This window comes from Eublepharis macularius, chromosome 4 (genome assembly GCF_028583425.1).
Source record: "Eublepharis macularius isolate TG4126 chromosome 4, MPM_Emac_v1.0, whole genome shotgun sequence".
Classification (NCBI taxonomy): Eukaryota; Metazoa; Chordata; class Lepidosauria; order Squamata; family Eublepharidae; genus Eublepharis; species Eublepharis macularius.
The window spans coordinates 154,539,259-154,611,047 of NC_072793.1; the positions used below are offsets into that span (position 1 = coordinate 154,539,259).

The 71,789-nt window shown below is 45.7% G+C and overlaps 2 protein-coding genes across 4 annotated transcripts in view; one reads left to right on the forward strand and one right to left on the reverse strand.

Annotated features, from left to right (window-relative positions):
- Positions 1 to 26,909: 26,909 nt before the first annotated feature.
- Positions 26,910 to 60,330, forward strand: GABBR1 (gamma-aminobutyric acid type B receptor subunit 1). Its single transcript, XM_054977131.1, is given in 20 exon segments — positions 26,910 to 27,050; positions 31,663 to 31,797; positions 32,552 to 32,722; positions 38,354 to 38,455; positions 40,919 to 40,984; positions 43,265 to 43,456; positions 43,778 to 44,020; positions 44,771 to 44,834; positions 45,201 to 45,278; positions 45,983 to 46,133; positions 46,498 to 46,630; positions 48,125 to 48,241; positions 52,631 to 52,738; positions 54,188 to 54,281; positions 55,157 to 55,284; positions 56,417 to 56,545; positions 57,833 to 57,976; positions 60,050 to 60,105; positions 60,171 to 60,227; positions 60,229 to 60,330. Coding segments are annotated over 20 exon segments (2,361 nt in total). The 5' UTR covers positions 26,910 to 26,924; the 3' UTR covers positions 60,296 to 60,330.
- A 5,101-nt stretch (positions 60,331 to 65,431) lies between these two features.
- Positions 65,432 to 71,789, reverse strand: part of RNF225 (ring finger protein 225) — a 6,895-nt gene continuing 537 nt past the window's right edge. For 2 of the 3 annotated variants that reach the window (XM_054978256.1, XM_054978255.1), the window contains exon 2: positions 65,432 to 67,175. In XM_054978256.1, coding sequence (XP_054834231.1) covers positions 66,350 to 67,045 — 696 coding nt within the window. In that variant the 5' untranslated portion in view covers positions 67,046 to 67,175 and the 3' untranslated portion in view covers positions 65,432 to 66,349. Of the gene's footprint in view, positions 67,176 to 68,949; positions 68,986 to 71,789 lie in introns of those variants that run through there. The other variant, XM_054978257.1, reaches the window with a different exon arrangement.

The window sequence follows — 71,789 nt, forward strand, 5'->3', positions numbered from 1 at the left end:
CCCCTGGGAGCACAAAGACCATGGAGTCCTTTGGCTGCTGCCCTCAGAAGTTAGCATTCAAAGGTATATCGCCTCATAACATGGAAGTCACCGTAAGTTATCACAACTAATAGCTATGGATGGACCTATCCTATGTACATTTATTTAGTCCCTTTTTAAAAAATCTAAGCCAACTCCTGTGACAGTCCATTCTACAAGTCAGTTATGTTTTATGTGAAGAAATATTTTCTTTTGCCTGTTCTGAATCCACCGCCCTTCTGTCTCATTGCCTGATCCCAAATTCTAATATTTTGGGAAAGGGAGAAAAAGTTAGCTTTTATCTGCCATTTCCGCCCTGTGCATAATTTTATAAACTTCTATAACGGCCCCCTCTTTATTCTCGTCTTAAGATGATGGCTGATAAGACTCATCTGCAATCATTTCAAAAGCATGGAGATTTAATCAATTAATTATTTGTTCAACCAAGCATACAACTACATTTTCTTTAATGACCACCCTGTACAATTACAGATACTGCTTGCTTTTATATTTTCTGAGGGATAGTTATCATTGCATTTTTGTCCCAGAAGCCTTTGCAGCAATGTGCACTCTTTAAATTTTTTTTGCCCCCAATTATAATTGCAATATCTCAGTTACAATAACAGTTCTTGGACTTCATCTTAGCACTGATGCAGTCTGCAAACCTGGGCTTTTTATAATGCACAGCAATATTGTTTTCTATCACCCATCCCCTTGCTTCACATGCAGGTTGAAGATTTCCAAGGAACTCAAAAGCTCACCCAACGCACGAATTCATTATATACATTTGATCTGGAGGACCCAGAAAAAAACATAACATTTAGTTAGGCCCTTTAAATTCAGAGGGGCCTCGGTTCCACTAGTACTAGTTCCACTACTGTACTAGTTCCACTACTACCTGTGAAACTGTACTAGTTCCACTACTGTGAAATTCACCCAGTTAGAGCCTTCCTCATCCCCAGCCCATGTCCTTCTTTTGAGTGTGACTTAAGGGCTACCCTATTGGCAGCACCCGTCTTTTTCTTCCTTACCTGGGGTACCGCAAGCGCTTCCTTCTGACAACTAACCTGCAGCCAGAAATGGATTCCTAGAAATATTGTTCCCAGTCTGTCAATCAAAATGACACCCATCAACTAATTAATACCTTGTAAAAAGCCTAAACAGATTCCTAAACACATTATAGATATGTAAAATCCAAAGTAAAACTGCACCCCAAATAAACCCCTGATGGGGTTCTTGTAGACACTTCACAAAATTAATCTCGCTCTCCCGCTCTCTCTCTCATGCACAAATACACACACAAACAGTTTCTGGAGAGTTCTTGCTACCTTGAATGGATTGTACTCCTCTTGAGTAGATAGAAAGTAATCGATCACTTTCAGCAGCCAGCCTACCCTCCTTGCTCCTACTCGAGCCAACTGCCAGATTACACAGGCATCTGTAAACCAGACCTGCACCCACAATGAAGGAAGGCTTGCCAGCCTCCAGGTAGGTCCTGGAGATGTCCATGAATTACAAGCGAATTCCAGATGACAGAGATCAGCTCCACTGGAAAAAAACGGCTGCTTTGGCAGGTGGACTCTATAGCATTATACCCTGCTTAAAGTCCCTCCCCTCCCTAAACTCCCTCCTTACCAGGCTCCCACCTATGGACCAAACCAGATGTTACATTTTTATCCTTAGTCATATCATGGCAATCGCTAGAAACTAAATTCCTAAGGAGGAGACCAATTTGGATTGTACCATGGCACAGGAGGAGGGGCTTCCAGCCCCCCCCCCGCCCCCCCACAGCACTAATCTCTCAACCCAAAATGTCTGTAAATTTGGCCTTCAGTCTAGTTTGGCTCTAAGTCCACTTTTTACGACTTGCCTTATAATCTTAAAACTAGTTTCATTACCTTGCCTACATTGTGAGTGTAAGGGACTTTAAAAGGCAGTTAGGCAGGAGGGCTCTTCTTACGTTCTTATGAGCCATATCGAGAAAAAAACAAACCATTTGAAATCGCTGCCCCAAAACGTGCAGGTTTGCGCACTTAACATGAAGGAATGGCTTACATCTGATTTTATCTCAAAGGAAAGATCCTCACCATTAGTGAGGAGCTTTCCTCAGAATACCAGTCTCTGATATTTCATTTAGCTACAGGTTTGTTTATAATAGGCTATCAGAGACTGTCTTGAGCAGGGCTTTTTTTTCTGGGAAAAAAGGTGGTGGAACTCAGTGGGTTGCCCTTGGAGAAAATGGTCACATGGCTGGTGGCCCCGCCCCCTGATCTCCAGACAGAGGGGAGTTTAGATTGCCCTCCATGCCACTCAAAGATGCGGAGAGCAATCTAAACTCCCCTCTATCTGGAGAACAGGGGGCGGGGCCACCAGCCATGTGACCATTTTCAAGAGGTTCTGGAACTCTGTTCCACTGCGTTCCTGCTGAAAAAAAGCCCTGGTCCTGAGGCTGCAACAAAGTCTTAAGCACAAAAGGAATCAGGAACTCCTCATTCACCTGGAATAAGTGAGCTGTGTGTGTAAACAGTAGTAGGATTGTCATCACTTTGGGGTGGAATTCACAGATCCATTTTTTAAAAAATGGTTTTGGAATGATCCAGGATTGCTGGTTATCATACATGCAGCTGGCTTTCCTGCTGCCATGGGACAAGCCGTGTTATTTCAGGACAACTGTGTGCCAAAACAGAGGTAGGAAATCTGTATTCAGATCACACCTTCTTCAGTGCTGCTTCCTCAATCAAATTAGCAGCCCCCAGTAGCTACTGGGGGCTGCTAATTTGATTGAGGAAGCAGCACTGAAGAAGGGATGTTTAGCCATTTCCTCTGCATGGTTTCCCTAATCTGCATATCCCACCCGCGCACACACACACATTGCAGTAAGCCCTTCGAGTACAGGCACCATACAGAATATGAACCACTGAAGCCCATGCCGAGTCACACCATTGGTCTATCAAGGCCAGCATTGTCTACTCTGGCTGTGATTCTTCGGGCTCTCAGAGGTTTTTCATATTACCTACTATCTATTGGGAACTACACCTAGGACTTTCTGTGTGTACAACATAGATCCAGAGGAGTTAGCCGTGTTAGTCTGTAGTAGCAAAATCAAAAAGAGTCCAGTAGCACCTTTAAGACTAACCAATTTTATTGTAGCATAAGCTTTCGAAAATCAAGTTCTCTTCGTCAGATGCATGATCCGAACTGGTCAAATACAGAAGAGGAGGGGAGAGAGGGGAGAAAGAAGGGGACATATATCACAAGGGGACAGAATGCAATTAGCGTGGAGGCAATCAAAACATTCCTTTGCTTGGAAATGTAAACATCTCCTTTTGGTGTGCAGTCAGTTTGCCGTATTAGTTTGTAGCAGTGAAAGTATCCAATTCCTATGTAGTATAAGCCCTGCAACAGACCCAGATGCCAGCTCTGCCCCTATATCTACCCAGGGAATACAATTGCAGGACCCAATGGCATCAACTACACTGTCTCTGGCTCTTACAGCTGCTCATCCTCCAATCTGATATATGCCCTCATGTGCCAACAGTGTCCTTCTGCTCTGTACATTGGACAAACCAGCCAACCTCTACGCAAAAGAATAAATGGACACAAATCTGACATTAGAAATGGAAACGTCCAAAAACCAGTGGGAGAACACTTCAATCTACCAGGACATTCCACCAAAGACTTAAAGGTCGCTGTGGTTCAACAGAAACCTTTCAAAAACAAAATCCAACAGGAGGCTGCTGAATTGGAATTCATATGCAAATTTGACTCTGTCAAGCTGGGACTGAATAGAGACTATGAATGGTTATCACATTATCACAGGTAACAGATTCCCTTTACAGAGGCGTGGTCTGGGGGAGCCCAGTGACGCCTGGTGTGGGCTTTCGGGGACCACAGTTCTCTTTGTCAGATGCAACTGGCAGGGAGAGCTGTGGTTATCGAAGGCTTATACTACATAGGAATTGGATACTTTCACTGCTACAAACTAATACGGCAAACTGACTGCACACCAAAAGGAGATGTTTACATTTCCAAGCAAAGGAATGTTTTGATTGCCTCCACGCTAATTGCATTCTGTCCCCTTGTGATATATGTCCCCTTCTTTCTCCCCTCCTCTTCTGTATTTGACCAGTTCGGATCATGCATCTGACGAAGAGAACTGTGATTCTCGAAAGCTTATGCTACAATAAAATTGGTTAGTCTTAAAGGTGCTGCCGGACTCTTTTTGTGTGTACAACAGAGGTTCTTTCACTAAGCCGCAGCCCCTCCCTTGAAATATCTCATGATTAACAAATGTGTTGTAGATCCTACTTTGCCAGATGAACGGTGTTACATTCAGTTAGCAGGCAGACTTGTAGCAGAAGTGGTGGTGGGGAGTCATGAAAGAGAGACCAGGAGGCCCAGTTTCTCTTGGCGTAGCTGCGTGGTGTTACAATGCAGGGCACAATTTTAAAAAAAAATCCTATCATAAGAGTAAACCACTAATGGTGAATGTAGACCACTCCAAGCTTTTGAACGAACAGTCAATGTTAGGTGCGTCTCAATAGTGTATATATATCTGAAAGGGAGACCAATTATTTTTCATAGTGAGCTAGGCCAGGGTCAGGCTGGAAAGAAAAAAAACAGCCCAGGAAAAGGGCCTGCACTCCATTGGAGGGATGCAGAAAGAGCTAGCTGGAAGAAATGAGGTATGTGGGGAGATCATTCTTGCCTGCCTACCCAGCCCCACTCCGCCATGATTCTGGTGGGCAAAACTGGTGGTGCTTTCTGTGTGCATAACTCGGCCAGGCCAGGCAATGCCTTCCCCACACTGCTTGTGACTCATCTGAGTCATGCCTTCCACGCACAGCACATGACTCACCTGGCTGGCTGGCACTTTCCTTGCCACTGGACCGGCCTGGCCAGGCAGGAGGCTGTGAAGTGACAGTGACCCCCTTCAGGCCACCGCAAAAGTTCTGGTGGCCACAACGGCCTATTTAGCCCTGAGCTAATTGCCTCTAGTACTGATTTAGTCAAACTCAGAGAGTGTCAAACCTGCACATAGAATTGCCAGGCGCACTAGTGAGAAATTGTTAAGGGCCAGGTATGGTGAGGGGGAGCATCGCATGATGCAGCAACATCAGTTCTGGTTGAAGACCCTGAATTGATAGAAACAGAAACAGAGTTGTAAGGGACCCCAAGGGTAATCTAGGCCAGCCCCCTGTACAACAAAGGAAATTCACAGTTATCCTCTCCCCCGCCCCCCAGTCAGTGACCCCTGCACTGTGCCCAGAGAGGAAGACAAAAAACATCCAGGAACCCTGACCAATCTGCCCTGGAGGAAAATTCGTTCTTGACCCCATAGTGGCAACCAGCGTTACCCACAGTATATAAGAAAGGGCTACGATAGCCAAACACTGGTCCATCCGTTCATGCATTCCCTCTCTTGATCTGTGTACACTAATATTAAGTCAGCAAATCATCATTGTTGTCAGATGACCATCTAGCCTCTTCTTACATACCTCCGAAGAAAGAGGCATGTCACCATGTTGAACGATGCTCTAGTAATTTCCCCAATCTCTGTGATGCAGTGATGTCATTTCTGGATCATCACTCGGAAGTGATGTCGCCTTGTTGTGTGATGCTTGCTTCCCCTCATTTCCCCCTTGCTGCTCTGCTGAACACTGGTAGCCGTCAGGGAGGGCTGGCAAGAGTTTGTCTTTATAGTGGACAAATGGCAGCCCAGCCCTACTTGCATATATGACTTCCAACTCAGTGGCATCTCACTGGAGTCTCCCTTTGAAACTTTTCAGCAGAAGTACTGTAATATGTAGGTTCCTTATTGAATGTCCAGGGAGACTGAAAAGCTCCCCACCAGTTTCAAATTTTAATGTATGCTTTGTTCTCGTTTAGAAACTGTCCAAAAGGGCCTGTTGCCATATGAGAGCATCTATCACATTAGAGGATACACCAGTGAACAAGACCTTGATGGTGTGGCTAATGTTACTGGGTCCCATACCTAGGCCGATTCCAGATGACTAACCTTAAATCGCTTCATGCCGCCCTCTTCCGGATCGCGACGGGGAAAATGCGAAATATCACGTTTCCTCGCGTGAGTTTTGCGCGACGACGCGCAAAACTCGCGCGAGGAAACGCAATATTTCGCATTTTCCCCGTCGCAATCCGGAAGAGGGCGGCATGAAGCGACTTAAGGTTAGTCATCTGGAATCGGCCCTATATTGATGCAGGGACCTGTGTTACCCCCCACCCAAAAAAGACTTTTGCTAAAGGATTAAACAACCTCAGCCCCTGTGCTGCTTCCCCAATCAAATTAGCAACCTCCCTCCCATATCTAATTTGAAGTTCTCAAAAAAAAAACACACATACAGAAGGTAGGAGTGTAGGAATGTAGAAAAACCCATTCAAATAGAAGACTGTTCCATTGGCTAGATGCCACTTGGGAGAACTTCCCATATTTTTTAAGGTTAGATGCTGCCATTATGTGTTGATGCAGTATGGATTGGAATCTTGTATATTGGAGAAAAAAGGAGGTTTAATTGTTTTATCCTGCACCATTTTCATTCCCCTCGCCTTATCTTTAAACTGTGACTGGAATTAAACTGGCCGTCATTGAAAACCTATAACTATTAAAGCAATACCTTCGCCATAGTAAATCCCAGTTAATGGCTGCTGTGTTTTTGACCAGTTTAATTTCCACACACATTAGAGGCAGCTTCATGCCCAATGCACTGAGACTCCCTTTTTCACAACTATCCCAATCCCCTTCAGTTCCTTACCAAGCCTCTTCGGCCTCTTCAATTCATTTTCAAACATTTAGGGGTAGAGATCGTATTTAACAGCACAGGGTGCTGCAGTCTTTTATCCTTACGTCTACCTTGTCCATTGATTCCGAAGTATGGGTACTATCAGAAGCAATTCTAATAGGAGAGACATATATTGTTTTCTGAATTTAAATGAGAGGAACATTGTAGGGACCGCCTCTCTCCCTATGTTCCTTCACGGCAGTTTTGCTCATCTGAACAGGGTCTCTTGCAAGTGCTACCCTGCACATGGGTGAAATCAACAGCTGCCCATACACGTGCATTCTCTGTGGTGGTCCCTGTCCTATGGTACGGCCTGCCTGAGGAGGTCAGGAGAGCCCCCATTCTCCTATGCAAACGATGCAAACCTGAATTATTTAAAAGGGCTTTTTACATAGATAGGAGGGCTGTATTGTAAGGAGATGATCTCAAAGAGATGCTTCATTAACGAGTTAGGGACCATAGACTTCACCACTATATTGCCGTACGTACTATCCAGGGCTTTTTTTCAGGGGGAACGCTGGGGAACGGAGTTCCAGAACCTCTTGAAAATGGTCACATGGCTGGTGGCCCCGCCCAACTCCCCTCTGTCTGGAGATCAGGGGGCGGAGCCACCAGCCATGTGACCATTTTCTCCAAGGGCAACCCACTGAGTTCCACCACCTCTTTTCCCAGAAAAAAAGCCCTGGTACTATCCATTGCTTTAAGTATGTGCTCCTATGTACTTACTATCTGTTGCTTTAAATGTGATCCTGCTGAGTAGTTCTATGTTGTCTAATGTCAGTCCTAGAATTACTTATGCTCTGTTTCAGCATTTCTTCAATTCTGTATTGGATTTTTGCTGCTGTTATGTCTTTGTAAAATTGCATTTATTTACCCTATGGCATTGTTTATTGAAATGTCCTTGATACTGACTGTGCAAATCTCACACTATGTAATCCGCCTTGATTCTCAGTGAGAAGGGTGGATTAAATTAATAGAATTCTTACACATGAACTTTGAAGAATAAGAATTAACACCCTAGATTGTTTAAATAGGCCTTTGTTCTCATTTCATATTTTGATCTAGAATCAATCAACCAAATGAAAAGGTGAGGAGGGTAAGTACAATGTTCTCTCTTAAGTTCCACAAGGTGGTACCAGCAAAGCAAAAAGCTCATCAAAATAAAACCTATTCTGTCAACTCGACCCCAGTTACCAAAGTGAAAGAATCAAGTAGGGAGGAACACATCAACAACTCCTCCTTTCCCACATGACCCTTAAAACACCAGCTTTCGGGTTATTAAAGTTCTTCTTAACATAATTCTAACCAATAGTATATATTTTAGACTGTTGAGATTGCCCTTCTGTCTTTGCATGAGCTCCTACACTCTGAGTAGCTCCTACACTCTGAGTAGCTCCTACACTCTGAGTATGCTTCCTGATTGGATAGAAATAAGCCCAGATCAGTGACTCCCGCAGAGACAACTCCAGATGATTCTCTTACATCAGAAGAGCACCAGATTTCTTCACCCTCCAAGAAAGTCATTCACTGTCATCAAGCTGTTTTGGGCCTCACAGGACCCTCTCGTTACTTCTTTCATATCCCACAGCACACTAACAGCTTTCATGGCATACACTCCAGAAATTATTGGGGCTAGCTGAGAGGGAGTAGCTGGCCCAAAGTCACCCAAGTTGCACGTTGGGTTTGAAACCAAGTCTCTGCAGATCAAATACAGTCTTCTGCCCGCTACTGCCCACTGGTGCTCTGCTCTCCCCCCCCACCCATTTACTCCCTTTCCCACTCCTGTCAGGATGTGTCTCTCCCTCCTTGTGTATGGTGTATAGAATAATTTGCTATATTTACGGATATATCCAGATGGCCGTTTACCAAGCAGTAACTTGTGGGCCTTTATCCATGTGGGGAGCCACCATCTGTCTCCAACATTTGCCCATGTGGCCAGGACAATTTTACCACTCCTCTGCTTTCTTGGCTCACTAATTGGTTGCAGGTGCGGGTGATAAAATTCTCTTCCCCATGTAGGTTGATGCTGCAGATAATCAGCATCCCCATACATTTGTATGCTCACCATGGTAAAATGCCACTTGGGAAATGGGTGTCTGCAGTGTCGACATTCTATTTATTGCATTTTTCTCCACCATTCCTCCAAGTAGCCCAGGCATGGCATGTGCGGGTCCCTATTCTGTCCTCATGACAACTCTGTGTGGTGGGTGATGCTGAAGGAGAGTGGTATAGGCTTAAGGTCACTCTGAGAGGTTAATGGCCATGAATTTGAACCCAGGTCTTCCAAATATGATCCTCTCACCCTCACTCAGTTCAGTTGTATATCTGGGATATAGACAGACCATGTCAGCAATATGGGCTGTTTTCTATCTAGGTGTGCAAGCTCCGAGTCATTACTGACCCATGGGGGACGTCGCATCACGATGTTTTCTTGGCAGACTTTTTGTTACAGGGTAGTTTGCCATTGCCTTCTCCAGTCATCTACACTTTACCACCAGGAAACTGGGTACTCATTTTACCAACCTTGGAAGGATGGAAGGCTGAGTCAACCTTGAGTTGGCTACCTTAACCCGGCTTCCGCTGGGATCGAACTCAGGTTGTGAGCAGAGCTCGGGCTGCAGTACTGCAGCTTACCACTCTGCACCACAGGGCTCTTATTTTCTATCTATGCCCCATATAATCAGGATCCAAAATGCTGTGTGCAATGGCTTTTATAGGCTAACCTGAGTAAACCCATTGTTTGGATTCAGATTGCAGCTCTTCGCCTGGCTTCAGAAGGCATTCCAGGAGCCCTTCTTCTGAGCTTCATGGGTGGCTTGTCATACAATTCAATTCAATTCAAATACCTTTAATGGCATACAAAGATCTAAGGGCTTGTCATGCAGTGGGCAGAGACTGGGAGGGCTGCTTTTAGAAGAAGGAACCTTGGAAGCTCACCACTACATGACTCTTTAAATCCCCATGTTGGTAGCAGTGAAGCTTTTAAAAAACATAGCTTTAATAAATCATGTACTGTATTTTTAACGTTTTTAAGTCTGTCCTTGGAACCCCCCCCCCCAGTTGTTTAGCCTCAAGCACATCAAGGATGTTTTAAATCAACACTGAGGACATGCACGTGTATTAAAAGATGTGAATTCCGTTTGGCTAATGTAACATAGTTCTACAGCTGCTTCAAACCCTTTTTCCTTCTCTCCCCCTGTCCAGGCTGCAAACTCATCTTCCCTCCCTGGGATGGTGGGATCCGCTACCGAGGCCTGACCCGCGAACAGGTGAAGATTGCCCGCGTCCTGCCTTTTGACTATGAGATCGAGTACGTGTGCCGTCCTGAACGTGAGATTGTGGGACCGAAGGTGCGCAAATGCTTGCCCAATGGCACCTGGACCAACAGTGATGTGGAGAGCCGCTGCTGTGAGTCTCCTGGGCTTGGAAGGGTGGGTGGGAGGGAGGGCATCTGATTGTGACTCCTAATGGGAAGAACCTCAGGTTGCTGGAAAGAGGGGTTGGCAGGGGAGGTTTGGCTTAAGGAGCATTTCGTTGGGATTGCTAGATGGGTTAGAGCTGCTCATCTTGGACAGGCTTCCTAGTTATCTAATAGGGAGGACTTTTTCCTGTTCTCTTGCTTGTGTGCCTTTAATAGCTGTATGACTAGCAGAAAGATACACAGCTTGTACGGAGATGCTGTAATGGAAAGCTTTGCCAGTTGGGTTTCTGCCACGCTTGCAGCTATTAAAGGCATACAAGCACTACCAGAAAAATAACGCCAACCTTATTTACACCCAAATTTATTTAGATCTGCAACAGACACATCCAAATAATAGTTGGCTCTTTTGCTTTCAAAGGAAGAGCTGCCATCGCACCTTTGTCCCAGTACACATGGGCACAATCTAAGATCCCTTTTTGTACCCAGCAGAGCCTGACCTCATTAAATCTGAATATCTATTCCTCTGCTCCATCTTTAATATCTTGGCTTTTCCAACAGTTTCCTCTCTCCCAGCCCCTTTGCTTAACATCCAGGCTGAAGAGGAGTTCTACAGAACTCAAAAGCTTGCTCACTGCTTTGCGATGTTTCAGTATGCCCTAATAAAGGTATTTTACAGAGGCCGTGGCTCAGTGGTAGAGCATCTGCTTTGCATGCAGAAGTTCCATCCCAGGTTTAATCCCCAGCATCTCTGGTTCAAAGGATCAGGTAGTCAGTGATGTAAAATACCCTGGAGAGCCACTGCCAGTCAAAGAAGGCGATACTGACTATGATGGACCAATGGTCTGATTCACTATAAGGCAGCCTCATGTGTTCACGTGTATTCACGTGAATGCTTTGGGATTATTCAAAGCAGAGGATTACAGGGGCTTGTTCAGTAGGTTGGACATCCCCCTCACCTGTCAGTCAGGTCAATTCAGACCAAAGTGTTCCTCAAGCAGAGAGAAGATAATCTGTGACCTTTTCAATAGGTTTTTTTTCCTGCTTCCCTACAGCATTATGATGCATTTTTGCATCTTCCAGGGGTTCCTTATCTTTTCTCCAAACTTTCCCAAACCTGCTTTTCTGTAGAGTTTGAGGAAGATCACAGCAAAGTCTAGATGGATGGGAAAGTTCAGATTTTCCCAGTCCCATTCACACAGCAGCCATTTTTCCCAGCCCAGTCTCCATAGCATCCATTCCTATTACATATTTTTTCCTTAATCTACAGGTTAATATTGTTATGTCATTATAACATAACTAGCAACAGAGCCCGTTTTTTAAAAAACAGGCCCTAGAAAACAGTGCAGCCTCTGAAGAGATGGGCCGGCTGGCCTGGCCTGGCCTTCCCACCATTGCGCCGGCCTCCACAGGGGCGGGGTGGCTTGCCTGGCTGTCCCGCCGCAGTGGCGTCCTCCATCCAGCTGCTGCTGCAGTGTCCTCTGGAGGCTGAATTGGCCATGATGCAATTTTTATCTTGGTGATCCTGCACAGGCACACCAGAATAAAATGTGCATCATCAGCAACATGGTTTGCCTTTTATGTTTAAGGATGTTATAACAATCCATGCATTGGGTTCTCACAATTCCAAACTTTCCTTTTTAAAAGAAAAATATCAGCACTAGGGTTGCCTGCCACAACTGGTGAACCCCCAGGAAAAACTGGAGGGAGGGGAAAGATGCACTGATGTTGCACCAGTGCATAACATCACTTCTGGTGAACAGTGGAAATCATGTGATGATGTTCAGGGAGATGCTCTAGGATTCACCCAAAATTCTATTCATTTCCTCCCATTCTTCTCCCACTAGCCTTGGAAGCACCAGCAGGGAACTGGGGTAAATGGCGGGAGATCTCCCACTATAGCTGGCCTGCTTAACCTAGACCCTTTCTTTGCAGATCTATGTCTTTTCTCTTACATCTCAGTAATGGAAAGGTCTAGAGACGTACTTTTTTCAAAAATGAAAGCTGGGAATTCAGAAAACCTGATATATATTGTCATTACATTATGGTAATACAACATTGTTCAATTACTATTTTGAAAAACCTGGAAAAGCCCTGTGGCAGCCTGGCTGTTGCCAGTGAACTGGGACAGGGAAACCCGCCATGTGGAAGTTATACTGGTGCTATATGGGAAAAGAATAGCTTTGTGAAATAGTATAATGTGCTTAAGTTTAATGTGAATGCTTCCTTTCCTTCCTTTCACAGTACGGACTTGTCCCAAGATGCATCTGAGCCTGGAGAATGGGCAAGCTCATGCCCGAGCAATAGAGCGGGTGCCTGTAGAGGGCACTTGGGTGGAATATCGCTGCAATGCTGGCTTTCACCTGGTGGGCAGTCCCCGCAGCAACTGCACCAAGTTGGGCCGCTGGAGTTCCGCAAAGCCCGTCTGCGAATGTAAGTCACAGTGGCAACGTGGGGGTATCATCTGGCATGCAGGGGGATGGAGGACTGTAGCGTAGGAAGCAGAGGGCCCTATTGGGCTGTGAAATCTTTTCAGAAGTAGCTACGTAGATCTGTGTTTTCAGAAGTTTCCAGGAGAAGCATAAGAGGAATATTGTTGTTACATACATGGATCTGGGTTGCCATAATTTCTGCTGTATCTGATGCTATTGTGTACATAAGAGAGCTTTTAGTCTCTAATGGTGAGAGTTTAAAGAATGAGTACTTATTCATGTTAGAAGGGGTAAAGCACTCCAGAAAAGTAATTCTGGAATATTTCAAGAATTATTGAGGAAAAAATCAGAAAAATGACCCTCCCGTCACCCTTATGTGGGACTACGTTTGCAGGTTAGGGCCTGCAACTGATCTCCAGACTCTAGAGATCAGTGTCCCTGGAGAAAAGGCAGCTTTGGAGAACAGACTGTATGGCACTGCATCCTTGCTGAACCACCTTCCCTCCCTAAACTCCACCCCTAAATCTCCAGGAGTTTCCCAACCATGAGTTAGCAGCCTTACTGTAGTCCCTGTGGTTGTTTGAACACAACAGTGCTAATACCTATTCACTGGTCTTCATTATATGCACTTCAGTGAGGAAACCATGTTTCTAGGGTTGATTAAAGCATTCTCATTAATCATTTACCTTGATTCTATGTAAAATGTATTTGCTTATCAAAACCTCAGTACAAGCACTTTTCTTGGAGATAGTGTGGGATGTGTGAGATAACTTATAATGTAATAAACAAATTCTGATACACATTACTCTAGGGAAAGGCCATATTTAATATTTAGAGACAGAGAGGCACCACAACTGGGAAACTCCCTTCCAAGGGAGACTCGCTTGGTTCCTTCATTGCGACAGCAAGTCAAGTTACTTGAAAGTGCTTTGAAGATGCACACTACTGGGTTGCCATAAATGGCTGGATTTTTATCTATATTATATTAAAAATAGTTTGTGTGTGAGTGCACAGAAACTATTTTAATTCATACTATTGTTATAGTAGTGCTGTTAATTATTTTGTGGCTCTTAAAGGCAGGATATAAATATTTCAGAAGAACAAATTCAGTTTTCTTTTGCATTTCGTGTAGTACCTCCTATAATGTACCACAATCATTTAAAAAAAGAATGTATTCTCAGTCCTGCTAATAAAAAATTGTCTAAATCAATTGAAATTACTTTTTGCTGACGAACTAACAAAAGCTTCATTTGAGCAATCAAGCAACTAAACCAATTAAGGCTTGTAGTCCTGTATTTTTTAATCAATGTTTAGTGATTGTATGCTAATGTTGATGATAACTATGAGGTATTTGGAGTGGGGGAGGGGTGCTGCATTCTGGATTATTTAATCTGACATCTAAAAGCAGTGTTCGAGAGTGGGAAAAGGAGGGAGGGCCCTGACCTTTCTTAGGGCTTTAATCACTCTCTCTCCCCACTCCCTTCCACAGTGTGGCGTCCTTCTGTGCCCAGGACTGGGTCGGGTGAGTTGTGTTCTCATTGTCCCTCATCCCTGCTCTCTTGGGTCTGACATATGAACCCCCTCCTCCAATGAATTGTGTTCTCGTTGTCCCTCATCCCCGCTCTCTTGGGTCTGACATATGAACCCCCTCCTCCAATGAATTGTGTTCTCGTTGTCCCTCATCCCCGCTCTCTTGGGTCTGACATATGAGCCCCCTCCCCCAATGAATTGTGTTCTCGTTGTCCCTCATCCCCGCTCTCTTGGGTCTGACATATGAGCCCCCTCCCCCAATTCTGATCAATGTTCCAGCTAATCTTAAGGGACTCCATTAGCTGGGGGTGGCCTTGACCTTTTATGAAAAGGAACCTGATCCCAGGTACTGCCAGATTCCTCTGACCCATGGCTCCCCCAGTTTGTCAAAAGAAGGTAGGTTAGCATCTGAGAGAGAGCATGGAGATCCAAGTAATCTCAGAGTGACCTACATCTCCAGGCTGGGATGACACACAGTTTTGGAACTCATCCAGAGCCAAGCTAGAGTGACAGGTTGGTACAGTAGCAGAGAGGCAAGGATTAGAGGCAAGAGAGCCAGAACCACAGTGTGTCTTTATGTCGCTTCTCTTGCTCTGGGTGCTCTTGCTTGAGCTAAAGCTGATACTGTGGTTGCTGCTGCTCACATAGGAAAGTAGGGTCGATTAAAGAATTTGTAAGTAATACTCTCTGCATGGTAATAATTAGGCGAGCAAACTGAAATGTGAATTTATTTCAATTTATTTGCTTAATTATTTTGTGTGAACACCAACACATGATTTTTTGAGATAGCGACAGAAGTGTAAGACAACTTATAGAATAGGAATGCATGTCTGAAAGTCCCTCTGTGGAAAAAAAATCTTTGCACATATGAAAGCCTAGACTAGACAGAACATTATTTCTTTGACAAGCTAATTTTCTACGTATTGCTTGGGACGTATGTTAACAAATCTGCCTCGGCCCCCAAATCTGCAGGATTCCAAAGATGGATTGGCAATCCTACCTGTAGCGCACACACAGTGGTTAAGTTGTTCAGCTGCAAATCAGCACTCTGCTTGTTCGAATCCCACTTCTACCATGAGCTCAGTAGGTGGCCTTGGGTAAGCCACTCCTCTCAGCCCCAGCTCCCCAGCTGTATTGTGGAGACAATAATAACACTAACTTGTTCACCGCTCTGGGTGAGCCACTAATCTGTCTAGAAAAGTGGTATAAAGTGCAGTTGTTATTGTTATTATTCCATCAATGCACACATCATGTATCTGATAAAGTGAGCTCTGACTTACAAAAGCTTCTGCTGGAATAAAGGATCTAGTTCAGTATGCTGTAATTTTCTCCACTGGCTGTATAGTGAACCATGAGCAAGAACCTAGCAACCCCACAGAGATCTGATAATCTTCATTCCAATCATGTACTGGCTGACATGCTACGGGACAAATGTTCAGGCATAACTTGTTCCAGGGTGGAGTTGCATTCCTAACCTTTGAACTTCTTCTCCCTTCTTCCACAGTCTGTTCTGGTGCTGGTAGACCATTCTGGCTAAGGTTTACAAAGATCTGAACCAAACTAATTCACCCCACCCCCAGTTCTTTATGGCCTGATATTCGGTTATGGAATATTCCATCTCTTCCCCAGAAAATTCCTTCACTTCCATCTCCACAGAAGGACCTTCCAAGGTAGAAGTTCTATGGTGTTGTCAAGACTAATCACTGCACCAAGTTGACAGAATCTCATCAGAGAGGCCCAGTTTCAAATCCCCATTCAGCCATGAAAGCTCACTAAATAACTTGGTCACTCTCTCTCAGCCTTGCCTACCTTGTGGCCCTGTTGTTAGTATAAAATGAGAAAACTGGGCATCCTGCCTTGAGCCCCTTGAAGGAAGGCTGGGATTAAAACGTAATAAGATTCTATTACCGGACTCGAGATTGGCTCTTGTTTGGCTCATGGGCTTTGACAAGGAGTTAGCTGCCATAGCTATTTTTGGAATACCAGGGCTTGGTTCCAAACTATGAAAAATAGCAGTAAAGGGTAATTCTGAGCATGAGCACAACTTGAGCAAAACAGCTAGCCTCAGACTTCTGGGGTTTGAGTGCTGAGCGTCAAGGTCAAAAACTGCAATATCCATGCAAACATCAGCGGGGGGGGGGGTCTTTCTAACATACTTAGCTTTTTTGTAAGATTCTGCCCCCCTCCTGTCTTTTAAAAACATGGTTTTTACAAAAGACAACAACCTTTTTAATCAAGATTCATGCTCTAAAAGGCCTGAGCCATCCCTTCACCCTCCCTTGCACATGAATTAAAATTTCAGCACCAGCCGTGCTCTAGTGTACAAGGAAAAACTGTACCTACCCCTCCCTTCCTCCACGTGCCATCGGTGCCTCTTACCTGTTGATTTCAAGGGCAGAGTCCATTCTTCTGAATGTGGGGCATACCTGCCCAGAATTCCTGATCAGTAGTTCTTTTGGTGCAGCGTCAATTATGTGTTTGTAGTTGCCATCAGGTTCCATTTGCATGCGCACTTGGTCTGAAGCTCGTTGCAGGGATATTATCACCACCTCATGTTCTTCTGCCCTGGACCATACATATCCACATGTTGCCTGTGCTGGAAGTTCTCTGGTCTGGATCTCTGATGTGGTGTTTTTCCCCCTCCTCCCTGCTGTCGGGAATTGACTTGGGAGGCTACAAAAAAATTGCACTCTTTCTGGCTGTGAGTCATCTCCTCCTGAGTGGCCTTGGGGAGTCCGAGTATGTCATTGTTCAATATTATCTTTGGCAAAGACTGTAGCATGTCCATATGCAGGGGGACCTGAACAGCACCTCCTCATTCCCCACTATCCCTAGATGTTAGCTCCAAAGCATAATATCTCCTTCAAACGATGAACCTTGTAAATCTTCCCAAGGATTGTATAAAACCAGAGTTCTTTGTACTGGGGCAATTTGTTCCCCTTTAGCCTTGTTCCTTCCTGCTATTGATTCAAAAAATATCCCAAGGCACTCTAAACCTTAGATCTGAAGTTTTGTCTGCAATATTGTGACTGGGCTGCCTTATATTTATGTGTTCAGGTCTGTGTATGTTATGCACAAGTTCAGGGAGGGAGAAATACTGAATATGGCACTGTGTGCAGAATTCACCTTTTTGACAATTGCAGGTATCTTTTGAAAAGTTAAGTTTCTAATATTTATGACTATGAAACCTGTGCTTGAAATCATGTCCAGAAAAACGGTCATCCAGTTGCCTGAATTCTGATGCCAGAAAAGCGGGATTTGAACATATATTTCCTCAAAAGGAAAAGGCTATATTTTCTAGGAAGAAAAAAATATCTGGGGCATCTGAGTCCATATTTCCTCAGCAGCCTTGACAGACTTCATTGGTTTAGAGAAAGCAGACAGGTGCTATAAGTACCTTATTATCTTGCCCTATGGATGTAGCGAACATCTCGTTGCTCATCATTTGTCATGATAAAAAAATGCAAACCTTAGCTCAGGACAATGGAGTCAAATGTTCTTTTTCCTTCAAGGAGATGGATCTCTCTCTTGGACTAGCAGGATCTCCAAGGTTCCCAAGAGAACTCTTTTTACTCCAAGGTTCCAAGAGAACTCTTTTTACTCCAAGGTTCCAAGAGAACTCTTTTTACTCCAAGGTTCCAAGAGAACTCACTAGCATTTTGAGGAGTGCGCGTTCTGCTATGTCTTCTGTTGTTTGATGCTGTCCCCTTCTTTGCGGTGGTAAACATCAAGCCTGTATTTGTGATTAGAAAGCCCCACTACAAAGTACTTCTGAAAAACGGTTAGATCTCTTACTAGGATATCTCCTATGCAGCCAGCAGTGTGTTCTTTATAGAGTAGGACTTGACCCTATTATTTTGTAGGTGCTGGATTTTGCCTTTTTTGGCCATGCCAGGTCGATTAGCTATTTCTGCTCATTTCAGAATTCTTTGCTAATCTGTCTTCATTGTTCCGACAATCTCTCTTGGAAACCAAAGATGCACACTTCCAGTGATTGTCCTTGTTTTATTCTATTCATTGCTTTTTAAACCTGGAGATTCTCAAAATTTCCTTCCGCTGAAGAACATTATAATATAGAGAAAGAAAGATGTTTTCCTCCATTCAAGGTCACTTTAAAACAAGCAAAAAACAGCAATAAAATATCAGGAGACACAAATACAATATGGTACAAAGCAGCCTGCTTCATATTAATAAGACTCCAGTTAGGAGCTAACAGACAGAAAAGCTTTACATTCTTTGTAAAAACTGACAAATGAGTCTGCTTTTCTTCACGACCTCTGGAATCCACTTCCAAAGGATGTGAGCACCTCCTGGGAAGGCTCTAGGTGAGACCTTTTTTGTTTTTGTTTAACCAATGGCTAGATTTTGCATGTGGGCTCATATAAAGTAGAAATAATTCCTTGGGTATACGGTCATAAGACCATGAAAGTATTTAAAGATTAATTCCAGCAATTTATATTGAACCTGGAAGCAAATTGGCAGTCAGTGCAGCTGACAGAAATCAGTTGAACGTAACTATGCTATCCCGAACCAAGCGAAAAGTAGGCAGCTGCTTTCTGCACTAGCTGAAGCTTCTGAGTTGTCTTCAAGGGCAGCCCTACACAGAGCACATTGCAGTAGTCAATCCTTGAAGTTACTGAAGCATGGAGAACATGGTCCAATCTGTCCCCTAAAGAGGGAAAAGCCAAATAAGGCATGTGGGAAAAGACAGATTTGGCTACAACTCTTATTTCTCAGAAAAACCCAGGAGTGCCCAAGGTTCCTAACCTGATCAGACAGGAAAATTGTAACTTCATCTGTCCTTAATCCATTCCCTCAAGAACATCAGAGTCAAACATCACATCCTTCTTGTATGGATTCAATTGTAAAGTATTCTCTCTCCGTCACTTGGCTTCTAGACATCAGTTCAGAGCAGGGACAGCGCTACTTTAATGCTCTGCTAATGACATAAACAGCCAAATGTCATCAGCCTATTGAAGACACTCAACTCCAAAGTTATGAACGATTTTGCTCAGTGGCTTCATATGATATTAAATGGGGAAAACCCACCAGATTCTAATGGCACATTTCTGAAAAACCACAGTAATACTTAATTTTTTATTGCTCATTTCAGTGTTCCTGAAGTGCTTTCAATACTTATCTCAGTAATTTTACAGCAGTCCTATAAAACAAGCTTCCTCATTTTGCTGATCGGAGGATGAGAGAACTGTGGCTTGCCTGAGGTTACCTAGTGAGTTCATAGCAGGGGCAACGTTGTAAACAAGAGACTTCTTCATCGTAGCTCGTATCTCACATAAACAGTTCCCTATCTTGGAAGTAGAGCCGTGGAAGAGCATCTGTTTTGCATGCAGAAGATTCCAGGTTCTGTCCCTGGCATCTCCAGTTAAAAGGTAGTTAAGTGGTATAAAAGACCTCAGCCTGAGACCCCAGAGAGCTTTGGCCAGCCAAAAGAGACAATGCTGTCCTTGACATTCCGATTTGCTTGACATGGTATAAGGCGGCTTCATGTGTTCCTTCATGCTTTTTCCACTGGAGCAATATATTAGTGGGTCTCTACCACTATAGGCCTGTCCAGATGAACACAGGTCAGAGCACCACAGAGATAGAGGGATACAGCTGATTCCAGAGAGTCAGTGGTGTTACTATGTTATCACAAACCTGCTTCAGGTCCACAGCTAATTGGTTATTGCGGAATCCGCTTCTGTGAACTAGCTTCTCCAGCTTTGTACTCTTACTCTGCAGCTTTCACGTGGGAAACGGTTGATGGCGGCTATGCGTCACGCTAGTCTTTTCTTAGTTCTGTGCTCTTCGTAGTACAAAAGGTTTCAACATTGTCTTCAGGGTTCTATTGAATCGAACCTCGCCACTAGCCTGCTACTTTGATTGTCTCTAATTGATCCACCCCCACACTGCTACTAAGGATCTGTCATGAAGCTACAAATGTTTGCTTGACAAGATTTTCTCTTGAACTTCCGTTCCCCAAAAATCTATTTTTACCAGAGAACCTCTGGAAATTTTTAATGAAGCACAAGTATCACAATGCACTCAGTTGTTCCAAGTGGTTCACAGTACATCAGAATCCTTTCAGAATTTCAACAGGATCAAGAGAAACTATGCACACTACAGGCTGGATTTATACGTCTAACCGGTTTATTAACCACCATAGCATACTGTCACAGCAATGGCAAATGATCAAGTAAAATGCATACAAACATGTTCTATTACGTCACCCATGGTGGCTTGTATGGTAAATCTGGCAGAGATGAGATATTCTCAGAGTGGCAAAGGGGAAGCGGGCATTCACAGTCATGCCTAGCTTTGGTCCTGCTGTTTTGGAGAACACAGACTCAAATAATAAATAATAATAAGTAACAGTGTGTTTATAAACTGCTCTTCTAGACAGATCAGTGCCCACTCGAAGCAGTGAACAATGTCAGTGTTATCATTATCCCCACAAAACAGTGAGGGATCTGGGGCTAAGAGTGGCTTACCCAAGGCCACCTGCAGAGTTCATGGCAGTAGTGGGATTCAAATCACCAGGGCACTGATGCACAACCCAACCACTTAACCACTATGCTACAGCAGCTCTATTACTCAGGTAGCACCTGATCTCTTGGGTGGGAAGTTTTCTTGAGTTCCTTCCACTGTAGTGTACACTGAGTTTCCATAAGCCAAACAGTCCAAATGTAATGAAAAACTTCTCTACTGCTTTCAACGAGCAGGTCAAAGATCAGTCAAGTTGTTTTTGAAACAGGTTCTTCCGTACCTGATCTGGCCACATCTGTTCAAAACAAGCCTGTTTTGACCCGTGCAGATGAAGATCAGCTTAAGTAAGGTTTAGCAGTTCCTGAGGAGTCGTATTCCGTTGCCTTCCTTCCTATCTGCACATGGCTTCAAGCAAGCATTCTGATCATCAATTTGTGCAAGCTCTGCTCTGCTCCCCAAACAATTCATGAGGAAACAGGCCCTCATAGACTTTTCAGCTAGATCACTTATCTTATCTCTTGTCCCCAAATGGTGGTTCAAGTTTCCAGACAGTTCAAAGAATGAACCTCTGAGCTCTGGTCAATACCATAACCACAAGCTAGCAAACCTCATCTTTTTGGTCTGTAGGTCTCTTATACAGCTGGAAATTTCCTCTGTAGACTCTCAGCCTTTAATTCCTCAGTCAGGTTCTAATTTGATTCAGAGGTTCTTGGACCCCGAATTCCAGGGTTCGCTGGTAGTACAAGGGAGTAAAATGAGTTAAAGTAGGAGTATTGTGGGGGGTCACCATGTTCTAGCTTTCTTAACCCAATTTTTAAATGAAGCTCTATGAGAAACAGTTATTACTGTCAGCTACCCACTATAGGCACCCGCAGAATTCTATGTATAATTAGCTGCATTCCTCCAATTCATTTTCACCTATTAGGTCAGCATAGGAACTAGCAGCATTAAGTAGCAGATGTGCAGTTGAAATAGGAATTCTTAAAGTGGTCTTGGGCTATGGAGGTCCAGGTTCAAAAATTCAGGGAAGCACAGTACATAAAGTTCACACACCAGGTACTCTTCTTCTCAGCCCAACTTCCCGGACAGGGTTGTTGTAAAGAGAAAATGAGACAGCCTAAAAAGAGATGGCTTGGCTCAATAAAGGAGGCCATGTCCTCCAGTCTGCAGGATCTGAGCAGGTCTGTTAATGATAAGACATTTTGGAGATCTTTCATTCATAGGGTCACCGTAGATCAGAGGCGACTTGATGGCATATAATACACACCACATCCATGGCAGTTTGACTTCCTTGAAAGAAAAAAGAAACAATTAGGACTCTAAATAGAAAGGGAAGCAAAAATTATATAAATAACTATATAAATGAAAAATCTATGTATTCATAAAAATTGTGGAACAACAAATATCATATTGATATTTGTTACAAACCATCCAATTCAAAATAAATATTAGAATTAACACCACATGAACCATGAATGAGAAAGGATAAAAATCAGCAGATACACTCAAAAAATAATAATAGAAGATAATAAAGGGAGCTTGAGTTCAAATAAATTGGACCCCTCCCAAGACACTCAGTTAAGAGCATCAAGGAAGTTTAATGTGCAAGGTATTTTTTTTCTCAGCCCAACCTACCTGACAGAGCTGTTGTAAAGAAAAAAATAAGGCAACTTCATACGTGCCAGTTTGACATCCTGAGAAGAAAGGCAGGATACGCGTTTGATTGATAAACTGACATGCAATCCAAAGGAGTATTAACACCCTTCTAAGTCTCTGAAGTCAGTGTGCTTAGAAGGGTGTAACTCTGCTTAGAATTGCACTGTAAATAATGCATTGGATACTCACCCTCTTAGTGCTGTTGGGACAAGACTATAATGGCAAGAGTAGCCCCCTTCCCCCCTCTCCGAATCTGCTGGTGGAGACTCATAGCCAGAACACATGGACCTGCACATTATATGCAACATGCCAGGATCATCCTTCCAAGGGGAATTCTCCCTGCCCTGATTATGATGCAGCAAGCAGAAGGTCCTTTTCCCATGGCTGATCGCCACCCCACCACACATGCTCCTAGCAGCCACAGGGTGAGGTCAGAGTTCCATGGAGACTCACAAATGGACAGTGGCATTCTGTGTGACAAGCAGTTGCATATATTATGGCAGCAGCAGAGATTATCCACCATGGGGAGGCTACTTAAGGCAGTAGCATCCCCACTAGGAATACCAATGTGTAGCCAGGTCCTTAAGTTCCACATCCGAAATATGCACCAGGACTTTGATTTTGGTAGTGGCCTTCTCCATAAATGAAATGAACTGCTAATGTACTGCAAAGAAACACCATGAGGCATTGGCATTCCTTTCCCTTCGAGCCTCACTTTCCCATATGAAGCAGGAAAAACAGGGAACTGCTAAGGAAGATTTTGTCTCCCTTCATTCCTACACCATTTATAGTGCACACTTTGTCTAGCTCAGAAGGCAACGCACTGACCTCCCTTTCCCCTTACTGTAGTGTATCTGTCCATCCATTTTCTGACATTAAGCCAACTAATGAGGTCATCTCTTCTTTCTCATGGGCTGTTTGCCTGTCTGGCGTCCTTCTCTGATCTGCCTTTCCCATTGATTTGTCATCTCCATCTAGGAAAGAGTAAGCACAGCTTTGGTTTATTAGCCCTTCCCCCTTCCACATGCACACACGTCAGGGGCTCTCCTTGCAACACAATTTCAGAACCCAGGGCTTTATTCCTGGATAGCCCTTGAATAGCACATAGCTATAAATCCACCTATTCCTCCAGATGCTTCTGACCTGGTCCTCTCGGTTGTGTCATTCAGCCCACCCCACCTTGCCAAGCTGCATGATGGGGAAAAGCAGACATCAGGACCAGGGATGGAAAGAGCCATAGCTGCTGCATCTTCCACAGCATGAGGGACTTCAAGGCATCCCTAAAGGAGAGAATTGAGATCCCCTTCCTGAGTGTAGGTAAAGGTAGGAGGGAGGTCCCAAGTCAGAAGTAAACCTTCCTGTCAGTTGTCACCACCACTCATGTCTTAAAGCCTGTTCAGGCAGAAGGCAGGGCAAGGGAGGATAGAATGAGCTGGGGTACATGCTATTGCTTCCTAGCCAAGATCTGGAGATAGTGGGAAAGTGCTAAGCAACCATCACAGTTCACATGAACACATTAAGCTCACTTATACTGAATCAGACCATTGGTCCATCAAAGTCAGTATTGTCTACTTAGACTGGTAGCAGCATTCCAGGGTTTCAGGATGAGGTCTTTCACATCACCTACCACTGGATCCTTTTATCTAGCAATGCTTGGGATTGAATTTGGGACCTTCTACATGTCAAGCAAATGCTCTACCACTGTGCCACAGCCCCTCCCCATCTCCTCTCTGTCCTCGGGATGCTCTGTGATTGAAGGCTCTTGAATGGTGGTGTTTGGCAAACTAGTTTGTACTGAGTGTGTACTTTGGATTGACAGCTTAAAACTTTACCCAAGGCTGCAAAAAGGCCAGAAATGCCTGCACTCACACCCTTCCAGAGCAGTAATCAACTCTGTGGGACAAATTGGCTCCCTCATCTTTCAAAGAAGTTCTGTTCATAGCTGGGAAGGAGAGTGAGAGGGGTGGGGCCTCTGAGGGATGGATCAGCTAAAGCCCTGAGAGTCCAGACTCCTGGTTTTTAGATAAAGTTCTTTGGATGTGTATAGTGGGCAGATTTGAGAAGCCAAGAGTTCAGAGTTGCTAATTTCTGCTTCCGCTTGGGTTTTTATTTACTTATTTTGGCATGCCCTTTCCTCTCCCTAAGCCTCAGTTTCCCAGCAGGGAGGTGAATGCTAGAAAGAGGCTGCTGAAAATGCATTGATCTGCAGGGAAGCTCTTTATTCTTGTTCTCGGTTTCCGTTCCCTTCCCAGCCACCTCCGCATGTGTCTGTGCCAGGAAAATGTCAGCAACCAGCAGGGAGGGGAGCTGGTGACATACACCACCTCCTCCCCATTTCCCAGAGCTGGGAAAAGAGCCGAGAACTTAAGGCTTGTCCCCCCCCCCAAAGCATACACATCATTCTAACCAGCTGGGCTCCCCTCCCAGAGCACCCAAGAATCCTGCCTCCCAGAGGCTCTGCTCAAAGCCAGAAATCTGTGCTCCTCCTCCTTTCCAGCTGCCCCACAGTAGGGGACAAAACTAATGTACTTTATTCAGCTCATTGTCTTAGGGCTCTCCTTTCTTTCACCGCATTAATCTTAGATTTTCTATTGATCGGCTGGAAGCAGGAAGAGCAACCCAGACGGAGCTCCCTCTGCCTGCAAGGCTGAGATTCTCCCGCCCCTCCCCTAGTGACCAAGAAGCCCTCACATATTTGCCCTTTCAGTTAGCAATGCCTGCTACATCTTTATCCCAAGACTCTCTGAAGCAATGCGATCAAACCCATCAATCTTTCTTTCCCCTCATCCCTGTTTATCAGCCTGGTCTCCATTCTTTTTTTCTATCCTGTCTGTACCACATGCAACCTTGTCTCAGGAGGCTTTCTTTTCTCTTTGCATCTCTGTTCTCTGTCTTGTTCCAGCCTTCCTTGTCACCTTCTCCCCATACCTCTGTTTCTCCTGTTTGCACCAGACCAGGTCTGTTTCTGTTTCTTTGTACCTTCTCTGACTCGTATACCTTCAGTTCTGGGCTTATTTCTCCAGCTTTTCTCATCGTTCCTGTTTATATCACCTCTCTCTCTCTCTCTCTCTGTGGCTTCACCATCAGCTATTTTCCCCGAGGATAGTTTTAGGCGAGTAGTCATGTTGGTCGGCAGTAGAACAGCAAGATTTGAGTCCTGTGGGACCTTAGAGACCCAACCAGATTTTCAGGGTGTAAGCTTTCAAAAGCCAGAGCTCCCTTTTTCAGACATACCAGGAGGTCCTCCTGTGTGTCTGAAGAAGGGAGCTCTGGCTTTTGAAAGCTTACACCTGAAAATCTGCTTGGTCTCTAAGGTGCCAATGGACTCAAATCCTGCAGCTCTTCTCAATTGTTCTCACTTCTCTATTCTTCCAGTTCCACCCACCCTTCCATTTCCCCATTCTTCTCATCTTGTATGTATCAGCCACCTTTCTGACATGCTTCCACCAATCTTCCATTCGAACCAGACCTTTCTCCATAAGAACATAAAAAGAGCCCTACCAAATCAGACTAGTTGTCCATCTAATCTAACATCCTGGCAGAGGGCCAATTGGTTGGCTAACTTATGAAGCACAGGGCATAGAGGCCCAGACCTTCCCTGATGTTGCCTCCTAGTACTGGTATCCAAAGGTTTGCTACTCCTGAATATGGAGGTTCCCTTCAGTCACCATGGCTACTACTCTCCATAGATGGACTTTTCCTCCATGAATCTGCCTTTTAAAGCCATCTAGTGACCATCATTAAGTCCATTAGTAGAGAATTCCACATCCGTTAGTAAAGAAGCACATCCTGTGTTGCCCATCCTGAACCTATTTGCCCACCCATGCCTCCATCTCTGTATCCCGTTCACCATCCTTCTCTTCTGTTTCCCGCCACCTTTTCCTGACGTCTCATCCTCTGCCACCAGACCTGCTCTATCTCGTTCTCTCTCCCTACCACCTTTTCCCCAGAAAGCGTTTCTGTGGGCCTCCCTTTCCCGCCCTTTCCCTTGCTCCCAACCTACCCCGTCCCCCCGCCTTCCTTTCCCCTGCCCCTCCATTCCCCCTCCCTCTTTGTCCAGGCACATCGCCACTTCTCCCTCCTCCCCCCCCAGGTGCCTCCCCCCTCACTCCCCCCCCCCCCCAGCGCTTTCTTCTCCATCCTTCTCTCCCGCCTTCCCCGTGCCGCCCTCCAGTCCTCTCGCCCCGGGCTGGTGTGGCGGGCTCATTGCAATTCCCCCCGCGCCCTGGACGGCGGCGTTCCGCGCTGACATCAGCCCCCCGCCCCCTCCCCCCCTCCCGGCTCTCTCGCTCGCTCACTGCAGCACCGACGCCGGGCAGCGCCATGGAGGAGCCGGCTCCGGCGCCCTCGCCGCTGTCGCCACCACCGCGCAGTGCAGCCGTGCGCCCTGGCTGCTGCTGCCGCCACCCCCAGCAGCAGCGCGTCTTCCCCTGACCCCCGGCCGGCCAAGCCACCATGGCCCTGCCCGGCCCGCGCCCCGCCGGGGGCCCCCAGGCGGCCCTGCTGGTGCTCACGGGCTGGCTCTTGCTCTCTCCTCCGCTGGGCGCAGGCAAGAAGAGGCTGCACATCGGGGCGCTCTTCCCCATGACCGGCGGCTGGCCCGGGGGCCAAGCCTGCCTGCCCGCCGCTCAGATGGCCCTCGACGACGTCAACAGCCGCAGGGACATCCTGCCCGACTACGAGCTGCGCCTCGACCACCGCGACAGCGAGGTGAGACCCCCCCCACACACACACCCCTTCGCCCGGGGAATAACTGGGTTGCGGGCGCGGGGGGAGGGGAGGCACCCGAGTCGAGGGGCTCTCTGGGCACTGCAGGAGCAGAGCTTGGGGGGAGAGGAGATGGAAAGCTGTGCAGGGGAGTCTGTTCCACCGGAGGGGAGGGGGGTCAGCTGCAGAACTTGTTGGCACCAGTGGGGAGGTGAGCAAGGTGGGTGTTGTGCCTTGTGGCCGAGCAGAGCCGGGTGAGGGGATGACTGGTCACACACACCAATACTGTGGAGGTTGTTTGTTGTGTGCCCCTCTTTTCACCACCTCTCCCAAGATAATACAGGAACTCATTGATGGAAGGGGGAGGACAGCAAGGGGCTTGGAGAACTGGGGGGGGGGGGTCGGTTATTGGTCCTTTCCTCAAGGATGCGCCACTCTTCCTTGTCACGGGGATGGAGGTATGAAAAGACCTTGGAAATGGAGCAAGGGTGGGGCTTTGGCAAGGGAGGGAGAAAGCTCAAGGGTCTCTTGGTTATAACAGAGAGGCGACCTCTCTGTCGGCTAAGAGGTGAGAATTAAGGAAAGCAGGAGAGACCTACGCTGAAAGAGGGCCAAGCGTCACAGAACCTTATTTGGAGTTGCAGAGTGTTCTGGCAAGAGATACCCTGATCCAACATGACAGCAAGGTGAAAGGAAAGGGGAAGGGGGCATGGGAGGGGTGCAGCTGAAAGTATTAACGGGTGGGGGGGTCATATGGCACAAAAAAGAGTTTGAAGAGCACGATCAGAACTTGCAGGGACATTTGCAGGGGAGACGTATTGTGAGGAAGAGTCGCATAGAGACTTTTCAGCAGCCGCACAAGAGTGAGGCGTGGACGGACAGAACGAGCAAGGAGTGCATTTTTAACGGAGGGAGGTGAGCCTGTATTGAGAGAATGGGAGAACGGACATGCAGGGACAGCCGCAAAGAGGGACAGAGAGTGTGGGAGGTAGAGTTTTGGAGAGCATTAATAAGGATATGGATGTTAAAGGGTTGTCTGCCCTGTCTGTGTGGTGATTTCCTGCTAGTACTTTGGACTGGTCTAAAGGATGGATCAGCAGTGGGGGCTGCCACAGCAGTTTCGATGCAAGATTGCATCTGGCTGTTGGTCTAAACATCAGGCCATAATGGCTGCCTAAAGGTTGAGGTGGGATAAGATGGTTTCACTGCTTCAGTGACATGAGGGTGGAGAGTAACCATAAGGGCCCCCCAACCTGCTCGGCTGGTCCTTGCTAGAGCCTGAATGAAAGTTGTTTCTAGGGCTGTAGGCCTGAGTAGCTTGGCACTGCTGACATTGAAACCTGTATATCACTCCAGAGAAGTGAGGATAAAAATGTAGTAAATGGATTGTTGAGAGTCCCGCTAGAGAGAGGTAGTCTTTTTGTCTCATCCATTAGCATTGCTGTTCCGTTTGAGCCAGGATCACAGGTGGAAATTCCAGTCCTGCAGGGCTGGCGTCAGATTTTCATGTGTCCTTGGGCAAGAGAGAGAGATAAAGAGAAAAGAGAGAGAAGTGTGTTTGTCTGGAAGGGGAGTGCTGGTGATGGAGGCTGAGGCATGTTGAGTAAGGAATGAAGTTAAAGTTGGGTAAAACGTGAAGGCTCTCTCAGAGACAAAGTCACATTTTGTCAGTGCTTTTGACAAGACTAACTGAGAACAGGCCTCAGAGTCCCCTTCAGTTGTAAATCTGGCTGCATGACAGAGGTCAGGTCTTAGCTGCCAGTCACATCTGAATATGACCAAAGTTCTGTCACGCTTGATTCAGAAGATTAACAGCATGACTTTTGTACTGTCAATTTTTCTCCACATGCTTCTCCATTATTCATGTTCCTCCTTTACACCCTAATTCCCTGTGCCTGTTGCATACTTTTACCTGTCTTGTGACCATCTCTTGCATGTTTGTGCCTGCTTTCATCCATGAAACCTGGTGGGTCTCTGAGACACGCATTTCTACCTGTTGACTCCCCATCCAGCCCTTGGGCACAGACTCAGCTTTTCACCCCCGGTTTTCTGGTCTCCACGATGGTTCAGAACAGCAGTTGACTCCATGTGACTGGGCATTACAGTGTTCTGTGACCAAGAATGGTGAAAGAAACCAAGGGTGAGGATTGAAAGATGCTTATAGAATATCCTCACAGTTAGGCAGTGCCTGGGGAGAAGCCAGATCTGGAGCTTTGGACACAGCACCTGCCTTTCATCGCTCGTCTGGGAAGGCAGTGGAGGTACAGTTCCTGGACTCCGAGTGGCAAGAAATTAAGCCACATTTTACTTCCAGAGTTGGACACAGGAACCCTTTGCAGTCTTTGCTCAGAGATTACTTGCTTTCTTCCCTCTTTCGGTGGCAGGTGCTAAGGGATTGGTTGCATTGGCCCTGGATCAATTCAAGAGGAACAGTGTGTGTAGAAAGGGGGGGGGGAGTTCCAAGAATTATCCCCCCTGCAACACACTTGAGTTTGCAGCTCAAGTTCTGCTGCACATACCTGCCCGTAGACCCTTCTCGTGACTTTGGCAGTCCAAATCGCATGCCCATCCTTTGAACATTTCCACCCTTGAGAGTGCATATGCTCTATCTGACTGTCCCCCGTATTCATGCCTGAATCTCTGTTTCTGCATCCCTCCATATTCCCAGCTGTCCATGCTGTACGCATCTTCTTTTACCCATATTCCTTTGCTCTCTCGTCCTAGTATTCCCGTATTTCACAAGGTGCCTTATCCTCAAAGCACATTGTGGTATTTTTTTCACATGTCTTGCTTCATTCCCTTGTCTTTCGCAACTATTTCTAAGCACCTCTTTCTCTTCTACATCTCTGTCCAGCTGCCCCCTTCCTAGCTTTCTCTCTGTCCTTGAATTCAGCCACCTGTCCATCAATCATAGCCTCGATCTAATCCATCAGTCTATCCAGTCGTCTCTCCCTCCTCCCATGCAAGCAATATCCCCCTTCCTTGCTGTGCCTGTTCTTTTTCTCTCACTCCCCCTCCCTCTTGCGCCACCCTGTGCTTCCCAGCCACCCCCTACCCCACATTCCCTTTGTTCCCTCCCAATTGAAGCCCCGCTCCCTGGCGCTGACAGGTTGCCGTGGCAGCGCCTGCCAATGGGGTTGCCATGGAAACTGATCCTCTTTCCCGGGCGGCGATGCCCTGAATAATTCATCATCCCCTTGCGGTGGCGGCGCACAGCCAGGAGCAGGATTGGAGAGGAGGTGGGAGAGTAGAGGGTGGGGTGGCTGGCACATTGGTCCATAGAGAGAGACAGCTGGACAGGGAGTCAGGCGGAGTGTGGGGAGGCAGGGGCTATCTTAAGATTGAAGGAGAGACCTAAAAATGGGCTTGTGGTCTCTGGGGAGTGGAGGGTAAATTGACAGCTCCGTTGGCATGAGCACCCTTACCCGCTGTTGGGAAAGCCAACAAATCATCTGTTCTGTGTTCAGGGATGCCTTCTGCTTACCACCACGACTACCCCCCACCCTTCAGAATGAGGCTATTAGCCATGATAGCTAAGAATGGAATCTCCATCTTTCCAGTCAGCGTCTCTGGTAGCAGATGCTGGGGACAAACAGGGAGGGTAATCACCCATCATGCCCTATATGTGAGCTTTATGGGACGAGTCATCTGGGTGGCCACTGTCTGGGGAAAATGTCCCAGATTAGTGGGCCCTTTGGTCTGCTGTGTGTAGCAACTCCCACCCCACCCCAGTCTTCCTTTGTGGTCTCCCATCCAAGTACTGAGTGGGGCTGACCCTTCTTAGTTCCCAAGCCCTGACCTTCTTCTTCTTTGGTGTGCTCCATCAAAACAATGTCTACTCCGTTCCACTTCTTTCTGCATACTGGCTACACAGGAGATGACTGAACACGGTCACCTGTGAAAAGTACAGCCTTTCCAATCTCCTCCTCCTCACCTCCATTGGAATCAAGATCTAAGCAGCTCCACTGATCAAAGAAGGGCAGATTGACTCATAGAACAAGGATCCTGGCCAAACAGTTCTGGTCCCGTTCCTCAGGCTGAGCTTAGGTAGCCAAGGATCTGTACAGGTCCTTGGTGTTAAATTCTTCGTTGTGGGCGAGAATCACAGGAGGGCAGCCATCCTTTTAAGAAGAGGAATGATCACAAAGTGTAGGCTGAAGGTGTCTGATATGGTCATCTTGCTGAAGCTAGGCTCTGGGAGACTGCCTGGCAAACCTGTATATGCCCCTGAAGCTCTTTAATGGAAGAAAGGTGGAGAAAAGCTGTAGTAAATTAAACAAATTGGGCTTCTTGGTGTGCCTCTCATCAGCTTTCACTCACTGCTGATCATCAAGATGCTTCCTTCCTCGCTACACTGCTAGCAGAGCCTTTTGCACCTCACTCCACTTTGCTGTACCTGAATTTTCCATGGCCATCAAACTCTTCCATATAGCCTCTCCACTACCTGTGACTGTGCGTTGTTCACAGTATTTGTTATACTTTTGGCTCTAAAATTGGGGTTGTTTTGAAGGAAAGCCCGGATTTGTTCCAGTTGGGAAGGGTGCAGAACTGGAGAAATCAGGGGTATGTCACTGTCTTTGGGATGTGATTTGTCAACGTATCTAACCCCCCACAGTGTGAACCTGGTGTGGCCACCAAATTTCTGTACGAGCTACTCTACAATGACCCCATCAAGATTATCCTTATGCCGGGCTGCAGTAGCGTTTCCACCCTGGTGGCTGAGGCTGCACGCATGTGGAACCTGATTGTGGTGAGTAATTTTCATGTGTGCATGTGTGTGCAATAACAGTGAAGGGAATAGGACACATAAGTCTTTAGTGGACTCAGGGCTCAACAGTATAACTTGTTTCTGTCCCAGAACTGTGTGATGAGAATGCCTGTGAGCATGTGCAGCTATTTTTCAGCATTGTTAGCACAGCTTCTTAGGGAAAGGGCTTTCAGATTAAGCCAGTCTGAAAACCCACAGTATCTCAGCCCTGGCAAAGTGCAGTTTCAAAATTAAGTCCTGGGGGGAGGGGAGAGAGCAGGCCTGAAAGGGAGAGGCTGTGGCTTAAAGGTAGATTACATGCTTTGCATACGGAACGTCTGGAGTTCAATCCCTGGCATCTCTCATTAAAAAATCAATTAGTAGATGATGTAAAAGACCTCTGTCCAAGAGCGACTGCCAGAGTAGAAAATACTGATCCTGGTAAACTAATGGTCTGACTCGTGTCCATGTGCCTTTATATTTGGGTATAGGAGTAGAGTATATCTAGTGCCACAAGATTAGGCTTGTATGAATGGGACAAGGATAAAGGCACATGGAAAATCCTGATCCCAAAGTGAGAACAGGCCAACCCTGCTGCTGTTGTCCTTATGCCATGATTGCAGGCCTTTTGAAAGTACCTGGCTGGCCACTGTAGGAAACAAGTGGGTGGATCCCAGGTCTGATCAGCAGGACTTTTTGTATGTACCTCAGCCCTTTTCTTACTTAGCTGTGTCTCCATCTCATTTTTTCCTTCCAGCTGTCTTACGGCTCTAGCTCACCAGCGCTCTCCAATCGCCAGCGTTTCCCCACCTTCTTCCGCACACATCCCTCGGCCACCCTACACAACCCCACCCGTGTGCAGCTCTTCAAAAAGTGGGGCTGGACCAAGATCGCCACCATCCAGCAGACCACAGAGGTGTTCACCTCGGTATGGAGCTCACCTCAGTCCTGAAGCTAACTCCAATCATTATCTTTCAGGCATTCCGTTATGTCCAGCAGGTCTTTTCTGTTGTGATGATGAGAGCGTTGGTGCTCAGCTCAAGCCTTTCTATAACTGGTACCACCAGCCCTAACCCCAGGAAGTTTATTAACTGTCCTTACATTCGGTCACTCCTAATAGTAACTTTGATAGCCCTGTGCTTACCCGTGGAAAAATAAATTGAGGTCTCCCATGGACGAGGCCTGGGGTTCTACATATTCACGGAACTCCCCAGGTATGCAGAATAATACAACTTCATTGATTTTTAAAGCAGGAAAGGTACGTGCCCACATTAGTTAGTGCAGAATGCTGCAGTTCAATTATTATCAGGAGCTAGACAGAGTGTGCATATTACTCCCATTCTTCAGTTACTCCATTGGCTACCCATCAGTTACAAGATTTTGACCATCACATACAAAGCTCTTCATGGCCTTGGTCCATCATCTACAGAACCACCTCTTTCCCTATGCTCTGCCTTGGCAGCTTTCTGCTCTATTCACATTTCTGCAATCTGTACCCTATTGCATTGTTTGTTCAATGTCCCAGCCGTTGATCATGTTGACTTACGCTGCGTAATCCGCGTTAAGTCTCAATGAGAAAGGTGGACTAGAAATAACACAAACAAACAAATATTAAAAAGAAAAGTTGGACAAGGGCTGAGCATGTTTATTGCTCCCAATGGAATATTGAGGACAGTTGACTATCAAGGGGGGAAGAAAATAGAGAATGAAAAGGAATGCCAGCTTAAAGCGTCCTGGGGAAAGGATGAATATTGGCATATTCATGCCTCATAGCATCCCCTGACTCTTTATTTCCCCTATAGTCCAAGATGCTACATTATTTTAAGGGCTCTGACCCTTTTGAAGAGAAAAGAGCTTTGGAGTGGGCAGTGCATTAAGATCAGAAGAAAAACATCTCTTATTCTCATTAGCTCTTCCTCCCTCCCCCCAAAACTGTTATAGCTGGGAAAAGATCAGTGCCCCTGATTGCTCCCTGATTGCTTGAAATATGCCTGTCCAACCCATTTCCTCATCACCCCAACTCTCCCACGCAGCGTGGGGAGGGAGCAGTAAAAATAACTCCCCCTTCAGTCCTGTCCTGCTCAGATTCAGGGCCTGGCAAACTGCTTACTGCTATAGGGCGACTGTGCTCCAGTGATAGAGTTCTGAAACTGCGGATGTAGAGTGCAAGGACTTGTTTTTTCCCCCCAGAGCTGAGCAGTGTTGTGCTATGGAAGGAGAGGGGTTGCACAGTCAATTACTCCCTCTACAATACTTTAGCTCTCCAGCTGACCAAATATATGGGAAGCAGCCTGGGGCAGAGTTGAAAGGGGGCCGAATTTTCCCCTTGCCTCAAACACTGGGGTCCCCAGGGGCTGCGACAGCTTCATCCTGATAGCAACAGTGCCTGTGGGTGCACCCCTTTAATTTGCCCCCAAGTGAATAGCGCTGCTATGAATTACCACGTTGAAAAGTAAACTGCTGCTGTTGAAAACACATTTGTGGTGAAGGCAGGCCTTGTCCTCTGTCCTTGACATTGTGCCAGACTCCACAGACAGGCAGGGATGCCACATGACACACAGAGATGCTCATCCCTCCACTCCTGGTTCTTGGAATATACAGCCCAACTTGCCATATGCACATTTACCTATATAATGTTGGGCTACTCTCTCACAAACAGTAGGCTAATTATCAGCATAGTATCATTGTGGGCTAGTGGCTAAAACATTGGTGTCCTTTCAGAACATTCTTCTGTGATTGTGTGGGCTGACGCTCTTAGCATGTTTTGTGCACCTTCTCCATGTACCAAACATGGTATCTGACACAAGGTGCAGCTTCTCAAGAATCTATGCATTCCCAGTTTGTTTGTTTGTTTAAAAAATTGCATCCCCAAGTTGCTAGCCTGAAAAAAAAATGTGAAAGTGGGCAAGGAGTCTGTTGAAGTTTCAGAAATAAAAGATGACTTTGAAAAGGCTTCTAGTGAACAGTGAAGGGCTTGTTTGCTCTTGTAACTCCACTTCCCTTCCCTGTTCCACATTCTCTCTCAGCATGCTGTTTCTATCCTCTTTTTTTTGCTCTTTGTCACTAGTTTCCATGCCAGAAGGTTTCAAATTGGCATGAACTAACATCCTGTTCTCCAAAGAAATTATACATGCTGATGTATTCCATGAGCACACACTAGGTTGATTAGAAGATTTGTGTTTGTTTCCCCACTGTGCATAACATGGTCTCACAATCCTGATTAAAGGATCAGAAGGGGCTGTTAAATCTACTGGAACTGATTTTGTGTACCCTAGAGCCTTTAGCACGATTTCAAAATGTGCATCTCACATGATGAGATGGCCTGTCTTCCATCTGCACTAACCACTTTAATGTCAACCTTCTTATTGCTTGCTGTTTCTCTTAACAATAAAATAAAATCCTGTTCAGGCTATTGCAATCATCCCTTTATCCTACATACAGTTGGGCAACATGGAATGTGATGCCTGATGTCTAGAGATTCATGCTAGAGTCCTAAGGGTGAAGTTTCTAGTCCTGATCATGGCCAAGACATCTTGTAAACATCACGTATAATGAGGATGAACAACTTGATCAGTATTTTTTAAAAGCAAGGAATAACCATATTTTAAGATGCAGAGGAGTTAGCCGTGTTAGTCTGTAGTAGCAAAATCAAAAAGAGTCCAGTAGCACCTTTAAGACTAACCAACATCTGACAAAGAGAACTGTGATTCTCAAAAGCTTATGCTACAATAAAGTTGGTTAGTCTTAAAGGTGCTACTGGACTCTTTTTCATATTTTAAGAGAGAGAGTAGCTGCTTTGCATGCAGAAGGTTGCCAGGTTCAGTTCTTGGCATCTCCGGTGGGAGGATCTTGGCAGCAGGGGCTACGAAAGATTCTCTTTGCCTGCAATCTTGTGAGCTGCTGCCAATCAAAGTATAGATACTGAGCCAGATGGACCGATGTCCTGTTAGGCATGTTCACAGTAGCATGATTATACTGATTTTCCATGTAGACAGTGCGCTAAAGATAGATCAAGATGGGTAGCCGTGTTAGTCTGTCTGTAGCAGTAGAAAAGAGCAAGAGTTCAGTAGCACCTATAACGCTAACAAAAATTGTGGTAGGGTTTGAGCTTTCGTGAGTCACAGCTCACAAAGTGTCATACCCTACCTCAATTTTTGTTAATAGGTGCAAATGGACTCTTGCTCTTTTCTAGTGTGCCAAGTAGTAATATAAGTAACCCCCGCTAAGTTCCTGCCCCAAGGAGCTTACCTTTTGAAGCTAGGCAGCAGAGGGGTGGCGGGATTGAGGGAGGATTGGTTAGGAAAGAGAAATAGGGCAACAGAAGGAAAGGAAAAGATGCTATTAGTATGCATCTAGACTATCTCTGTTTCAGATGTACATTTGAGAGTCCTTCCCCCGCCCCTACTGAATCTTAATAAATGTCATCTGAGATCTCAGTTAAGTGCTACTCTCCAAGATGTCCTAAGAAGAATTGCCATTTGTAGTTTCAGACAAGGGAAATTGCCCAAATGATGCCGCGGAAGAAGTGGAGCCTTTCTACCAGCTGTGTTCCAATGTCCATCACATTAATGCAAATGTTAAGCAAATGAGGCTATTTTTGTATGAACAGCAAATGGGCTGTAGCCCTCTGTCCGATTGTGGTACATTTCCATTGGCTCCCTCAGGGCTCAGCAATTCTTCTGATTGCTAAATTGTGTTCTTTAACTCTTGGTCTAACCTCAGTCCCTCACCAGAGTCTTTCAGGAACAAATATGACCGCAGTTGCACTGTGGAATGCAGAGTGTGGCTAGCCTCAGAAAACTGTGGTTCCTACAGACCCAGGAACACAATTCAGGGATATTGGTAGTGACTTCGTGTTTATTATGGCTCCGTAGTAGTACCCCTGCTTTACTTCCAAGGGATCCCAAATGCAGCCCTCAGCTTCTTTCCTTAAAGGATCTCAGGTGTTAGGGAACATTCTTTCTCTGCTAGTTACAGTACACCGAGCTAGATGGACCATTGTTCTAGCTTCATATATGAGGCAGCTTCATCCAGTCACTGTCCAGCTGGATTGAAGTCCGTTTCATTGATTTCAAGCCTGTTGAAGTCTTTTATGTTGGATTGTGGCCCAGGTGTCTAGTCTTTGTGGCTGCAAGAAAAGATGAAGGACTTAGGCAGTAGAAATAGGTCTTCAGCTTCTTTTTAACAATGTTGTAATATACACAGCTTCAAAGACACTAGACGATCCATGGTTGGATCCACCATGGTTGTAAAAATGCAACTGACGGGGGGGCCTATTCAGATTGGGGGCCGCATGGGACAGGGAAGAAGAAGGGGTTTAATTCTCTCCCCAAAGTGCTTTCACTGGTTGATACCCCTGCTGTACCCCCACACCCTTTTATTAGCTCTAAAACAGAATGTGAAAGTAAAAGGCTGCCCTGACTTTTTTCTTTTAGGGCAAATTACAGCTTGGTGGGGGAGAGGCTGTTTTTGAATAGCAAAATTGCATGGGTGTGGGTGTGGGTATGTGTGTAAGAGTTAAACCTCTTCTCCCCCCAACCCCCCCATGCAGCCTTAATCCAAATAGAGGGCCAGAGCCACTGATGTTAGCATTTCAAAAACTGGGGGTGGGGGGGGGAGTTCCAGTCACCGATCTCCCACTGCCTAGTTTGCTAGGATCTGTGTTACGCTTGTTATTTTTACCTGGTTTTGTCATCTGGATGTGGGCTTGCGTTGCTGAAATATATACTGATTTCTTATTACAAAGACAACAAAGGGGGTAAAAACAGAGGAGGGTTGGTCTCCCATTGGTTGCTCACTGCAGCTCTGATTCCCTCCCTGCAATCCCTAATCTCCATCTCCAAGTCTGGCGTCTCTCCTGCCCACCAATGTTCCGTGCCTTCCATCTTTATTTCCCTTCTGCTGTCTGCAAAATTTACCTCATTAGTGTCATTTTGCTGATATGCCTAACTAATTCTAATTGTAGAGTATGGATGCCTTTTCCGTTTATGCAGTTTGGTTTTCTTTAATGCAGAACTGCAGGGTGTCGTCGTCATCCACCCCCACCCCCCGCCCCGTCTGCCCTCAGCCCAAAACATTAATTCATCCAACATTCCCTCTAAATCCAAATCCTGCTTCTAACATGACCTCACCCTTTGCCGCAAAATCGAAATACGTGTTGTCTTGGAGTGGGTATATTCTGCACCTTTGATCAGTACAAATTCTCTTCCAGGGTATGTAGAGCTCTGATCTTGTGAAAAGATGTGAATGTGCATGTGTGCATGCACACACTCATTTCTGAGATTTTACTGAGCGCTCCTCCATATTTTCATGCTTACCTTCATGGTCATGGAGAGACCAGAAACTTTTCGCAAATAAAACTGAAGTTTATCCAAATGTTGTATTTTCTGACAGGTATCCAATTCTGTGCAAATTTCATTGCAAAAGCAAAGATTATGATACCTGGGCTTTTAAAAAAGCACTTAACTATCAGGTCCCCTTTACTTGAGCACCACTCCTAAAATCAATTTGCACCACCTGTTACTTTGCTGTCATGATTTCTCCTTCTGCATTCCCACAGACCTTGGATGACCTTGAGGAACGAGTCAAAGAGGCTGGCATTGAGATTACCTTCCGTCAGAGCTTCTTCTCAGACCCTGCTGTGCCTGTCAAGAATCTCAAGGTGACAGACATGGTCCTGGCTGTGAGTGATTGTGATGTTGGGAAGGGACCTCTTCCCTTGTACCCCGTTACAGTCTCTAAGACCCACTGAGGGGTCCTCCAGTTCATATCATCTATGCATCAGGTGAAGAAGAAGGGTGAAAAAAGAAGTATTTTTGTTTGCTGGGATAGAAGAGGTATTCTTAGCTCCCTATTAGAAAACTTCCCAAAGTCCAAGACCCAGTACCTTTCCAAACTGATTTTTGGGATGGCCTTTAGAATTCAGAATTGGGTCATCAGATGGGGGGTGGGATGTCAGTGACATTTTGATGGGGCATGTTTTTGGTTACTCCAAGTCTTTGGGATTTGGGGCAGGGTGGATGAGTGCAGTTTTCAATGACTACATGAACATGCATATTTAAGGTGCTTGTTGGTGCATGAAGCAACTGAAGTCTTTAAGAACCTTGTGTGGGCTTTGAAAAAGTGCTTCTGTCCCTGTAGGCCATTTGATACATACCTCATGAGGCAACTTCTAACTGACCATCTTCCTAGTGGCTTGTATAAACCTCTGTTGGAGGGCCCAAGCTCCTTTCTGCTAGCAGCCTACACTGGGCACATGTGCAAGTGGTGGTGAGCAGAGTGAGAGCCAACTTTCAGTACTTGCCTGCTGCTCCTGGCCTTGTGGGCCCAGCCAGGAAGGGTTCTTAAATGCTGCAATCCCTCGCCCATTGCAGCCTTCTGCTGACTGCAGGGCCTGGTGGCGGCTGCCACCACCTGAGCTAATACTTGGGCAGACTCCTATCCTTTTTCACAGGGGAGAGCTGCCACTGCCACCGGCAACACAGCAGCCGCCGCCATTTCTTTGGCAGAAGGCTGAATTTGCCGTAGGCGTCTTGGCAGCAGAGCCCATAATCATGTGGCTTATTTCCTTTCTGTAGATGCGAATTTGGGAGAAAACCAGAATTATGGAACTCATTTTGACCAGGCCAAAATCGGCCTCTCACTCCAGGTGTGCTGCCCACCTGCCCTCCATGGATTGGGCTCTTGTGTAGCCAGAGCACATATATTGCAGGCCTCACAGGAGACCAGCAGTAACGCTAGTTAATAATAATAATGATATCAGATAAACAGGCACAATGTGGCTTATTAATCATTGATGAAACACTGGTAACAGATTCAGCAGCGCAAGTGCGGCATGAAAAACAAGAGGCTGTCTCTCTCCTGGGCTTCCTCTGAAGAATCCAATGTGCAAAATTCAGAGCTGGGATTTTCTGACTGCAGTGCGCCCCAGCATAAATAACAACGGGTTCAGGAGAAACAAAAGAAAGACCTTTTCACACAATACATAACCCACTTACGGAACTGAGTGCATAAGATATGGTGATTCTAGTAGCTTAGATGGCTTTTTGACACATTGACTGAGGAAAGTTTATCAATGTTATCATGAAACAAAACCTCCATAAGCAGAGGCAGAATACCTCTGAGTCAAATAACAGGGAATGTCCAGCACCTTGATGCCCTTACTTGTGATTTTTCAAAGAAATCTGGTTTCCTATGTTGGAAACATGCTGCTAAATGGATAATTGGTTTGATTCAGCATGACAGTTCTTACGTTGGTTCATTGTGTTATGATGGTGATACAGGATCGATATATTGGCACACTTTTCTGTTTATCAGTTTAAGAACCCTCAGACTGAAAGACAGAAACAATTCTGGGAGTCAAGTCAACCGCATCTTATTCTCCCTCTACAGTAAGCCGCACAATGATTTCTGTGACGCATTAAGGCCAACTGGAAACATTTTTCCCCCCTTATAGCTGTACCTGTGTCCATTGTCAGGGGTGGCCGTAGCTCAGCCTGCACCTGGGAATTTGGCTCCTCTTTGGCTGAGGAATCTTCTCATGTGCAGGATAGTCTAGAGTAGGCCTTGACCTCCATTTTAGTTATTTTGATGTGTTGACAGTTTGTAATATGATAGGATAAAAAGATTTCCACCACTCCCCCCCCCACTCACTACATCTATGAAAGTACATTTTGGCATAGGTTGTGTGCTATCTTGTGTATAAGCATTCTGGGTGTAACAGACTCTCGTGTGCGTGTTTGCAGTGTATTTAAGGACGTGTGTTAAGTGTGTTCATTGGTGCATCATGTGATGTGCATTGCTGTTGGAAATATGTTGGAAAGAAAAAGTGTGAAATACATATCCCTGCTGTATTCTGGGGGTTGTGAGGACAGTTGTGTGTATTCCCTGTTCGTATATACTGCAGAATGTATTAATCTGATCTGTGACCCTCTGCCACCATGCGTCAGTAACGTTGTTGAATTGTGCTAGGCATCTAAAACAAGTATACATATCTGGCATGTGCATGTGTGTGTGAGAGAGAAACTGCATGCTCAGTTGTCGGTGGTTAATATTTCATTGTGCTTGGAGCTGTCTGTCTCTGTGGGAATATCTTCTGGCCATCTGATCCTGTTTTTCCCTTCAGCGCCAGGATGCCCGCATCATTGTTGGGCTCTTCTATGAGACTGAGGCAAGAAAGGTCTTCTGTGAGGTGAGTGCTCAGTGGGTGGCTATTTGTTAGGCCCTCTCTGGGAGTAACAGAGGTGTCAGCGAGAATGGTTGTTCGGTACCTTCCCCCAGGGGCTCCTGGAGGCATGTTATTGCCTTCTAAATTGACTTCCTGGCTGGACACTTTCTCGGGAATTGTTGTGTTGTGGCTCAGTGGTCCTCCAGCCCTTAGTATGTGAAAGCCTGTTCCTCTTTTCTCTCACATACACAAACACACTTGCTGCATCTCCATGCCAAATTGCAACGCATACCCAGCTGCTTTTCCTTTAAAATGTCAATTGTGGTTTTGTTATACTCATTTTTCTTTAGTTAGGTCATGAGAGACACTGGTGTCTAAAACGCACATTAGAAATTCAGTGTCCTAAAAAGTGGAACAAACCACATGATTTCCTCTCAGAAAGTAATGAGGACAAACACTCCTGGGAGAAATCATGAGCTGGCAGAGTAGGCATTCTTCTGCTTAGCCATAAAAGACAAAAAATCTGGATGTTCCCAGAATGCCTTGCTGGTATTCACTGCCTCTCTATTCTGTCCACTTTCAATATTTGTAGGCCACCACTTCATGCAGGCTAGATAGGGATGAACAATAAATCCAGTAGCTAGGACTTCAAGCATTGCCCCCCCTCCAAACTTCTGTTCCCGTTCTCCTATCATGAAAGAGGGGATAAACCATTGGAAAATTCCCACCAGCTCCCTCTCCAGGGTACTTTAAGCTGCTAAGGGCTTAAACGTGCCAAATTCTCAACCTTGCTCCATTTCCTTGTTTTTTCCATTAACTGATACACACATGTCTTCAACATTCCGTGCCTTGTAGAGGGTAGTAAGCATGCTCAGCCCCCATCAAGGGATGAGGGCGCATTTTCTGTCTCAGTGTTAGGAAGAAAGTTGGGGAAAGAAAAGGAATCCAAACCCAACTCTTTCCCTCCAGGATACTTCAACATCTGAAGGAAATGGGTAGTCCAGTTTCTTTATTGCTGTTTGCCCTCCCGCTTTTAAAGAAAAACTTGATTTTCAATTGCTTTCAACATTTTATGCATCCTAGATAGATCCTTGTCAGGACATTTGGCTTTGGTTTTTGTCTTTTTAAATTTACAAGTAATAATATGTCTGAGTAAAATGTCTGCCTTGTCCGTTGATGGTCCTATTCCACTGCCCTGCTAATAGACACTTGGCCATGAATTTTGCTATTAAATGGAAAGACGATTGTACTTACATAGTATCATTGAAATTAATGCATAAACTTGGTGAATTATATGGCTAAGACAAGTGTGGATATACCAAGGAGTATCGGAGGATGGATAGAGTGCAGGGTAGGCAGAAAAAGGATCTTGAGCTTTCAAGATATATTTTGGGTAATGGCGCATACAATGGTCCAAGCCAGGGCTTTTTTTGAGCAGGAATGCAGTGGGACGGAGTTCCAGATCCTCTTGAAAATGGTCACATGGCTGGTGGCCCTGCCCCCTGATCTCCAGATAGAGGGGAGTTTAGATTGCCCTCCATGCCGCTTGGCGGCGTGGAGAGCAATCTAAACTCCCCTCTGTCTGGAGATCAGGGGGCGAGGCCACCAGCCATGTGACCATTTTCTCTGAGGGCAACCCACTGAGTTCCACCACCTCTTTTCCCAGAAAAAAAGCCCTGGTCCAAACAATTTTACAGATCCTAATACCTTTTAAACCTGAGCTGTTTTTGTTGAATTGCATTCCAGATGAATTTAGTAAGGATAAGAAATATTTCATAATACATGCAGTAACAGCAGTGAGAATTCTATTAGCACATTATTGGAAACATCAAATAATGCCTACTCAAGAAGAACTAGTGGTGAAGATTATGGAGAGTGCAGAAATGGACAAATTGACCTCAATATTGAAAGGGCAAATGGAAGAAGACTTTGCTGGGCCCTGGACGCCATTCTATGATTGGATTAAAAATAAGCACAAAGACTTGAGTATATTAAGGATATAAAGGCTTGAATATAATTTGTGTTAATCATCACAGTCCACCTATCTTTAGTATCAAATGATACGAAGAGTAATGTTATAAGCAGGCTACTTAGCGTGTTTGTTGGTTTCCGCCTTCTATCCCCCCTTTCCCTTTTCCCCTCTCTGTCCTGACCTTGTTAAAATTCAAAGAGGGATCTCGAGCTACATGGAGAGTGGGTGTAAGAAGGGGTGCACAGGCAGACGAATGAACAGAGATAAGCGTCCTTGATTGGACGGTTCTGTTTCTTGCATAACTTTCTTCTTTTGTGGCACTGGGGGCACAGGTATACAAGGAGCGCCTGTTTGGCAAGAAGTACGTCTGGTTCCTGATTGGCTGGTATGCCGATAATTGGTTCCGCATCAAAGATGCAAATATTAACTGCACAGAGGAGGAGATGAGGGAGGCGGTGGAGGGGCACATCACCACAGAGATCGTCATGTTAAACCCAGAGAACACCCGCAGTATCTCCAATATGGTGAGGGCAAGAAGCTTGGGGGATGCTTGTTGGTTGATTTTTGATGGACTAGCAGATTTCCCCGAGCCAGTCTGAAAGTTGAACTCTCTGGCTTGGAAGCCTTCCTTTTCATTTCCCAGGATGTGTAAATGCTGGTTATATCTATTTGGTGGCAAAAGAGATGCTGTCAAATGCATCAATGTGTCCCGACATTTTGCAGAGAAAATGGATCCCTGCCTTTGTCGTGTGGCCTGAAGCTGACTCCCTTTGTTGGGAAGCAGGTCATAGGGAACACTGCAAAGAGAGTTGAGGGAGGACAATTTTATCCGTTGCTCTTTCCAGACATCACAGGAATTCATAGAGAAGCTAACAAAGCGTGTGGAAAAATCTCCTGAGGAGACAGGTGGCTTCCAGGAGGCCCCTCTGGCCTACGATGCCGTCTGGGCCCTGGCTCTCGCTCTAAACAAGACCTCCACTGAGCTGGTGAAGAAGGGCCTTCGCCTGGAAGATTTCAACTACAATAACCGGACAATAACAGATGAGATCTATCGAGCACTCAACTCCTCAGCTTTCGAGGGAGTCTCAGTGAGTGGCCCCCTCACCCTGATCTCCTGAGCACAGAATGTGTGTAATTGGGATGCAAAATGGCAACAGTACTGGCACAGAAATTATGTAACTAATTTAATTATGCAAAATTGGGGCTTTAAATGGCTAACTTTGCATCCCCATTCCTCAGCTTAGTGTTTGCATTTGGGCAGGGTTTTTTTCAGGTGGGGTGGACTGGCAAAGAGCAAGAGGAGGGAGGTGTGTAAAGCATGTACTAGTGTCGTGTGAGGTGTATGAGGAGGAAGGATGCTTGAAGGTCATGGAGCAAGGATGGGTAGCTCTGGCAGCACACACAAGCTCTGCTGCATGACCTCATGGGCTTGTGGCAGAAAAACCTTGTATGTTCTCCTGATGTGTGTTCAGTACAATGAGGACTAAACCTTGACCTACTTTGTATTAAAATGAAAGCTGAGAGACTTAAGAATCTAAATTCTACCTTGTATTTGAGAACCCCCTGCCCCAGTTTTGCAAGAGCAGAATCAAAGACGCAACAGTCCTGACTATCAATGTCCATCTTCAACTCTTGCATTGTAAAGTGTTTTTCACATTTGACCTCCAAAAAACACTTCCCCACAAAAGAAAGTGGCCTCTTTCCTTGTCATCTGCTATTGCAACCTGGTGTCCCTTCTGGAGAGAGCAACCAGAGGATTCAGATTCCTCCTGCTCAACTGAAAGGCCAGCCTTTGGGGAAATTGTCTCAATACACCTCCCTTTTCCTTCCCTCACCAGGGCCATGTGGTATTTGATGCTAGTGGCTCTCGAATGGCCTGGACCCTCATCGAACAACTACAGGGTGAGTTGAGTTATTGTCCCGGGTGCACCTGGTTGTTGTTTTTTTTTAAGTTTTCTGGAATTTTCTGGCACCCTTCTGCAGTGCAGTGGCTCTTTGTGGCTTGATCTGTATAGATCTAGTTATGTGGGTGAGGCTATGATATCCAATAGCCACTCTCTACCATGCATAATTTCCTGAGTCCAAAGTTATCCATTGCCTCGTCCCAGAATGACTTCTTATTAATTTTGCTTGGTTATTAATTCCAGCACTCAGATGGGTTGACAACTGGTAATTCATTCCCTCTTCCCAACCGGCCCTTGCTGAGGGTGGGAGGGACATCACCCTTTGCCCCTCCTACTGTCTGAAATGCCCTCCTTCTGCCAACAGATGGCGTCTATAAGAAGATTGGCTATTACGACAGCACTAAGGATAACCTCTCCTGGTACAGCAATGTCAAATGGATCGGTAAGAGACCAGGGGTTTGCCTGCATGTAGGGATAAAGGGTGGAAGGTAATCATGGGTAGGAGGAGAATTTCTGTTCTTCATGAAGAATGGAAATATCTAAGGGTAAGAAGATCTCTTTCTGTAAGTGATTGGTGGTGGTGGTTGTACCATTGAACCAGAAAAGTTAAGAGACACACAGATCTAATTCTGGAGCAACAGGGGGACTTGTGCAGTGAGGGAATCTCTTCTCAGGTTCAGACCATCTGAGAAAGACTTTGGGCAATGCCTGTGCTCAAGGAGGTATTATTAGTGAGTCTGGTAAATTGTTCACAGTGTAGTGATGAACCAAGGAGCACAGTACAAGGAAAAGAATGAGGTACTAAGAGGTCCCATAGATGGAGAGTGTACAAGGAATTGGGAAGAGCCCTTTTGCTCATCCCTAAACATTAGAATTTAAAACATGGTTCAGAAGAACACAGCAAGCCACAGCATGACTTGCTGAAGTGCTCAGAGAGGATGCTCTCCAAGAAACGCCCAACTGGATGGTGGTCTCCACACATGCAGAAGGCCCAGCTGAGTCAGTCTTCCAGGACTGCAGAGAGGAGTTGTGAAACCATTTATGAGAAAGACAAGTAACAGGGTCTTCTTGGATCCTATGATGGGATTGGAAGTAGTGGCTCCTTAATGGCTCCTGAGTGATGCTCTTCTCCCCCATGTCCTTCAGGGGGTACCCAACCCGCTGATTATACAAAAGTTATCGTCACTTTCCGGTACCTCTCCCAGAAGCTCTTCATTTCTGTTTCGGTTCTGTCCAGCCTGGGCATTCTGTTGGCCATCATCTGCTTGGCCTTCAACATTTACAATGGCCATGTCAGGTGAGTGGCTTCCCTCCCCCAGGCATGCTCAGTCCCCTCCTCCCATGCATCTACCCTTCCCCTGCCCACCTTCAACACTAGTGGCTACCTTCATGTCCTTTTCTGGGATTGTCTTAGGGATGAATCTTCTCCTTGTCCTCAGCCTCTGCCCCCTATGCAGGGGCCAAATCAACCTCCTCTTGGTCCTGGTTGCAGCTTTTCCCTTCCAGGTGCCACTGTGGCATTTGCGCTTTAGGAAGTTGTGGAGCTACCTCAATTTGATGTCCCCTTTAGCTTGGGCGTAGGGTATTGGTGTGGAGTGGTAAACCAGAGGCAGCTAGGTCTTAGACCCTTTGGGCCTCTGATGGCTTCCATCTCTTCACAGATACATCCAGAACTCACAGCCGTACCTCAACAATATGACAGCGGTGGGTTGCGCCATGGCACAGGCAGCAGTCTTTCCACTTGGGCTTGACGGCCTTCACATTGGCGTTGGACTTTTCCCCTTTGTATGCCAGGTACATTTGACATGCTGTAGGAGAAGCAGCGTGGGCTCCTAGAGCTAGAAGAGGGGCTACTTTGGCCTGCAAGCTCAACCCTGTGGAGGATTTCCTAATTTAGTGCACTGACCAAGATATAATGGGAGAAGAACCAAAATGGAGAGAAAAGCTAGAGGTTGAACGAAGGAGTTGGAATGAGACTGAAAATTGTGAGGCAGATTATAGGTTATGGCACCACAGTGCAATAAGCGCTACATCAGAAAGCCAGTGTGGTGCGGTACTTAAAGATGTTGGATTAGAATCTGGGAGGCCCGACTTCAAGTCTCTGTTCTGCCATGAAGGCCATTGGGTGCCCTTGGACCAGTCTGACTCCTGCAGCCTCACCTACTTTAGAGGATTGTTTTGAGGATAAAATGAGGAAAAGCATGAAAACTTGAGACCTAAGAGCTAAACTACATGAGACGAATTACATGAGGATGCTCAAGTGAAGGGAGACACAATGTTAGCTGGGAAGCGTAGTTTGAATTTCACCTCTCTCTAGAGAAGAAGGGTTACATCAGTGCTTAGTTCTTGTGGCCCCTTCTTATATGCCCAGGGTAATGCCCGTCGCCACCTTGGGGTCAGGTACCAATTTTCCCCAGGCCAGTTTGGCTAGGGATCCTGTTTTGCCATCTTCTGGGCATGGAGCAAGGGTCACTGGGTGGGGGGGGGAGGAGAGGTAGTTGTGAATGTCCTGCATTGTGCAGGGGGTTTGACTAGATGACCCTGGAGGTCCCTTCCAACCCTATGATTCTACAGAGCCAGCAAACATCACTCCTCAGAGGGTTTGTTAATAATTGTCAGAGCCTTCCTGTAGGCAAAGAGGAAATGGACAAACCCTCTGAGGAGCTGCTCTGTAAAGAGGTGAAATTAACAAACCCTCTGAGGAGTGATCTTTGCCAGTTCTGTAAAGAGAGGTGAAATTCAAACTACGCTTCCTAGCTAACATTGCGTCTTCCTTCGCTTGAGCATCCTCGTTTAATTCATCTCATGTAGTTTAGCTCTAAGGAGGAAGACAGGATAAAAATGTACTAGATAAGCTTTGTATAAAGCAGTGAGGGAGGATTTAAAGCACAACATTGGTGGGAGGCAGGGGAGATACGGACTTTCACCTTCACCCAAACAGCTTTGCCCCAGCCTCCTCTTTTTTTTTGGTCCCAGTGGAATTTCTTCCAGCCTCACAACTCCACTGAAAGAAAAACTTCTATGGCGAAGCAGTTTTAAGCGTGTGTGTGTGTATGTGTGTGTGGAGTGGGACTCGGCTTCCCCCTCCTGCTGTGCTTTAAATGGTCTTCCCACCCCCACTTTGTATGTCTTTGGAAGTGACCTTATGTACTCACTACATTTAACAAACGTCTGTTACCCAAGCTTCCCTGCTGCTGCTTTGTGGGAAGACTTGGCAGTTCTTAGGCACTCTGGGTAAAATCTGGCAGTAGAAGGTGCTCTCACCATGGGTCTCGTCTCCACCCACAGGCTCGGCTTTGGCTCTTGGGCTTGGGTTTCAGCCTGGGCTATGGCAGCATGTTCACCAAGATCTGGTGGGTGCATACTGTTTTCACCAAGAAGGAAGACAAGAAAGAGCGGCGGAAGGTGAGGGATTGTATGCATGCATGCTCTCAGAAACGGGGATATGTTTGGTACTGGTGATATTGAGGCTGGCTGTTTTAAAAATCATCGTTGTCAAATCACAAAGACTTCCCAGCAAGTCAGCACTCTCACAAAAGTCAGTGCTTTTGCATTTGTGAGAGTTTGCAGGATTATGGGTACTTTTTGCATCTTAGGAGGTTTCTGCAGGATTTCCTGCCTTTTATTGCAGAGACAACCAGGAAGCATCACCGCTCCACTTGCTGGTTTTTCTTTCCTATTTGGAGGGTATGCCCCTGAGTAAAAATTGTGAGAGGAGAAGGTTGTGCTTAAGCGCTATTCTACCTCTAGATTCAGTTGTTTTACTTTGGGTGTCTGAGAAAGGGGACCTTGTGCATAACATTTGAAGTTATCTTAAATAACGACCATCGATTTATTGTTTAAACAAAAGTCAATACAATGTAAATGCAACAAAAACAATGATTAAGAATTATGGTTACAATTTCATTGTCCATAATCCAGTTCTGCAATGTGAGCTATCCTCAATGTCCTATTCTGAAGCTAAACCAATCCATTCTCAACCACTTAGTACATTTTCCTCTATTAATATACTCCCATGCACCAACTGTTCTGTTCAGACAGTCTTCTCCTTGTGCCACCCTCTATTAGGATTGTATGCTTGGCAACAGTCAGGTTGTCTGCTTTTTGTGTGGTAAGATCAGTCCTTTGGAATGGTTTACCAGAACCGGTGCGGAGGGCACCTTCACTTTTTGCATTCATGAAATCTTGACCTCCCTCCCCTCCCTAAATGCTGGCATCCCCGGGCACCACCCCCAAATCTGCAGGAATTTCCCAACCTGAAGTTGGCAATCCTAGATTAAGCTGCATTGTTTTTATCCTATCAATAAAGTTTGTTTGGTTGTTACACGATGCAATCCTAAGCAGAGTTACTCCAGTCTAAGCCCATTGGGTTTAGACTGGAATAACTCTGCTTAGGATTTCACTGATAGTGTATTTTATTTGTTTGCAACACACTGTTGCTTTGCTAGCCACTTTGAGCCTCACAAGATAAGGTGGGATATAAATATTTTAAATAAATGACTGTAGTCTTTAGTATGGGACCACTAAGGCTACTCCGAGTATATACAGTAATCCTGATTTCTCAGAAGATGCTTCACTTTCATAAATTTATTGGCATTCAGCTTATGAGACAAAAGTTCTGGTTAAAAATTGTCATATTTTAAATTGTTTTATTGGCAGCAAAGTGCATTATTGTGCAATACTTGCAAAAGAAAGCATTATTGTCCGTTACGATATGGCTAATAAAGATGGGGAAAGCAGTAATAGAATGTTTAAAATATTAAAAATGTAATATATAAGACTTAGAGAGAGAAAATATATTATTGAGTAGGTGACCTTTCAGGGTTGGGGCAGACATGGGGAGGGCATGTTTAGGAGATTGGGAATGTGCCCTCACGCCATAAACTGCTCTTCCGAGCATATTCTTCCTGTCTCTAGCTTTAACGAGGCTTTAGGCTTTGTCCATATGTTAAGAACAAAGTTTGTATGTGACCGGTCATAAACTTGGCTAATTGGCCTCCCTTGCATGATTTATAAGGATCTTTTTAGCTAGCTCCCATTAGTTCTGATGTCGGAATGCAGATGCCTTCGCTCCCTATGGTGGGATTTTTCCTAAGTGTAGATGACTGGGGAAGGCAATGGCAAACCACCTTGTAGAAAGTTTGCCAAGAAAACGTCATGATGTGACGTCCCCCCATGGGTCAGTAATGACTCGGTGCTTGCACCTTTACCTTTAACTGGGAGTTTTGACCAGCATTAAATGATGGTCACAGATCCAAGTTACCACGAAAAAACACTAACCTTCATTTATTAAGATACCTTCATTCAGATGTCACAGACTGTTGAAGACTTGTGTCTCTGAACTCAGTGTGCCGTGTGCGGGGAAGGGAGCACACGGACACAGCAATTAACCAAGGGCTGTGTGCCCAATATGAACAAATTGGGTCATATCTCACAGATCTTTTCTGTCGGCCGTGGTGCTTTCTCCAGCACAAGGTATCTTCCTCTAGCACAAGAGGCTTTTTTGCCAATACAGGAAACTCTTGCATCAGGGAAAGACTCCTTACACTGGAGGAAAGTACCACCAGTAGCAGCACGGATCCACAGGATCCAACCCACTAAAATTTGTTTGTGACATCTGAGCCTAAGGGGTTATATAAGCCTCTTACGTGAACCATGACGATTGCTTAATGGATTTCCCTTTAGCCAGGATTCTTAACACTGTGTGAATCTGATAACAAATCCTAGTTAAATGAAGAATCTGACTAGCCTTAACTGTGATTAACATCTATGCTGTTGTGCCACCTATAAGGCGTGGGAGGGAGGGGGATTTGTTCCCAATTTGTGATTTTAAGAGAATCCCTTCATTGTCTGTCTCACACTAGCTCTTAGAGTGTGAACTACAGATTGTTGTTGACTAATACAGTGTTGTGTTAGATGTCTATGTGATGTGAATTAATACTTGGCCTATACCCCCTAGTACTGTTAACGCTTCTTTTTAATCATTCAGCTTGCAGTGGTTATTTTGGGAGGAAAACTATCTCCATTCTATAAATGCAGGTTGAATCCAGCGTAGCATTTCCGCAGGCACAAGAACTTCCGCCCACAGAGCATGATTTTCTCAGCTTTCCTTTCATGCGGCAGCTTGAAATGCCTCCCAGAAACAGGGGAAGGGGGAAAGTTGCACCCTGTGGATGGAAGTCTTTCCGCCCCTAGAAGCACTGTGCTGGATCCAACCCACTCTATACACTTCACATGATTCATTAGGATAATTAGTTTATAATAATGGTAGATTTCTCTCATAGCTTTTATGTCTTTGAATGGAAGTATTCTCACACTCCTGTGGTGGTAACAGGTGTCTTCAGGATCCGCTTATCTGAATGTCTTCATTACCACTAACTTGGGTTTGAAATAGGCTCTCTGTGTTACCAAATACATTCACAGGATGGATTCCATCCCCTTGAGAACACAAAAATGGCTTTTGAAGGGACATATCTCGTTGGTAGGGTTCTATCCAGACACAGACCTTACCATGGTGTCGGAGATAGGGTTGCCAGGTCCAGGTTGGGAAATTCCTGGAGATTTTGGGGGTGGAGCCTGAAGAGGGTGGAGTTTGGAGAGGAGCCTCAATGGGGTATCATTCCATAGAGTTCACCCTTCAGAGCAGCCATTTTCTCCAAGGGAACTGATCTCTGTTGCCTGGAGATCAGTTGTAATTCCAGGAAATCTCCAGCTATCACCTGGAGGCGGGCAACCCTAGTCGGAGCTGATATAACTTAGATGGTTTTTCCTTCTCTCATAAGGCAAGAAAATTGGTGGTCATCCAACAGAATCAATTGGCAGTCATTTAAAAAAAAATCACTTCATGCAACACAGAGTTAACTTGCGGAATCCACTGCCACAGGATATGGCGACTGCCAAAAAGAATTTGACAGATGAATAGAGGATGGACCTAATAATGGCTGTTAGCTAAGTGTTCAGAGTCCCTGCATTCTGAATACTAAGTGCTGGGGTCTAACCACAGGGAAGGGTTCTTGTCATCATGCCATGCTTGTGAGCTTCCCGGAAATACTGGTTGGCCACTGTAAGAAGTAGGGTCCTTGGAGCAGGTGATCTGATTCTGGCATTTCTATGCTGCATTTTGTCTCCAAAGGAACCCCAAAGCAGCTTACAGAAATTTCCAAAAACACCAATTTAAACAGCATAATTTAAATAAACAAGGCAAAGAAAAATTATAATATTAAAAAGCTAACACATTTTGGGCAGGTGCTCATGCGCTGGCGTAGCTGTCTCAGCTCTCAGGGTGAGTTACAGGCTGAGAGCTAATGGTCACAAACCCTTTGGCTTGCACCTAAGGCCTTGTGCCTCTGGGCATGCCCAAGCTTAAGTACCTGCAAGGACAAAAAATAAACAAAAGCAGTCCAGATCGTACTCAGCAGGTGCTAGAAGCTGGCAAGCTGTTGCAACATTCCTATATCTGAGGAAGGGGGCTTTGACTCATGAAAGCTTATACTCTGAAAATCTTGTTGGTCTTCAAAGGTGCCGCTGGACTCAAATCTTAATGTTCCTATATAGATCTTGTGCTCTTAATGCTCCTATATAATTCGTATGCCCTGCTTTGTTAGATGGTGTATTACTGTTGAGGTACCAGCCAAACTTCCTGTTTGGTGGTATTTTGAATTTAGGGAGCTTGGGCTATAGTAGCTCCTCTGGAAGAGGCTCATTTTCCTGTGTTCCAGAATGTCCTTTTGAGCCCCTTGGGATGCCAGGCCAGCCCAGGTCTCTGTCCCTCACCCATTATCTTGTTTCTTCCAGACTCTGGAACCCTGGAAGCTATATGCCACCGTTGGCTTGCTGGTCGGGATTGATGTTGTCATCTTGGCTATCTGGCAAATAGTTGACCCGCTGCAGCGTACCATTGAGGTAACAGACTTTAAATCTTTGCAGCTGGTCTAATCAAGGGGCATTCCAAAAGATGAGGCATGTGGGGCTTCATTTGATCCAGGGCTAAATCGTGGGAACTCTTTTCAGTACCAGGACTAAAGGCTTGTCAATGTCAAGTGATAATGAAGAAGAGTGCCACTGAGTCTTTCTGCTTGCCACTAAGGATCCCCTCTTCTGTTCGTAGCCAGGCTTCACTGCCACTAGCACAAGACGATATGTTTGCTAATGTGGTGTGAGAGAGACTTTTGGTATGCATCTTACCAGTAATTAACCAACATCCGTCAAAGACTGGCATTTATAAGCTTCCTGGTTAAATAAGTTTTGCAGTTTTACAGTTTATAACTTCATGTTTACCGTTATCAACCTTGCACTGACAGCATCTTCCTCATGACCTCATCTTGCTTCTGGTGCTCCTCTAAATCCTTTTCAGTTTCTTAGCAGCCCCCTCCAATTGTGGTCCCCAATATAGCGGAACAGAGTCCTGCTGCTGCTGTTTGAGTGCAGGGGCATGTAAGAGTATTGTACAAAAGAGCAGTACAGTCATGAGGTCCTTCGCCCCTATACCAAATATGTTTTAGCTTTGGATATTTTGTTTTAATGCTCTGAGCTGCCTTAAGCTTGTTTGATTGTTTATGTCATTTATAGTCCGCCTTTCTCACTGAGACTAAAGGCGGATTACACAGTATAAGGTTAGTACAATCTGTATCAAGTACATTTCCAGGGCTTTTTTTCAGCAGGAATGCAGTGGAACGGAGTTCCGGCACCTCTTGAAAATGGTCACATGGCTGGGTGGCCCCACCCCTGATCTTCAGACAGAGGAGAGTTTAGATCACCCTCCGCGCACAGCACGGAGGGCAATCTAAACTCCCCTCTGTCTGGAGATCAGGAGGTGGGGCCACCAGCCATGTGACCATTTTCACTGAGGACGATTTAAATTTTAAAAAACTCCTCCGTGTGCGCATGTGGTACTAGGGGCGCCACCTCTCGCCAAGAGTTTCCCCATGTGCTGGCAACCCACTGAGTTCCACCACTTCTTTTCCTAGAAAAAAGCCCTGTACATTTGCATACGGTATCAAGGACATTTCCATAAACAATGCCATAGGGTAAACAGATAGAAGTTTTAAAAGACATAGCGTTAGCAAGAATCTAATACAAAGTAGAAGAAAATACTGAAAAGGTGAGGTAGCTAATAAACTTTAAAAAAAAATGAATGGCACTCCCATCCACACTTTAAAGGGCACCTGTCCACCGCTATGCTGTTCCACATACAGTTGAGGCATGGGATCTGCTGCTATTCTCTGTAAATGTAATGCGACAGTAACAGACATTGTTGACTCATTAACGGGTTCCACTTGCTTACCTGCTGCTTGGCAATACCTGCTGCCTGCCCTGATTTCTGCCAACATCTCCATCCTGTGTCTCCTGAAGGAATTCACAAAAGAGGAGCCCAAAAGTGATATTGACGTCCTGATCCTCCCCCAGCTCGAGCACTGCAGCTCCAACAAGATGAACACCTGGCTGGGTGAGCCTCCCAAGGGGGTCTGGCTTTTTCCAATCTCTTCCTCACCCCAATATTTAAAGCTACCCCCCCTTTTTCCTGTCCCTCCAGCAACCCCATTCGTCCCCATTCAAGGACCATCAGGGCTGTGAAAAGGAAGTCAGATGTCATTCATTACCACTGGCTGCAAGCTGGGATCTATGATAGAAGGGATTGGAAACACTCTGCATTAAAATAAATCAAAATAAAAAGAATCAGGCTATCCCAAGCCCTCTCGCCAAGAAAATCTAGATTCTACAGTCTGCCCAGATGAAACAATTTTCATATATTAGTTTGACTGACCCAATTTTTGTGTATATGCTGGTAATGGGAAGGGACAAGGAACAACAGCACGTCCTGAAATCCCACCCGTTGATAATACAAATTGTCCTCAGCTGCACTTCTGGAAGTTCAGTGAGAGTCTCCCCACACACTTCACAGCTGTAAGAGCTAAAAGTTTGCGTTCTTCTCTTTAAAAAATTAACGTTACATCCTGTGCCATGCGCTTTTATGGAATTGCAGGGCATATGCAGCCCTGATGATGGAGATTACTACGCATAACCTACACTAAAAATGCTCTGAAACAATCCAGCGTTGGCACCAACAAACTATCTAATGTTGAATTGTGGTCTGAACAATGTTGGAGGCCTGTTGCTGCATTAGAGTTGCTGAGTTTTGGGGGTTGGTATATTCAGATGTTCCCTTCTACCTAGTGACCCACACAGCTAAACTCGCCTTCATGCCTCTTTTCTCCAGCCTGATATCCCGCCCAGTTCCATCACCTCAATCCAACATCCTGCAGTGCCTTCCTTCCTTCCTGGCTTTTGCCACTTACTATCTGCCTGCCTCCCTTCCTACAGGTATCTTCTATGGTTTCAAGGGGCTGCTGCTGCTACTCGGCATCTTCCTTGCTTACGAGACAAAGGGCGTCTCTACGGAAAAGATCAACGATCACCGCGCCGTGGGCATGGCAATCTACAACGTGGCTGTGAGTGGCTTGACATTTGGACCAAACAGTGGAATAAAAGAGCCTCAGGGTATTCTGACAGAACTAGCTGGGTTAGCAAATAGAGAAGGATTTGAACCTACGGCACAGGGCTGAAAATGCCAAATCCTGAACCCAAGACCTCTAGGGAGAAGGGGCACGGTTTTTCACAACGTTCTTCCTAGGCAATGGCAAACCACCTTTGTTAGTCTATTGCCATGAAAACCCCGCTAGGGGTCGCCATAAGTCAGCTATGACTTGAGGGCACTCTCCACCACCACCACTTCCTTGTAGATGGGTATGAGAACTGCTCTGATTTTCAGTTCTGGCTTGTTGTGTGGGCTAGTAGAGATCAGTGCTGGGGTGGGGGGGTGCTGAATGGGTTCCACATTTGTGTACCCAAGTCTTCAGCAAAAGTAGATAGGATCCTGCGTCTCAGCCTCTCCCGTATTACACTTCCTGCATGCTTGCTTCTCCATGAGTTTTGGAAGCGGGCTTTATGTTTCTGGAGCCTGTGTTGGTAATGCTCATTTGACTTGGACACCTGGGTTTAAAGCATCATAGATAACTTGGTGCTGAGGTGAGCACAGAGGTGGCCGGGTTTGCAGATAACACCAAATAACAACAACAACAACAACAACATTTGATTTATATAATATATATCAATTGATTTATATAATAATAATAATTAATAATAACATTTGATTTATTCAGGATGAAAACCCGCATGCATTGCAAAGAGTTCCGAAGGGATCTTTCCAAGCTGTGTACTTCCTTTCTCGGTTTGTGGGCTTCCTAGGGCATCTGTTTGGCCACTGTGGAGAATAAGATGCTGAGGTCTAATCTAGCAGGGCTGCTGTTAGGCAGTTGCAACCCCTTTATTGCCTGTACAAGTCACTTCTTCTTCTTAGCCTCCATTCTCAGCAATGCAGTGATAATTTGCTTTTATGGAGCTTTGTCATCAAGATGAATGCTGTTACTTATCCTGAGCTGCAGAGACAGGGTGAAGTCAATTAAAATCATTCATTTGCAGCACCTCTCTGCTGCCCACCCATTCTTCCTGATGACTCTTACAGTATGCAAATTCCAGGTAGTTGCAAGCTCTCCAACCTTCCTGGATCTCTCCCTATCCCAGGTGCTGTGTCTCATCACGGCTCCCGTTACCATGATCCTCAACAGGCAACAGGATGCAGCCTTCGCTTTTGCCTCGCTCGCCATTGTCTTCTCCTCCTACATCACCCTGGTTGTTCTCTTTGTGCCCAAGGTAACCACTGGGGACTGTGATCATGCTGAGGATGTAGAGCAGCTGACTTGTAGCACATTATCCAGCAAGTGACGAACCCAAGCTCTAAGAACCTCAAGTTTCATTTACAAACAAAACCAAGTTTCTAGCCCCCATGGTTATATACATTCTGTTTCAAAGGTGATTGTATTATGCTGAGACAGAAGCCCTGAAACTACACTCACTTGAGATAGATCAAGATAGGTAGCTGTGTTAGTTTGTCTGTAGCAGTAGAAAAGAGCAAGAGACCAGTAGCACCTATAAGACTACCAAAATTTGTGGTAGGGTATGAGCTTTCATGAGTCACAGCTTACTTCTTTAGATGAAGAAGTGAGCTGAAGTGAGCTGTGACTCACGAAAGCTCATCCCCTAACACAAATTTTGTTAGTCTTATAGGTGCTACTGGACTCTTGCTCTTTTCTACTCACTTGAGAGTAAGCCTCATTGAACTTGGCTTTTGCTTCTGAATAAGCACACAGGGGTTCATAACCATGGGTAGAGATTGCATCTCTGTTGACCGTTCCCAGTGCTTCCTCATTTACCCCAAAGCATGTGAGACTTCATTGAACCCAATCACATATCCAGGCGCTTTTACCACATAGTAGGCTAACTAGCTTTCACAATGGCATCTCACTGAGGTTTACTGCTGCCACTTTACTCCTTGTTTATCTACCCACAGATAAGAATACCCAGTTAACACAGTGACAGGGGAAGCTATGCGGCATCCCTTTCTTATTTAACATGGGACCCTCTCCCTGTTTCTTAACCACTGTTATTTAAGTGATATAGAAAGAAAAACAATTTGAAACTTGTGAGGATCTCTGCCAGAGTTCAGAGCAAAACTGAAAGCCAATGGAGAAAAGGAAGGGGTTGTAGAGAGGGGAATGGTTGTCAGGGTCAGGTGGCAGATTTGCAGCATGACCTGCGTGGCTGGAGGTAAACATGGCTGAGCTAGAAATGATAAGGACCAACAGATGGTCTGATAGAAGGAGAGGCCAAGTAGGAGAGTGTGGCTGAGCCACAGAGAGAACTCCTAGTCAGTGTAGCAGGACCCATTTTTCCCTCAGCTGCTGCTTTCCCCCTAACGGCTGGCTGTTTGGCCTCTTTATGCCTCAGACAAGTTAGAATAAGGCAGATGCTCTGTCACTAGCGACCAGGCATTTCTTCCATCCTAGCTGTGTTTGCTTTCATCCAGCATCTGTCTAGCTGTAGGCCTCAGGCTCTTGCCCGTTCGGTGGCCATTTTGCTGAGTGCGGGCTGTCGTTTCAGATGCGTCGTCTCATCACCCGGGGTGAGTGGCAGTCAGAGCAACAGGACACAATGAAGACAGGCTCATCCACCAACAACAACGAGGAAGAGAAATCGCGGATCCTGGAGAAGGAGAACCGTGAACTGGAGAAGATTATCTCTGAGGTGAGAGGGGGAGGAGGGGAGGGGGAACCTTTGAAATCAGGGGCACGTCTGTCTGTCTATCACGTTTTTATCTCACGCTTCTGTCCCAAAGCTTAGGTCAGCATACATGGTCCCTTCCTCCTTCCTTAGTCCTTCACAACAATCCTGTGAGGTAAGGCAGGGTGAGAGAGAAAGACTGGCCCAGGGTCACCCGATAAGCTTCCATTTTTATGCTTCTTTTCAAAATTCTGCAATGCATACCCTATTGTATTGTTTATTGAATGTCCCAGATGTTGTTTGCATAGACTTATACTGTGTAATCCACCTTGGGGCTCAGTGAGAAAGGCAAACTATAAATATAAATAAAAATAAATAAAAATTAATGGCAGGGTGGAAATTTGAACCTGGTTCTCCCAGGTCCTTGATTCTCACTGTAACTGTGGCCACTTATTACATTTCCTATAACCGATGTTATCCCTTTTTTTCTAGAGCTAATCTTTGTGCATTTCCTGTATGTCCGTGTAAAGGCTAGGACTGTGAGGGTGGTTTTGTTGATTTTTTTAATTAGTACTCGACTATATGCACAGTGTGGCTTTGTAGTGTCAGTTTGTATAATACTTTTCCTGCATATTCAATGCTCTTTGTGTATATTATGTTGATAATCTTTATAACATCCTGCAGGGTGGGTCAAGCATCCCCACATCACAATTGAAGGACTAAGGCTAGGAGAATGGGGTAAAAAGGTAAAGGTAGTCCCCTGTGCAAGCACCAAGTCATTACTGACCCATAGGGGGACGTTGCATCACGTTTTCTTGGTAGACTTTTTTGTTACAGGGTGGTTTGCCATTGCCTTCCCCAGTCATCTACACTTTACCCCCAGGAAACTGGGTACTCATTTTACCGACCATGGAAGGATGGAAGGCTGAGTCAACCTTGAGTTGGCTACCTGAACCTGGCTTCCGCCAGGATCGAACTCAGGTCGTGAGCAGAGGTTGGGCTGCAGTACTGCCGCTTACCACTCTGCACCACAGGGCTCCTAGGAGAACCTGCCTAAAATCGCTTGTGCCAAACTACCAATCACAGGGAATGCCTCGCTGTTGTTCACCTCCCTGCAACCAAACACAGACACATGGCATCTCTCCGAAACCATTCATTCCCCTGTCTCATGCAAACTCCAAGCAATGAACTGGGCAGGAAAATACTAATCATGATGACATCACACCATGCATTTCTTCAGCCAAATGTTACTGGTAAGATGAGTAAGGCCTGCAGAGAGTTCACACCAGCGTAGAGTTTGAACTGCAGGTGTTTGCAAAGGTGTGGCCATGTTAGTCTGCCCTTGTAAAATTAAACGAAAATCCAGTTGCACCTTAAAGACATGCATTTCAATATTTCAGTGACACACAGAAACTCATATAGAAAATAAACGTTGTTAGTCTTTAAGATGCAAGGGGATTTGTGTTTTACTTTGAACCGCAGAGCCTTGCACGTCATCCTACAGTTCAGCCCTCTGCTCTGTGCAGGAAATCCAAAGCTGAAGCGCTGCCGACTGATGGCTGTCCACTTTCTGCTTGGAATCCTCTGAGGGGGAGCCCCTCACGTGCCTACTTGTAAGGCCCGTTGCCAAACTGTTCTTGCTGTAAAGGAGCTTCTCCTGCTTTCCTGGACCTGAAGCCTTTAGTCTTGCCCTCTGCAGCCCCAACAGACAGCCCTTCATGTGTTTGAAGAGCATGACCACCTCTCTCCTTAGAGTTATCTTCCCCAGGCGAAATCTACCCACTTCTTTCAGTCAGCTTCCCTGCTTATACCCTGAAACCTACAATGCTATGCCAGCCCTTTGGTTATCATTTCCCAGCATCACCTTCCTAGTCAACTGCTAGTCAGACATTTCTGTCTTCCCTTTAGGTCACTCTGCTTTATATTTAGTTGGCCAAGAGAATGAATCCTACTTTGGTTGCCAGGCAACCACTACCTGGATGTGTTTGTAAAGGGAATAGGAGTCTAGTGACCATGTTCTGGTCTGCACGGCCTCTATTAGGATACTGCAAGGATTTATGACCCCCGGTTTACTATTCCTGCCTTTGTCCCCAACAGAAAGAAGAGCGTGTCTCCGAGCTCCAGCAACAGCTCAAAGAGCGACAGCAGCTGCGGTCGCGTCGACGTTCCTCCAACTGCGCAGCCGACAACCACTTCAACAACGCAGCCTCGGCCTCAGCAGCCACAGGCCCCAACCTCTACCAGCCCAGCCTGCCTCTCGTCCGCTGCCTCGTGGCTGAACAAGCCGACAAGCTGGGACGAAACAACTGTGACGGCAGCCGCGTCCACCTGCTCTACAAGTGACGGACCTCGCAAACGCCACCAAAGGGAAGGTGGTCGGTGCCTGTGCAACTGGGGAGGGGGGAGGGGGGCAGAGGCTTATGACGCTGGTGGGAAGGGACTGGGGAGGTTTTTTAAGAAACAGAAGAAAACATCTTGTAGTCTTTGTAAAATACCTTTGTGTCCGTCCACCTGCCTGCCTCCGGAACCTGGAATCCAGGTGCCAACTTTATGGGGACTTTATTTTAGATAGTGGATTGCGGGGTCACCCCTATCCAACACGCACATGCCGGACTACTTTCAAGTGTTCCTATCTGGGAAGGGGTAGCAGTTGGAAACACAGTTCATCAAGCAGAAGGGTTCTTTGGCTCTTTGTGTCTGTGTGCGTGTATATGTATGCGTGTGTATGTGAATGAGAGCAAGAGATGTGGCCTCCTGTAGTTTCTCCTGTGCACTTATCTAGGTAGTTACTGGCAGCTACAACCAGGCTGCATGCAGACATACAAAAAAAGGCCAGGTGTATGCAGCTGTGGAGGGGGCAGCTGCAGAGGGAACAGTGATTTCCTTCATCTTTTATACTGACACACCTAGACAACTGTGGGTGAAAGCAGATTTTCTCACTAGTCCTGCTTCGTGCTTTATCTGAATTTTATTTTAAAAGTGCCGGTCCGGTTATTCAGTTGAAAAATGGTTTTTTAAATTATCTTTTTCTTCTGGTGTTCGAAATTCAGACACAAAAAATAAGCCTGTCAGAGCTAGCTGCTTCAAGAAAGAGGGAGGTCATTTAGTGCAATGCTGGCTTCTTCTCAAAATACTACCCCCCCAAGTCCCCCCCCCAAAAAACTTGATCCTACAACACAAGAGTTTTCATGTATTAGAAGTGCAGTGAGCTAGCTCACTGATGAAAATGTGTGTGTATGCAGTATACAACCCTGCCAATCGTATGTACAGTTGGGTTGTAGCATTGCTGTCTCATTGAGATACTTACAGTCATGCTGTAATTCACAAGTGGGTCTTCTCTTGTATTTGCAGGCAGGCAGCTGCTTCCTGCTGCTGCTGTTGCCAGGAACAGACAGACACCGTAGCTCAGAGACACAGCCTGTCTGCATCAATAGTGTTCCCTGCAGTCACGGACCAAGCGAGCCTGTAGCAAAGTTGTGCTGTAGTGCACAACTGGAACCAAGCACTTCAGTGTAGCAGAACCAGATTGGCTCATGTAACACGCTGCCCCCCAATACTTACATGAAGTTAGACTGGGATGGATTGCATTGTATGTATATAATTTGAGTACAGCCAAACTAGTACCCAGTCTGATTCAGGTGACTTACACCTGCCACCAGAAACACACACCCACTGCCCACTTGCCAGACCTCATGTTGATCACTCCCCAATGCTCCTGTGCACTAGTAAAGCCAGGTTTGCCTGTGTGACTAAAACTCATTCATTCGCACATGAAGTTGAACCATGGCGCATAGGAATGATGGGAGTGAGGCTTAAGGATAATTGCCTTTTTGAGACACCCTATATATTCTTGGCTGTACCGTGACTGTGGATCTCTTGTGATGAAAACTGGGGTACTTCCACAGCAACAAGAGGAAACTTGGCTTACAGTTAGAGGTGGTGATCAGCCACAGATCACAGCGTCAGCTGCCTTGTAACAAGGAATGCATCATTCTTAAGAACATGGAATGGGCAGAGATGCCTGCACTGGACTCATTGAGCTGCTCCTATGGTATTGCTTCCTCTTTCTCAGAAGCCTGACCCTCCTGTGATGGGCCATGGGGCGGGACTGTATTCACCACTGTTGCCTTCATCTCTTCCCCCTAGAAGGAAAGCAGGGTGCTGAAATCAGAGCATGAGCAAGGGACAGATAGGAGTGCTGATGAACATTAGGCAACAGGTCCAGCAGCTACCTTCCACCTAGCCCCGGGGGGTTGCCTCAGCCGTGCGTGTGTGTGTGTGTGTGTGTGTGTGTATGCACTGTGCATGCACGTATTGGTGCCAGTTCCTCCCCACACTTTTCCCCTTTTGAGCACTTTATCGTTCCAATAAATGTGGGGAGTAATGGGTGCGGCCCTGGTTGGGGGTGGGGGAGCCCCAATTCCTGGCAGACTTCCCCATCCAGCCTACAGACATTCTCCAGTAAAATAATACAATCTGAAACCTGGACTCCTTGTCATCTATGGGTTGTGTTTCACCTTGCATTGTGTTCCAGCCTTCTCCAGCTCTTGTCCCCTCTTTAGAGCCGAGGGGGCAACTTGTGCCTTAAAAGCAACTAGGAGGGTAAGAGGGAGTTTCCCAAGCTTACATTCACCCTTACCTGCTTCTCACCACTCAGCACTCCTAGGTATAAACTGCAGAGGGCAGGGGCAAGAAAAGTGTAACCTGTGAAATGAGAGGCAGATCTACCATTCAGGCAAACGGGTAGCATATCATGGGCATAGTTGAGGACAGCAAACTAGAAGACTCTGAACCACCACAGGACCCCATCCAACACGATGGGTTGTTTGCAGGTTCCACATGAGGGCAGTTTCAAAGGCACTTCTCAGATGAAAGAAAGCACAAGTTTTGAGGAAGACCTGCTAGGAGAACATGTTCTCTTCTTCAGATGCCTGATACAGAGACTGGTCAAACACAGAAGAGCAGAGGGAAGAGGCAATTAGGAGGGGAGGGGGAGGGAGCAATCAAATCCCCTCCTAATTGCCTCTTCCCTCTGCTCTTCTGTGTTTGACCAGTCTCTGTATCAGGCATCTGAAGAAGAGAACTTGATTCTCGAAAGCTTATGCTAAAATAAAATTGGTTAGTCTTAAAGGTGCTACTGGACTCTTTTTGATTTTGCTACCACAGACTAACACGGCTAACTTCTCTGCATCTAGGAGAACATGATTACAGAAGGAATTGATTTATGACAAATCTGATTATTTCTCCATCTGATCTCCTATTGCTAAATATGTGGCTCGTAGCAGCTACCAGGCTTTCCAGTCCTGTTAGTAGTGGACATCCTTTAACCAGAATTTCAGGCTGGGGCCTTGTAGCTTGGTTCATACCAAATGTCAAGACATGGCTTGGTGTTAGCTGAACAATTCTTGGAGGTCCTGCAGGCTCACTCCTTGAATCCCTCCCTCCGTCACATTCCAGAAACTTTCCACTTTCACGGAAAATCATAGCTTGCTGCTGCATGTGGACCTGGGTGTGTTCCAATCCCTGTTTGCAGGGTGCACACAACTCCTAGATTATCCATTTGAATGGAATAGCAACCTGTGGCGGGCAGAGGAAGCAAGTAATTGGGTTGCAGAGTGCAAGTGAAGGAGATGAAGTGAACTAATTGGAAGCTCCATCAAAACCATGGTTTGATGTCTGTGCTGTAATACTGAGCTGACCTTTATACTTGCGTTGTTAAAACAGAAATGTTACCCAAGCAGCAGTCAACTCAATCTTGTTCCCCAAGCTGCCAGTGAGAGAAGGCAGGTATATTATAAAAATAAAACAGCAGGTTCTTCGGCTACATTGTAAGCCCAGCTTCTTCTTGGCATCTGAGTTTGATTGACAAACAGAGCAATGAATCAAAACACCAATTCAGCCATCAGTTTGTTCCTTCTCCCCTACTATACTATATCGCATATATGTAAAGAAATCCATCCATTACTCTGTTTTTTTGAAGTGCAAACCTTCTTTCTGGTTTAGAGGGCTTGAGAGGGTTTTGTATGATGTCATGAAAGACACTAAACAAGCAATGCTGTCCAAAGTTGCTTTCTGCTACCAATTTGCAAAACCAGATTTTTTCCAGAGCCCGGCCCTGGAGAGAAAAGGGCGCTTGGATTTAATATAGTTAGGAAGCCTTCAACCTACACTGAGATTCCAGGAGCAGAGCAGCATGTGTCCAACATTCAAGCTTTGCTATTACCAATACCAGTACTAATATAGTCCCCATAACAGCAGAATCAATAGGCTGGAGAGCTCAGGGCTGCTAAGACTCAATCAGGATCCAGGTAATCTGGGAGGTTTATTACTTTATTTGGAGATTACATTGGATAAGCTTTTATTTCTTAGCAGGTATGTGGACTGGGCATCTCCTGGCCGGGGGGGGGGGTTGGATTCTGGGTATATTAGGAAATACAGAAGCAATCTTGCATAGGAAAAAGGAACTTATTAATGGCTCTTAAGGTAGGCCTGAAGTTAAAAGGGCCATTGAAACTCTGGCTAGTGCCTGCTAAAGAAACAGCAGTGAGGGCAGGTGTGTGTGATGCTTGGAGCTCTTGACACTCCTGATAATATATATGAATGCTTCCATCGTCCACCCATCCTTCACAGCCGCTGTGTTTTTATCATTCTCCCCTGTATATCTTCACACAGATGTATATGTAGACTTGCTCAAGATTTTAGTAAATTAGTTTCCTACCCAAAGTTGATTTGGGAACAGCCCCCCCAATCCTGCTTGCCAACTTTATCATGTATATTTTATGGGGGGTGAGGGTATCCATTTGTGATTGGATGAAGGTGTTAAAATTAAAAACGTACTTTTCTGGAAAAGTGTAAAAGGAAGACAAAATAAAGCAGATTTGGAGGATCGTATTCAATACCATCATTAGCAAAAGAAAAAAAACCCAAGCCCACCAGATTAACTCCCTTTATTGGCCAGCATCCTGAGTACTGGGCTTCAAGTCGTCCTGCCCATGGGCTTCCAGTCTGAAGAAAGGCTGAGGCAGCCAGTCGGTTCTCAGTTCCACAGCAGGTCCTTGGCAGGCTCTACATGGCTGTGCGTGCATTAGGTTTCATTTTCCAAACAATTTCCATGATTGCAGAGGGGTTAAACTCAGGAAAAAAGAGTGTTTTGCAAGGCTCAGAAAGCAGATTTTTTTTTTTAGGGACAATGCAGTGCCCCTTCCTATAAAGTTTTCCATTTTTCTCTTCTACAGATGCAAAGTTCGGTATATCTGGATGTGATTTTTGCATCCAGGGCTGAATTCCTTCCAGGACAGTGGCAATGAGGTGGCTTTAAGGTTAGGGTAGGGAGCTACTAATTTTGGATCAGTAGCGTAACTAGGGATAAACATAGATCCAGAGGAGTTAGCCGTGTTAGTCTGTAGTAGCAAAATCAAAAAGAGTCCAGTAGCACCTTTAAGACTAACCAAGTCTTAAAGGTGCTACTGGACTCTTTTTGATAGGGATAAACAGTATTTCAGCTTCATCAGAGAAGCAATTGAGATGGAATGGGTGTACTGCCCACCATCAAAATGAGGGGAGGGGTAGATATGAAAGTCTGAAAATACAAAGATTTCCAAATCAGCAGCTGTACCTTCAACAGCAATTTGGCAGAAACCAGCAGATGATAATCGTAGCTGCAGGCTACCATTTCTAGAGATCAAACTGATGTTAATAAGCACAAGAGCACGCCAGGTCAGCTATTTTTTCTGGCCAGTTGCCAGCCCCAAACAACAGTCACGACTGTTTGAAAGAAGGAAACCCAAGCTAGATTATCATAGTTGATATAACCAGGTTACCACTTTTCCCCTCCTGGCAGAGCTCCCATGCTTTTAACAGACACAGGACAGATAACAGTTTGACAGAGGAAAACTTTCCCCCTTTACTGCATTTCCTCACTAGGTAAAATCTTTACTGTTTGAATTTTGGCTCAATGCAGATTCAGAGACGGTCAGGAGGAAAACCTGGTTCATAATTGCAAATATAGAGCCAGGAGGGTTAATGGTACCAATTACTCCAAACTAACCTGGGAGTTAAAAGCATGCAATATGACTTTGCACCTACATTCCCATCCTTGGAGACATTAATTATGCCAGAGGAACTCTCGCTCCTGTATTCACAATGAGTCAAGTAGATTCACACGTGCATCAAGAAGCTGGAAACCCAACTTCGGTCTCACCTCTCTAGATCTAAGCACAACTGGGCAATTAAAGGGTAACCAATCCATGTTGCATTATCCAGGCTATATGATCTCTTCCCCTCCCCTCCTGTGGTAGTGCCAATGCAACTGCCATGCCCAGGAAGGTTTGATTCCCTGAGAAAGCAAACTGTGCAAACGGGCTGCAGTTAGTATAGTCACACTGCAGATGGCAGGACTTAGCCCATTGGCGGGCGAGAGTTCAGCCAGAAGTTGGAGTGGTTTCCTCCACCATGCCCTTGGCTGTGATTTCCTGGTGGCTGCCCTGTCAATGCAACAGTATACATGGATGGTAACAGAAAGATATAGATGCCACAGATAATTAAGCCAATGGTGACCAGCAGGGCTATTGCCAGGGCCACATAGAAGGGCCAGCCAGAGAGACTCAGCATTCGGCCTGGTCCTCGTGGTGCTGGCCTCCCAACATCAACACTCAGACTGACAGTGTTGAGGGGAGCCCCTGGCTTGGCCCCGACTTGAGGAACTCCCTTGCGCCCCCCAGGAAGGTACAGCAAACCCCGGCGACGGTCAAAGCGCACTGAGCCTGGGGGGGCGGGCATGGCTGACAGTTGCTCCAGCAGGTCACTGCGTGTGGGAAGGCCGGGCAGCCCCTTGCGGGAAGGAAGGCTGGTAGGCGCCCGGCAGACCGGGCAGGTGAGGGCATTCACATCCTCAGAAGAGACGTTGATGCGTGCCAGGCACTCCAGGCAGAAGATGTGGCCACAGCTCAGTTCCTTGGGTACTTTGAAGAGCCGGTCATAGGGAGTGAAGCAGATTACACAGTCTAAGGCGCCGGACTCACTGTTCACGGCTTCCTCCTCCTTGTTTTCTGACTGCGAGGCCTCAGCCTGGAAACGTGGGTTATCATGAGCCATGGTTTCACTGTCAGCTGCGCCAGGGTCAACAACAGGGGGATCGAGTGCTGAGGACTTCAAGTTTTATGTCAGCAGGTTGCATCTCTGCTCAGCCACCTTGGAGAAATGGGTTGGACCCTTGTTGACATTTCTGGGGAGGAGAGAGAGGACAAATATTTACCTCAGGCGATAAGGGGCAACACAATGACACAGGGTGCTACCTTCCACAGGTGGATTAGAAGGGAGGTGCTCCACTTAATCTGAAGATACTGTGATTAGATATCCAAAGGGGAGAGGTATAACTCGCATTGCTTTCCAGCCACTGGGGTTACCATTCTCCAGGTAGTGGCTGGAGATTTCCCAGAATTACTACTAATCGCCAGGCCTCAGAGATTAGTTGCCCCGAAGAAAATGGCTGCTATGGAGGGCGAACTCTATGGCATTATACCCTGCTGAGGTCCCTCCCCTCCCCAACCCCTCCCCCAGGCTCCATCCCCCAAATCCACAAGAATTTCCCAACCTGGAGCTGGCAACCCTACCCCATTGTTAGTGGAAGAGGCCTTTTCACAAAACCTTCATGAGTAAGACAAGCCCTGCCAATAGCTAGAATTCCCAAACCTTGTGAGCTGAAGTTTTACCTCAAACTGTCCCACCAGAGACCAGCAATCACAGCTGTGGCCTATTTGCTGTGTTAATCTTCAGGCATTTTGCTATCCCTGGGCATTCACTGCCTTTCTTGTTGCCAGCGCAAGTATCAGCATATCCTGAGCTGGGGCAGCAGCTGGGGTCCTGGGCTTCTGCTGACTCCCAGCCCACTCACATGCTAGCATTCCACCACACCCACCACAGAAAGGGTTGCAGGCAACGCAGATAGCTGTGAGCATGGGTGGTGGCAGATCTTGCTAGAGGGCAGGGGTGCTCATAAGTAGATGGGAGGCATGAAATTTGGGTGGGAAGGAAGAAGGTGCAAATAGACTCTTGGTGGCAAGCTGAGGAGGGGACAGACCCTGGGAATTCTCTATATGGAGCCCTCCAAAACCTGGAACCAGCCCTGCCTGTTGCTGCTCCCCCACCCAAGCATATATCAGACTTTTCCTACTGTTCCTGTGTGTCACTGTTCCTGTGTGTCTCCCAAACTATTATTGGTTTACCTGTCCTGATATCTAATGGATTCAACAGTAACATGATTTTAATTCATAATGCCTTTCTGAAGACGAAGGTCTTACAATTGCCACATGAATGACTCTAGGTAAGGTTACCGGTCCCAGCTGGGGCCTGGAGTTCTCGCAGAATTACAACTGATCTCCAGACTACAGAGATGTTCCCCTGAAGGAAAGGTCCACTTTGGTGGGTGGACTCTATGGCATCACATCCCTGCTTAGTTCCCCTCCCTAAATTCTACCCTCCCCAGGTACCACCTTCAAATCTATTTGATTACAGGATTGAAAGGGCTGGGGTCACAACTGGTAAGACTCGGCTCTGGCAGAAATCCAAACTCTCGCGTGAAGGGATTTTCGGCGCAATCTGACCTCCTAACCTTAGTGGGTGTGGGCCCACAGGATTGTTTCGTAAAGCATGCCAAAGGCCAGTATGCACAAGATCCAGAAATGAAAATTCTGTTTCCTCTTCCACCTCACCCTCCCAATTTGATAAGGAAACTATTAGAGAAGAAAACTGAACATGTGGAAGGGAAACTTACCCCAGGATTCAATTTACCTGGGAGCTCTAATGGTCCTGGGGTGGGGATAGAGGAGGGAAACAAGAGAAAGGTGGCTCGCAGGAACCAACCCAATAAATAACATTTAGCATTTGTATAGCACTTCCAGTGTCCAAAGCACTTCACATCCTTGCAAGAACCCTGTAAAGCAGGCCACTAATATCCCCATGTTACAGATAGTAGGGCAGAGAGAGAGTATCTGGCCTACCTTGTGAGTTTGGGGCAGATGTGAAATTTGAACTGGGGGCATCTCTTTGCCACTAAACTATAACAGAAAAAAAATAAGATGTTTTCGGGTTTACCTAACCTTTGCAACAATTACCAGCAAGCTTTACAGTGCACACGTCTTTCAAACAAGGCTAACAGAGTGCAATCCTAAACAGAGCTCCTCCAGTCTAAGCCCATTGAAATCAACAGGCTTAGACTGGAGTGACTCTGCTTAGGATTGCATTGTAAATCACTGAGAGAACTCATATTTAAGTTTGGCAGACCATAATAATAATAACAACATTCGATTTATAATACCGCCCTTCAGGACAACTTAATGCCCACGCAGAGCGGTTTACAAAGTGTTATTATTACCCCATAACAATCACCCTGTGAGGTAGGTGGGGCTGAGAGAGCTCCAGAGAACTATGACTCGCCCAAGGTCACCTAGCTGGCTTCGTGGAGGAGTGGGGAATCAAACCTGGCTCTCCAGATTAGAGTCCCATGCTCTTAACCACTACACCAAACTGGCTACACCATGAAACATTACAGCAGTTGTGCAACAGCCAGAAGTGTGAATTTGCAGCAGAAAGATCTTTGGATGCATATCCAGCTCCCAGATTCACCCCATACAATTTTTACTTCAGAGGATACACATTTAGATGGCTGCAAATGATGCCAAAGTAGACTCATAGATTCTACTGCCTTGTAGAGCAAAGACAACGCAATAATCTGAATTACATAGTTGGGGCTTTAGGGAGGAATCAAGCAGTGTAACTTTCCCTAGGCAGAGTGACCGAAAAAGTTAACAAGCAGGGTGCTAAGGCATTTTTCTACCACCAGTACAATCCAAAGAACCTTCATAAAGGAACCAATAAATTATAAAAACAAACATGCAATAAAATGTCAGGTCTATTATTACAAATTAATTCGGAACCTGAAAGATTAACCCAGTTTTTGTGCTGATTGACAAATAAGGGTGCCATTTTTAAAAATTTTGTCCAAAATTTCCACCCAGCACACAAAAAATTCACTAGCATCTGTTCCCCTTCTGAGCCTCTGGAAATTTTAATCTCTAGTCAGCATGTTTAAATCCTATCAATTCCCCTTCTGATCGTTCTGTAGTTCAGCCAAAGTTTCGGTATCCCATATTGCATGTCCCCCACAACTTCACCTCTTCTATTTCAGCACTCACCATCTCTCAGGAGATCTTGTGTTGTGGAATACAAGCAATTTATTACGCCTGTGTTCAGAATTTTGTTCTGAAATTATAGACCAGAAGGTACATCAACAGACCTCTGGAGGAGGCTTGCTTTGTTGTGTAACTTCAAGAGCAACTGAAATTTTTCACAGCATGGAAACAAAGATCACCTGCTAAAGTCTGCACATCAAACAACAATTAAAGGCCTAGGAGATGGGCGTAAGTTGAAAACCTGACTTCACATTCACTGCAAGTCAGTACTGTTACCTACAATAAACAGACAATGATGGAATTCTCCATGTCTAGCACTGAGACCCTCTTCAGACAAGCACGCACACCATCTTAGGGTCCTGAAGGCCTGCATCAAAGGAATCCTAAATTCCATAATCAGAAATTCACATCCTGCGCTTCCATCCTTTGAGGAGTTCACTTTCGTTTCACAAGAACCCCGTACAATAGCCTGGGCTGAAAGTGACAGGCTTACCTACGGCCTCTCAGTAAGCTCCAAATTGAGCAGAAATTTGAACTTGAGTCACCCTCACACAAGCATAATATTCTAACCAGCTTGCATCAAACTTAGTATTGACTCAAGGAGACCTCTGTTTAGAATCACTACTTAGGCATGATGCTCACTGAGTAACACTTGCTGAACATTTGTAGTTTTGCACTGGGCCATCAAGATCACAGTCCATTGAAATGATTCACTTGACAGCAGTCTTCCAGGGATTCTGGATGAGAAAGTCTTTCCCCTGCACCTGGGACCTGAAAATGTTTTAAAAGTATATTCTATTTATCTTCCTAACGGGGACCCAAAGTGGCTTACATCTTTCTCCCTTCCTCCACCTTATCCTTACAAAAAGGATTAATCGTTGTAATCCTCAAACATGTTTGTCCCAGCTCTTAGTCCATCACCCTAACCACTATGCCACACCTGCAGTTTACCAGATACAGCCAAGACTAGTCCTGGGATCTTTTGCATGTAAGCCTCGTGCTCCACCACTGAGCCATGGCTCCTTCTTGAATTTGTCTTCTATAGGAACTATCAAGTACATACAGAGAAATAGCAGCATTACACTGAGTCAGACCATTGGTCTATGAGGGTCAATATCGTCTGGTCCGACTGGCAGAGATTCTCCAGGGTCTCAGGGTAGAGGGCTTTTTTACATCACTTAACAGCTGATTATTTTAGCTGGTGTTGCCAGGGGCCTTCTGTGTACAAAGTAGGCATTCTGCCACAAAAAAAAGGAGATAAGGAGAGAACTGGGTGGCCATTTGGGAGAAAAGTCAAATATGAATATCTAAAGAAACAGTCTGGATGGCAATTGAACTGCTGCAACAAAAAGACTGGGGACCAAGGCAGGGAATGATCTGCTAACACAATTGGCTCTGCTGCGTTTTCAGAACCTATTTGCGGACCTGTGCATTATGTGAAGTAAAAGGAATGCCTCTGAGCACGTGCAGGGTGCATTTTTCTTACCAATGAATAACTACAACCAGTTTCCATGTAGCTGGCATGGGATAGAGGCTTTTCATGCAACATGTTAGGAAGTGCAACTTCCAGGCTGGCTTCAGCCATGACGAATCTCATTTTCGAGCTTTGCTGAGTGAAATACAACCACTCAGGCTCCTGAAAGCACCTT